This window comes from Dendropsophus ebraccatus, chromosome 3 (assembly GCF_027789765.1).
Source record: "Dendropsophus ebraccatus isolate aDenEbr1 chromosome 3, aDenEbr1.pat, whole genome shotgun sequence".
In the NCBI taxonomy this organism is placed as follows: domain Eukaryota; kingdom Metazoa; phylum Chordata; class Amphibia; order Anura; family Hylidae; genus Dendropsophus; species Dendropsophus ebraccatus.
Genome location: NC_091456.1, coordinates 48,881,513 through 48,953,601, shown reverse-complemented (window position 1 = coordinate 48,953,601; position 72,089 = coordinate 48,881,513). Strand labels below are relative to the sequence as shown.

The following is a 72,089-nucleotide window of genomic DNA, read 5'->3' as shown; positions in this document are numbered from 1 at the left end:
AAAACTGAATAAAGTTCTGTCATTGCAAATACCTCACAGCAAAACGGTCCTCAAATGTCAGCGAAATCCACTTGACATTTACACTAGTAATTTTAAATAAACTTTTTGTTTTCTGTATCAAACTTTTTGCTGCCAAAATGCCATCAAATGTATCGATTCGCTCAACACTAGTTAAAAGAACCATTATGTTTGTTGCAGTTCTAGAAACGCTCTCCAGCTTCATGTAATAGGTGTAATTATATGCAGCTGCTGATTCAGGACAGTCAGCCAGTGTATTTCCTCTATAACATAAAGGACGGAATAAGAGACCTCGATAGAACAGTGAAGTATGTCTAAGGTGAGAACTCTGGTAGGAACATATAAATGGATTTTGTAAGGTTTAGTGTAAAATTTTCACAAACATCTCAGCCAGACTTGCTTCTGCTTGGTTTGTGCCTTGCACTAGACGGCCCAGCACCTGGAATCTACTGACAGTAGCATAAAGCAACTAAACCTTACTCAATATGCGACACGTCAAGCACAGGTGGCCCAGCCAAGGAAATCTACAGTATACAGCTCTATGCAAAGTGTGTAGAGCCGTGTACTGTGCCTGTGTCAAGCATGTCGCACTTACTCATTAAAAAAAAAAAAAAATGTTGCACCAATATTTATGAAGGCTACATTTGTAGCTGTTAGATTAAGAAGACCCAAAGTTCCTTTTACATATCTGTATGTGCTTTTAGAACACAGAAAATTGCTTTTCTTCTCCTATGTAACATGTCAAAAAGGCTTTTATAAGCCACTAAAATGGGATCCCTCCCCATTACCCCTCCCATTCCTACCTTTGCTTGATTGACAGGTTGCTGGAATCTGAGCCTCAAGTAGAGTCAAGGATAAAAGGGGAGTGTGAAGACCTTCCAGCTTGCATCATTTGGAAAAAGCTCTTTGATACTTTGCACGAGATAATAAAAGCATATGTGAAAGGTAGCGTGTGTCTTCTCGAACTAAGAGCTATCTAACAGTGTCAGCTGCTTGAAACACGAATTGCACGAACACAAATAGATTAACTTTTACTGGAAACTGTAATAGTTTAAAGAGAAACTCAGACAAATCTAACCTGCTGATATGTCCCTTTTGTGCATGGAGCACTGAGGATGAAAGTAAGTTTCTTACCTTCATCCTTGGGCCTGATTCTGTGTAGTTAGTTGTTATATACTTAAGATAATAAGGCAGTTTGGAGCACTGGGGGTGGGACTACTAGCAACGGAGCACTGATTTAGCTGGTCCCCACATGCAGGGCCGCTTTAACCTAGGTGCATATGGTGCACGTGCACCGGGCCCCCTAGTTCAGATCACATGACAGGGCCCCCCCGGCTGAGGAGAGCAGTGAAGGGGAAGGAGCTGAATACACAAGTGTCGGCGCTCTGTGACACCTGTAGCAGTGCGGGGCTGGTGGTGGTCGGGAAGGAGGAGGACTGTAGCTGCTTCCTGTGACACAGAGTGACCGGGTCTTACAGGAAGCAGCTACAGGCTGCACTCCATGCTCTGCTGGCCCTGTCTGCGGGGGAGCCCAGGAGGCAGTGACGACCTCACAAGCATCCAGCCTCTCCCCAGGCAGAGTGTGTGGAGGCTGGGAGCAGCACCTGCACCATGGATGTGAGTAGTAGCGAGGTGGGGGGTGTGTGGAGGGGGGGATTGAAGCTGGGGGCCCACTGACAGAGGATTTGCCCACTGGACCTGTCTGGAGTATGTCCCGATAAGCCCCGCCCCCTGGTCTCAAGCCCCGCCCCTGGCACAGACCACAGGTGGTATTTTAACACTTACTGCCATTCAGAAGTCACCCAGCTTTCCTGCATCTTATATTGTTGTATGACTGAGGCCACCCAGCTTTCCCAGGATCTTAGTCTCAGTATGATGGGGGGTCACAAGATCTTACAGACTAGAAGGTCTGAGTCAGTCCTCCTAGTGTGTAAGCTCCTGTGTCCCCCCAGTCCTCCTAGTCTGTAAGCTCCTGTGTCCCCCCAGTCCTCCTAGTCTGTAAGCTCCTGTGCCCCCAGTCCTCCTCCTAGTCTGTAAACTCCTGTGCCCCCAGTCCTCCTCCTAGTCTGTAAGCTCCTGTGTCCCCCACTCCTCCCAGTCTGTAAGCTCCTGTGTCCCCCCAGTCCTCCTCCTAGTCTGTAAGCTCCTGTGTCCCCCAGTCCTCCTAGTCTGTAAGCTCCTGTGTCCCCCCAGTCCTCCTAGTCTGTAAGCTCCTATGTCCCCCAGTCCTCCTAGTCTGTAAGCTCCTGTGTCCCCCCAGTCCTCTTAGTCTGTAAGCTCCTATGTCCCCCAGTCCTCCTAGTCTGTAAGCTCCTATGTCCCCCAGTCCTCCTCCTAGTCTGTAAGCTCCTGTGTCCCACCAGTCCTCCTAGTCTGTAAGCACCTATGTCCCCCCCAGTCCTCCTAGTCTGTAAGCTCCTGTGTCCCCCCAGTCCTCCTAGTCTGTAAGTTCCTGTGTCCCCCCAGTCCTCCTAGTCTGTAAACTCCTGTGTCCCCCAGTCCTCCTAGTCTGTAAGCTCCTGTGCCCCCAGTCCTCCTAGTCTGTAAGCTCCTGTGTCCCCCCAGTCCTTCTCCTAGTCTGTAAGCTCCTGTGTCCCCCAGTCCTCCTAGTCTGTAAGCTCCTGTGTCCCCCAGTCCTCCTAGTCTGTAAGCTCCTGTGTCCCCCAGTCCTCCTAGTCTGTAAGCTCCTGTGCCCCCTCAGTCCTCCTAGTCTGTAAGCTCCTGTGTCCCCCCCAGTCCTCCTAGTCTGTAAGCTCCTGTGTCCCCCCAGTCCTCCTAGTCTGTAAGCTCCTGTGCCCCCAGTCCTCCTAGTCTGTAAGCTCCTGTGCCCCCAGTCCTCCTAGTCTGTAAGCTCCTGTGCCCCCCCCCCCCTGTTATAGCCAGAAACTGTTCCAGTGGTGATATTAGGTCTGTACGTGCCCCCACTAGCTTCACTCTCCATTATTCATAAAGATTTAGGGGTATTGTACCTGACATAGCAATGCTCCCCGACCATACTCCCTTTTTATAACTTGTCATAAAACCTGATGCACTGAGTATAATGCACCAGTGATAATACCTGATAAATATAATTCAGTTAAGCTTTATAAGGAGAGGGGGCCCACTCTTGAGGTCTGTGCACTGGGCCCACCAGTGTATTAAAACGGCCCTGCCCACATGTACCCCATATGTGACCATATACTGCTGTTTTGGCACACAGCATGGCTCAGATTAAAATAAGCACCATTTTTAGAACAGATTTGGCTGGACTAGTTTTAAACTGACAACTTTTGCATTCTGACTTCTCTACACAGGTGTAAAGGGTAAATTTTACAGTTTTCACACCTCATTTTATATCAAACGTCACGGGGCTTGTTCCAGTAAAACATGATCTTTTATCATCTGCAGACTGTGCTACCTGGGAGGGGCTTCATCATCCTGCCCCACCCTCTCAGGGGCCATTGGTGTGGGCCGACCTAGTGGGGGTGGGGCTTACACCTTTAGGCCTTCCCTTTCAATGGCCGCTAAGGAGACGGGGCCTATGCACTCATGACATCATAGAGCACAATCCACAGATAATAAAAGATGACTTTTTACTTGAACAAGCACCAAAACGTATGATATAAAATAAGGTATGAAAACGGCAAAATTTACCCTTTACACCTGTGTAGAGAAATCATAATGCAAAAAGGGGGTGACAGTATCACTTTAAAACTAGGCCAGAAAAATCTGTTCTAAAAATGGTGCTTATTTTAATCTGAGCCATTCTGTGTGCCCAGACAGCAGTATATAGTCACATATGGGGTACTGCTGTGCTGCTGGAGTTTCTAAAATGGGGTAACTTCTGGTGGGTTTCCACTGTGCTGTTATCACAGGGGCACTTAAAATGATATGGTGCCCAAAAATGGTTTCAGAAAAACCTGTACTAAATATGCATAATGGCTCTTCTTCCCTTCTGAACCCTGCAGTATGCCCAAACCGCAGCTTCAACTTTTAAGCAAACTTAAGAGGGCCCCAAAATCCACTCTATTTCAATTTCTGAGGCCTGTGTGCATGCCAAACTATGAATTCAGGCTCATATTCTGTATATTCTGTTCCATTTTAACCCCTTCCCCCAATATGACGTCCAGGGACGTCATGAAAAGCAGTGCCAGAATGCATCATGACGTCCCTGGACGTCATGCTCATCCTGCCTCTTTCCACTGTCCCTGGCTGAGATCGGGTAGCAGGAGGAGGCTGTGTCACACAGCCTCCTCCTGCTGCCACTGCCCGGAGGGGAGCCGCGCTCCCCCCCGAGCAGTTAACCCCATAGACGCCGCGGTCGGTGTGACCGCAGCGTATATGGAGAGATCTCCTTCTTCTCGACGATCGGGTGCTGGGAGGAGGCAGCTGCACATGCTGTAACACTGCTGTGCTCCTCCCAGGCACCCGCTCTCTGCAGGAGCCGACCCTGCGCCCCCTCCTCCCCGTTCTTCCCCTCCTCCCCGTGCTCCCCTTCCCAGCCCGCTCTCTCCCTCTGCAGGCGCTCCCCCTCCCTCTCTGTGCTTCCTTTCCTGCCCCCCCCCCCCACCGTGCTTCCTTTACTGGAGCCCCCCCACCCGCCGCCCCCCCGGAGCCGCGCGCCCCCCCGCCCCCCCCCCCCCCGGAGCCGAGCGCCCCCCCCGCCCCCCCCCCCGGAGCCGAGCGCCCCCCCGGAGCCGCGCGAGTAATCGCTCGACTCCGGGAGGGTAACCATAGCAACCCAGACGCTTCACAGTGCGTCTGGGCTGCTATGATTTATAATGATCAGGCCCCTGCACTGAGGCTGGGACCTGATCATTTGAATGATCTGTCAGTGTGACACTGACAGATCATTCAATATATAATGCATTACAGCACTGATCATGTGCTGTAATGCATTATATATGTGAAAAAGTGAAAGTTAAAAAAAAAAAAACACTAAACACACTTACATACATAAATAAAGAAATAATTAATTACAATAAATAAATTAAATAAACACATAATAAGTACATAATAAATAAAATAAAAAAATAAAAAAATAATTGAAATAAATAAATAAATATAAATAAATATATATACACATTCCCCATCCCCCCTTTATAAATGATCCCCTATAAATAAAGTACACATATTTGGTATCGCCGCGTCCGTAATGACCCCATCTATTAACCCATTACATTAATTATTCCACCCGATTAACGCCATTAAAATAAATAAAAATCTAATAAGATCGAGTGTGACACAGCCTCCTCCTGCTGCCACTGCCCGGAGGGGAGCCGTGCTCCCCCCGGGCAGTTAACCCCATAAACGCCGCGGTCAATGCGACTGCAGCGTCTATGGGGAGATTCAATGTCCTCCCGCCGATCGGGCGGCGGGGGGAGGCTGCAGAATGTTGCCTCCCCCCACCGCCACTACATGTATGTCCCCCTCCCCTCGTTCTCCGATACTGGTGGATCGCCGCTATTACCGTTATATCGGCGATCCGCCGGTACCGGGCATTACCATCGCCGTTGCCTTTCATCTCCCCCCACCGTGAATCTCCCACGGTGGGGGGAGATGAAAAAGTATCAATCAGACCCCAGATCAGCCCCCCTAGTGGACGATCACTAACCCGCTCCCCTCCCCGGGCGGCCATCACATCCAAGATGGCCGCCCCATCCCTGTGAACAGACTATCTCTGTTCACAGGGATGGAAATAAAATAATAATCAAAGCCCCATGCTCTCCGCCACCAGAGGTAGCGGAGAGCATGGGGCAGTGATCGGGGACCCCCCTGTGTGGTCCCGGAGCAGGTGATCGGCGGTATATACTATATACCGCTGATCGCCTGTTCCCAGTGCAAAGAAGCACTTTTTATCCCGTCACCATAAATGATTGGTGACAGGGGATAAAAAGTGATACAGTGTCGCCCCCCCAGTCACCCCCGTCCCCCAGTCACCTCCCTTCCCTATATACATTACCTGATCCAGGGAGGTCCTTCCTCCTTGGCGTCCAGGCTGATTCTGAAGTGCGCATGCGCTCCAGAATCAGTTATCTCGGAAAATTTAAAGTTGCCCGTAACCACCCCAGATTGTCTGTAACCACCCCAGGTTGCCCGTGACCACCCCACATTACCTGTAATCTAAATTTTTATTGTATTTTAGTAACTGCGCTATTCTAATAACTATTACTAGCTGCGGTTTTCCTCCAGCAAATTGGCACTCCTTCCCTTCTGAGCCCGCTGTGAGCCCATACAGTGGTTTATGCCCACATATGGGGTACCGTTTTACTCAGAAGAAGCTGTGTTACAGATTTTGGGGTACGTTTTTTCTCCCATTCCTCGTGAAATTGAGAAATTTTAAACTAAACAAACATATTATTGGAAAAATTTGAGTTTTTCATTTTTACTGTCTTATTTTGAATACTTTCCTCTAATACCTGTGGGGTCAAACCGCTCACTGCACCCCAAGATGAGTTCTTTGAGGGGTGCACCTTCCTAAATGGGGTGACTTTTGGGGGTGTTCTATTCTGCTGACACTACAAGGGCGCTGCAAACGCACCTGGCGCTCAGAAACTTCTTCGGAAAAATCTGCACTGAAAATGCTAATTGGCTAAAATGCTTCCTTTCTGAGCCCGGCTGGGTGCCCATACAGTGGTTTATGCCCACATATGGGGTACCGTTCTACTCAGGAGAACCTGCGTTACAGATTTTGGCATGCAGCTTCTCCCCTGTTCCTAGTGAAATTGAGAAATTTCCAACTAAACGAACATATTATTGGAAAAATTCTAGTTTTTCAATTTTACTGTCTTATTTTGAATACTTTCCTCTAATACCTGCGGGGTCAAAATGGTCACCACACCCCAAGATGAATTCTTTGAGGGGTGTACTTTCCAAAATGGGCTGACTTTTGGGGGGTTCTCTTCTGCGGACACTACAGGGGCGCTGCAAACGCACCTGGCGCTCAGAAACTTCTTCAGCAAAATCTGCATTAAAAAAGCGAATTGGCTATCCTTCCCTTCTGAGCCCGGCTGTGTGCTCATACAGTGGTTTATGCCCACATATGGGGTGCCGTTGTATTTAGGAGAACCTGCTTTACAAATTTTGGGGTACTTTTTTTCTCTTGTTCCTCGTGAAATTGAGAAATTTCAAACTAAACGAACATATTATTGAAAAAATTTGTGTTTTTCATTTTTACTGTCTAATTTTGAATACTTTCCTCTAATGCATGTGGGGTCAAAATGCTCATCCTACCCAAAGATGAATTCTTTGAGGGGTGTACTTTCGAAAATGGGGTGACTTTTGGGGGGATTCTATTCTGCGGACATAACAGGGGCACTGCAAACGCACCTGGCGCTCAGAAACTTCTTCAGCAAATCTGCATTAAAAAAGCTAATTGGCGCTCCTTACCTTCTGAGCCCGGCTGTGTGCCCATACAGTGGTTTACGCCCACATATGGGGTACCGTTGTATTCAGGAGAACCTGCATTACAGATTTTGGCATGCTTTTTTTCTCATGTTCCTTTTGAAAATGAGAAACTTTAATCTAAACGTATATATTATTTTAAAATTTAAAGCTTCGATTTTTTTACGGCCTAATTGTGAATACTTTCCTCCAGCTCCTCTAGGGTTAAAATGCTCATTATACCCCTAGATTAATTCTTTAAGGTGTCTAGTTTTAAAAATGGGGTGACTTATGGGGGTTTCCAGTATACAAGCCTTCTAAATCCATTTAAAAAAAGAACTGGTCCCTAAAAAAAAATCAGTTTTGGAAACTTTCACAAAATGTGATAATTTGCTAATAAATTTCTAAACCCCATAACACCGTAAAAAAGTAAAATATGTTTCCCAAATTATACAAGAATAAAGAGGACATATTGGTAATGTGATTTAGTAACTAATTTATGTGCTATGACTTCCTTTTTTAGAAGAAGAGAATTTCAGAAGTTCATTAAATGATAAATTTTCTAATTTTTCATGATATTTTGATGTTTTTCACAAAAAACACACAAAGTAGTGACCAAATTTTGCCACTAATATAAAGTGCCATATGTGACGAAAAAACAATCTCAGAATCGCTAGCATACGTTAAAGCATCACTGAGCTATAAGCGCATAAAGTGAGACAGGTCAGATTTTGAAAAATGAGCTTGGTCATTAAGGCCAAAACAGGCTGCGGAGGCAAGGGGTTAATACCCGATGTGTTACAGAAAAAACTTGGTTAAAAGTTAAATCAAAAAGGTTAAACATTTTTAATTTTACCTTCTCTTTGCTTTAATTCCTGTGAACAAAAGGGTTAACAAAGTTTCTATAGCCTATTGTGAATTTTAAGGGGTGCAGTTTTTAAAGTGCGGTGCTATATGGGGGGTTCCAACCTACATGCCTTTCAAATCCAGTTCAGAAGTCAACTGGTTCCTTACTAAAATGATTTTTGAAATTGTCATAAAAATTTGCTAAATGACCTAAACCAGTAAAATGACATTTAGTAAATGATACAAACATAAAGTTAGCATAGTGTAAGTGTGAATTATTAGCCCATTTTTCTAGAATGACTATCTTTCTATAAAACACAGACTGTCGAACTTCAAAAAATGCTAATTTCTTGAGTTTAAAAAATAATCGCTAAAAATATTGGTAGAAACCAATACTTATCAAGTTATTACAAAGTTATTGCAAAGTTATCACAAAGTCGGATTTGAAAAATGGGCCTTCAACCTTATATATATATATATATATATATAAAAACATATATATGTATACATACACATATATAGCTGGCCTGTGGGTAAAGATAATAAACATGTTATGCTTAGCTCTCTGTGCTCCCCCAGTGTCCTGTTTGGCCTCTCCAGTGTCCCCCACGCACTCCAGCTCTGCTACTTCCATGACTAACTGCAATTACTGGTCGCAGGGCTGTCCTGTAACTCCAGAGACAAGTTCATCTCAGACGTAGCCAAGCTGCAGTCAGTGGCAGATAACGGTGACACCGCACTGAGACACTGGGGGAGCGTGGAGAAGTAGGCATAACACCGCTATTAGCGGGCATGGTCCGATCGCCATGCCCGCTAATACAGTAATCAGATGCAGCTGTCAAACATGACAGCTGCATCCGATTACCGGATACAGCATTTCCCTGGTGTCTAGTGGAGGAGATCGCTCCTCCGGGACGTTATCCCGGAGGAGCGATCTCCGTACCTGCTGCTGGCCGGGTACTCGTCCAAGATGTCGCTGTTCCCGGCTCGGCACTCGTTTGTATTCGGCTGCTGCAGCCGAATACAAACGAGTGCCGATCTCATTGATCTTTGCTGTATAACTATACAGCAAAGATCTCAATGAGAGATCAAAGTGTATATACTAGAAGTCCCCCAGGGGGGCTTCTAGTATATGTGTAAGAAAAAAAAAAAAAAGGATTGTTATAAGTAAAAAGCCCCCTCCCCTAATAAAAGTCTGAATCACCCCCCTTTTCCCAGGTTATAAATAAAAGTAAATCAATAAACATGTTTGGTATCGCCGCGTGCGTAATCGCCCGAACTATTAATTTATCACATTTCTGATCACGCACGGTAAATGACATAAGCGCCAAAAAATCCCAAAGTGCAAAATTGCGCATTTTTGGTCGCATCAAATCCAGAAAAAATGTAATAAAAAGCGATCAAAAAGTCGTATATGCGCAATCAAGGTACCGATAGAAAGTAAACATCATGGCGCAAAAAATGACACCTCACACAGCCCCATAGACCAAAGGATAAAAGCGCTATAAGCCTGGGAATGGAGCCATTTTAAGGAACGTATATTTGTTAACAATGGTTTGAATTTTTTACCGGCCATCAGATACAATAAAAGTTATACATGTTATATATCGTTTTAATGGTAACGACTTGAGGAACATGCATAACAAGTCAGTTTTACCCCAGGGAGAATGGCGTAAAAACACATTCCCCCAAATAAAAGAAATGCGTTTTATTTTTCAATTTCACCACACTTTGAATTTTTTTCTGGTTTCGTAGTATACTTTATGCAAAAATTCTGCCTGTCATTGCAAAGAACAATTAGTGACGCAAAAAATAAGAGCTCATGTGGGTCTGTAGGTGTAAAAATGCAAGTGCTATGGCCTTTTAAGCACAAGGAGGAAAAAACAAAAACGCAAAAACAAAAATTAGCCTGGTCCCGAAGGGGTTAAAAAATAGATTTTGCTTGGAGTTCTCCTTTAAGGGTTTTTAAATTATGTCCATAAGGAGCAATAAAAATAAATCTATTGATTCAAGGGTCTACTTTAGTCTGAAATATCTTGCACAAACGACAGATTCACTGGTGTGCAGATTAGTAGAAAATAGTATTAGAAGAAAGAAGAACGCAATGGCAGCTTGTCAGTTTTCTTCATGTCTTTAATGCGTTTCCCTATGTGGTCCATCGGGAGACTGTAACCATTAAAATGGAAAGCACGACAATGGCAACCTTGTGCTGCAATCTCTGACCTTTTATTCTTAAAGACGCACCCATATCTCACCCACTAATCAGCCATTTGTGGTATATTCATAGCACACATGTCCATGACACTCTATGGCGTGGTCCCTCACTGCCCTGCATCATCTCAGGAATACCCTGTGTGGGGTTCCTCACTGCACCGTCATTGTCATTTGGCCTCTGAGATGGGAGTGTCCCTCGTTGACCATAGAAGCACAGTCATACTGCACAATATGTAAATGAACATTCACTCTTTTTAAACTCCAACACATCAGGGGTTACCCGAGTATTAGCCATTAGTATTTCTCCAGAGTATCAAGGGTTACCTGATCATGAATCCTTAGTATACGGATCATTTATAAGGTGCAGAACCACAAAGTTTTTCTCCTGGCAGTGGTTCCCAATATTTTTATTTTTGATAGATACATGACCAATTAGCCTTCAGTAGAGACCTTATAATATAGGTAACAGAAATACATTTTACACCAAGGCAACATCCAGTGCAGAGGTGGACTGAGCTGTAGATTGATAATGTAAAGTAACAAGAACCAATAGATGTGAGAGTAGAGAAAGGGTATGACAATGGGGTGGTGGGGGGGTGTCAGTCGCCATTTTCATAGATGTTACACAGACTTAGGATCATTGTAAAAAGTACGTGAAGCCAAGTCGTTCATTTACACCAGGGATGGGGAATCTTCGGCCTTCTAGCTGCTGACAAAACTGCAATTCCCATCATGCCTGGACAGCCAAAGTCTGTCCAGGCATGATAGAAGTTGTAGTTTTGCATCAGCTGGAGGGCCAAAGGATCTCAGTTGCCTTCTTGCTTGTTCTTGGGGGCCAGTTGTTTCCTCCAAGACTTAATGAATTTTTGATTCCCCCCATGTTGTGAGTGAATACACCTCGCGCTTGGGGCCTCTATGCCATTCTTGATGTTGTTATAGTTATCCTTGATCCCCCTCCAAATCCCCATCTTGTTTTTAACACATAGGGGGAGATTTATCACATTGGTGTAAAGTAGAATTGTCTTAGCTGCCCCTAGCAACCAATCAGATTCCACCTTTCATTATTCAAAGAATCTGTGAGGAATGAAAAGTGGAATCTGATTGGTTGCTAGGGGCAACTAAGATAAGTCTACTTTACATTAGTTTATTAAATCCCCCCCCCCCTAGTCTTTGGGTCAATCACACTTAGCTAAAAAAAAAAATCCCCCCACCATCTTACAGTTTATGGAGTCTCACTGCAAACAATTCTCCTGTTGTGCTGGTAACATTTTTAGACGATTGCTGCACTTTTACCATAAAGTGTACCTCCAGTGATTGCTGAAAAAGTCTCCTTAGCTCCTGTATCCACTTTGAGACCCAGCGCCATGTTATTGTATGGAGCTTACACTCATGCTGGAGGCAGGAGGTATGGAGACAGATACGGAGCATTTTTCAATGGTCAGCTTTGTCTCCTAATGCATGGGTGCTCCAAAACATATTCCGGCGCTGGATTAAGAATTGATGTAAACTAGGAAAATTACTATTGTGCATAATTATTTTTATCAGTCACTAAAGGTACACTTTAATGTAAAACAAGTTATTACATGGCTTCTTCAGTGGTTATATGAAACGGACACTAGATGGCAGACGGAAATCATATCTGATATGTTAGCTGTCTGCATTTAAATTTGGACGATCAATTCTATGCATTGTTGGATCAAACACACTTTATATTGTATGATTTACGAAACTGAACTGCAATGCCACCTTATGTTAACAGCATACTATCAGCTAGAAAAGACATCCTATACGGCTTATATGGCTACATAGCTATGTAAGCAGTGAGACTATCTGTTCCTTTATTGTATTTATCCAAGGAGATTATACATATACATATTTATACACACACACCATACATATTTTTTGCCATTCTTAAAGGGGAACTTTTAGCAGGTTAGACAAATCTAACTTATGACAGGCGGCTACTGCATGCCGTTAGCAGTATAATCCTCGGTCTGGAGCATCGTAAGAGTCTATTTACACAGAAAGATTATCTGACAGATTATCTGCCAAAGATCTGAAGCCAAAGCCAGGAATGAGGAGAAGTTAACATTTTGTCATGTTAATGTGTTTTCCCTGAGTCCTATTAGCATCACAACAGATGGGGTGTCTCCGCCCCTGAGCTCTCAGGACGAAGGAATTTTAATGGTTAAAACCTGTGACTCCACCTCCGCCGGCTATAACCTGGCGCTAACCCCCCACCCCCCCTTTACCTCAGTTATTTGCAAAGTAGTCGACAGGGCGGGACTCTTGTGATGCTAATAGGACTCAGGGAAAACACATTAACATGACAAAATGTTAACTTCCCTATCGTCCTATTAGCCTCACAACAGATGGGGATCTAGCAAGAATTACCCCCACTGGGAGGGCACTCTGTAGACACAACACTCAATACAGTTCTAGCGAACTCAGTTCGCCTAGACAAGATGGAGTCTAAATGGTAATGTCTGACAAAAGTCAGAGGAGTAGACCAGGTTGCTGAAAGACATATGTTCTCAATAGGAACCGAGCATCTCTCTGCCCAAGACGTAGATACTGCTCTCGTCGAGTGGGCTTTGAGGAATTCTGGTGGCTGAAGTCCTTCTAATTCATAGCATGTTCGTATACATTCTGAGATCCATCTGGAAATAGAAGGCTTTGAGGCCTTTTTCCCTTTGAATCTCCCTTGGAAAAGAACAAAAAGGTTTTCTTCTTTCCTGAAGTGAACCACCCTAGAAAGGTAAGTTTGCAGAGCACGAACTACATCGAGCGAGGAGAAATTCATTTCTTCTTCAGAAGAAGGAGAAAAAACTGGCAAAAGAATTGATTGATTCAAATTTGTGTGCGAGGGCACTTTTGGTCTGAAAGTTGGTAAGTATCTTAAGATAACTATCTGAGAAGAAGGTCACATAAGGTTCAGAAGAGCCTAGGGCTTGAATTTCTCCTACTCTCTTTGCGGACGTGATCGCCAAGAAAAAAACAACTTTCAGAGTAAGGAACTTGAGATTGGCTTGTTGTAGCGGTTCGAAGGGTTCACCACATAGACGTTTGAGAACCAGGCTCAAATCCCAGGCAGATACTGGTCTAACTAATGGAGGCCTTAATCTGTCAATCGCCTTAGTGAAGTCTTTAATTTCCTGGATTAACAATAGTTTTCTGCCTAGAAACGCTGACACAGCCGCAATTTGAACTGTCGAATCCATCCTGTAAGAAGTCTAGGATATCAGGTACTGTTGGAGAATCTGGATTTATACCCTTAGGAGTAGCCCAGCGATGGAAAATATTCTTTATCCTTTCATAGGATTTGTTGGTCGCCTCACTCCTAGAGTGAAAAAGCGTTTCCAACACCCTCTGAGATAACCCTGCAGGTCTCAATAGGGGCCTATTAACCTCCAGGCTGTCAGATTGAATGACTTCAGATTGCTGCAGAACCGTCCGTTCTAGGAGAGAAGATCTTGATGTAGGGGAAGTCTCCAGAAGTTCCCCTTGCTCATGTTCCACAGGACTGGAAACCAAACTCTCTTCGGCCAGAAGGGTATAATTGCAATGACTGAAGCCTGGTCTCGTCTGATTTTTGCTAGTACTCGCGGTATCATCGATACAGGTGGAAATACATATGCTAGCTGGTACTCCCAGGGTATGGACATTGCGTCTATGACTACTGGGTTGTTCGTTGTGTATAGGGAACAGAACATCTGGAGCTTGGAATTGGCTCTTGTTGCCATCAGATCTATTTGGGGAAGCCCCCACCTGTCCACTATTTGATTGAAGATTTCTATTTTCAAACTCCATTCTCCCGGAACCGTGAGGCCTCAAATGAGGCGATCCGCCAGCACGTTCTGTTCCCCTTTGATATGGGTTGCGGATAACCTCGCTATTCTCCCCTCTGCCCAGTTGAAGATCCCTTCCACCTCCTTGAGTAGAGCTTGGGATCTGGTACCTCCCTGCTTGTTTATATAGCATACACACGCGATGTTGTCCTTCTGTACCCGCACTGCCTTGTTGTTGATTAATGGCGCAAAGTGACGTAGAGCTAGTTTGATCGCTCTCAGTTCTCTGACAAAGGATGACATGAGGGATTCTTCCGTTGTCCACAGACCTGAAACCTGGCGATCCTGCAGGTGGGCTCCCCATCCTGTACCTGATGCGTCGGTTGTCAGGATTGTCCACTGGGGTTCCTCTATTTGAAGACCATCCTTTATGTCGTACCACCAAAGAAGAGATCTCCTGCTGTGCACTGAGAGAGTAATTCTGTTATCCAATGTTTCCTGGGATCTGTCCCATGTGTGAAGGAGTTGCCACTAAAGCGTCCGCATGTGCCAGAGAGCCCAGGGTACGGCATCTGCTGTTGAAGAAAGGAGGCCCAAGAATTTCATAACTGTTCTTCTGGGAACATGTCTTTTCTTGGACAGAAATTGACATCCTTTCACAATTCTCGCCTTCCTTTCTCTGGTTAAGAAAATCCTCATTTGTACAGTGTCCACAATGAACCCCAGGAAGGTCTTGGACGTTGAAGGAATTAGATCTGATTTTTGTTGATTGACAATCCATCCTAAATGTTGGACGAACTGGAGTACTGTATAGACATGCGTGTTTAGGAGGTCGGCTGTGGCTGCTATGATCAGCTAGTCGTCCAGGTAGGGAATTATCCTGATTCCCTGGAGCCTGAGTTCCGCTACCACCGAGGACACCACTTTGGTGAACACAAACGGAGCTGTGCTTATGCCAAAGGGTAACACTTTGAACTGAAGGTGTCTCAGATGACCTCCGACATACACTGCGATCCGCAAATATTTCCTGTGTAGTTCCCAGATTGGTATGTTGAAATACACATCTTGAAGGTCGAGGGATGCTAGATATTCGTCCTTCTGGAGAAGAAACTGGACTGACCTTATGGTATCCATGCAGAACTTTGGGTTTGGGAACTATGCATACTGGTTCTGAGGAAGGGATGGCTTTTTCCCGAAACATGTTAACCTCATGCTTTGTTTTGTAAATAAATCCTCTATGATCTTAACTATCGGAATCCTGTGATGGTCCTACGGTAGCAGCGCTGGAGTCACTGTACCTGTGTTTTTTATCACTTTCTCTGTATAACACTCAGGGGGAGATTTATCAAACATGGTGTAAAGTGATACTGGCTCAGTCGCCCCTAACAACCAATCAGATTCCACCTTTCATTCCTCACCGACTCTGGAAAATGCTAGGAGCAACTGAGGGGCAAATGCTAGGGGCAACTGAGCCAGTTTCACTTTACACCATGTTTAATAAATCTCCCCCTCAGTCTCTGTAAAAGCTAAATGGTAATACTAAATGTAGTTTTCTGGCAGAAACAAGCTAGGAAAACAGAGTAACAATGACTAGTATATTAATATATGATGGGGGCAGTCACAATATAACAGTTGGTGTGGCATTATTGTGTTGGCAGTGCCTTCTGATACTCACGGTCCTGATCTTACAAAATTGCCTATGTATTTTCTGATGCACTTATCCTCAATGTTTCTTCCCCAACAAACTACTTTTAAATATTCACGGGATAGGCAATGCATGTCTTGCTGTTCTTGGAGCTCCTATAGATCGAGAAATCCACAGCCATATCTGTGTCCCACCAATCATAAGATGGGTGCCCACTAAGTATTCTCTTATCTGGTGGCTGGGGATGTGTGTGGCTCTCAAGTCTAAAGGGAGTTATGAAGACAGCCAAGCTAGACACTACAAATGCACAAGCCTGGAGAACACAAATTGCTGCACATCACACAAATGGTTGATACTAAAGCTTATTCAGCTACATTAAAAACCAACATCAGAAGTTAGTATATAATTTGATCAAACCATATTGCCTCATGTATCGCGTGCAGGTCAGGTCTTCTGATACACGAGTCCCTACTCTAGCCATGGTTCAGCGTTCGCCGGCAACCACCTCCGCCACAAAACCAGTGCCCACGATGGAAGTGGTCCAGCGACCCTAGTGTCGCAGAACCCATATATGACCAATTAGCGGGAAGTCATGTGCATGGTAAGTACCTCCTCTTTCCCAGTCTAGCTGGGAGCACATGAAGTGGGCTTTAAGATCTGTTCACACTAGGTGTTGGCTGCTGGCCATCGCCTCTGCAGGCCGTTCCTGCGGAGTGGTGCGGCTCTGGCCCTGGGGGCTTGGCTCTGTGACACTGGGGTCGCTGAACCGCTGGGCTCCCCCCTGTGGGCACTGACTTTGCAGCAGGAGGTGGTGGTCGCTGGGGAACACTGCACCATGGCTAGAGTAGGGACTGTATCAGAAGACCTGCATGTGGTACATGAGGCAATATGGTTTGATCAAATTATATACTAACTTATGTTGGTTTTTAATGTAGCTGAATAAGCTTTAGTATCAACCATGGGTGCGACGTGCAGCCATTTCTGTGTTCTCCAGGCTTAAACACTAAAAGTGGCAGGTTTGTCCAGTTGTGTCTACAGTTGCGATTCACCCACATTTGCTTGACTGGTGTCTGGGGAGAGAGAAAAAAAAAAAAAAAAGTCAGAAGAGGAACCTTCCCTGTAATCCTAGACAACCTTTAAACCATCGGTGGAAAAAACATTTATCCCCCAAAAAATTGCTAATCCAATAAAACACGTATACACTTCAATCAAAGCTATAAGAGAGCAGAACAGGAGTATAATATGCCTTGTTTATTATGTACCATGATCAGTTTTAACATAAAAATCAAATGCATATTATAAAATGTATGTTATCTTTGTTGAAGGAAAAAAAACATCACAAAATATATACCTCATGTAAGAGAAAAAAAAAAAAAAAACATTTTCAATCATAGATATTCCTTTATATAAAAGCAATATATTTTCAGTCAAGAATCTTGTTACAGTTATAAATACAAGATATACACAGCCTCTCGGTAGGGAAAAAATGTTTCTTACAAATATCTACATATAAAACATTAAAAGCGGCGCTCCGTTAATGATGCTTTATTTACTCTTGATGGTCTGTATCAGTTTCAGAAAAATACATGTACATCTGTATATTTTCTTCAAACCACTCAATCTTCGCAAGTGACAAACAAAAAATAAAATTGAGAAACAAAAAAAAAAAACTGATGTGACAGCATCCCAAGATTGAGCTATAAAAAGAAAAAGTTTATCTGCATATCTCTTTCATCAAAGCGGTGTCGGAAGAGTTTCATATACATATATATGACGGCTATGATATGTGTCCAATGCACTCTACATAGCAGTTAAGGCTGGGGTGTAAATAAATGAGGTGACTATAATATCTGGACTGAGAATAAGAGACTAGAAATGCTGGTAGTTTTCGGCATCCACCTGCATTATGTAGGAAGCCTCCCTAAATTAGGAATGTTGTTGTGATAAAAACCTAAAGAAAGACCCTACCGTTATAGGTAAAGTGCAAGTAATGTGATCAAGCACCTATATGATCAATGTCAGGTGCATTTATCATGTAGTCAAAAAGGATGGTGCTTTTTTGGATCTACCAGAAAGAAAGTGATTGTAAAGTTTTGCTTGTCTGATGTAAAACAACGTAACATATGAGAAAGCTGCCATATAAATATTCTGATAACTACTTAGAACTGCACTATACAGCCACTTTTCTTTCCATTCATTTTATATTTACAGTTTTATATAACAATTCTCTGTGCAAATACTTGCCCTACGCGACAATGAGGCAGCTCGTTCCGATCCGTTACTTCGGAAGCCATAGTAAAAAAAAAAAAAGATTGTATTCTTAGTAAGCGAAACTGCTCTATTGTTTGCTACCAATTTCATGATTTTATATGGTATGACCTAGCAGCATTTGCCTAAAAAATAGTCTGGTTGGATTTGAGAGTGGTGGTTTGGGAATTCCTGCAGCATTCTGTTCATCATAGTACATCTCCGTAGTTCCAGAAGACAAGGTTACTCAGAAAATGCAGCAAGAAAGGCAAAACCAAGTCTTCTCCCCACCATCACCTACACAAACAAAATAATAACACAACAGAGAAATGTAACAGCAGGCACTGTAGGGTGTGTAACAACACGTCTTTCTTTGCATATGGTACCATTCGAAGTCAGATGCTCTGTCACTGCATTAGCTAGAGATTCCTTTTTTTCAACAGTCAATATAAAATGCAATGACAAGGTTTGAGGTAGCATAAACAAACAAAAAAAAACACAATCTCAAACCTTTGGCTGCTGGAGACTTCCGCTACTCATGCAACCTCCCATGCAGTGAATAGGTAATAACTGATATTTTAGACAAAAGGAAAAAAAAAAAAAAAAAAACAAGAGAAAATAACGGTAGTCATAACATCTGCATGGAGATCGAATGCCAAATTTTGTTGTCGCTGATGTGTAATGACCTTTTTATTCATCAGAATTTGGTACATTCGCCTTAATTCTGACTGCAGGTGACAGCAAGGGATAGTTTAGGAGGAAGTCATACACTAGTGTCTTGTAACAAGGGTTCTATGTCTTCACCGCTTCCACGCTCCGGATTATTCGTCTGACTATTGCTGCCCATGCTGTGCTTTCCAGCGTTTTTGGAGTGACTGCTGTGTTCGGGGATGAACAAGGCAACCAGAAAAGCAAGGAGGACGGCGATTGCTCCAAATAAAAATGGTGGTCCTGGAATAACAGCTCCCTAATGAGAGGAGAGGAAAGAAGTCAGAATTTTGAAGCATATTCTAGGTAAAACTAATGAAAGGGCCCCAAAACCTACCTAACTTCCTTTCCCAAAAATTGTCGGTTGCCAGATCACCATTTTAATTAGCAGACCATGCTAGCAATAGTGAACCGTGTCTATGACCAAATTATTCCTACAGCTCTTCTTGTCTGATATACTTGGTCATGCTCTACCCCCAGTGTCCCTAGCACTGCTCACCAAATTCTTTTATCTCCCTCCCTCCCTAAAGAACCTCATTCATGCTCCCTTGTTGCATTAGCAAACTGTGATGTGGCATGAGTGAAGTGCCTGTTTCAGGACCTGCAGGTCCTGTATCCTGCTTCCCCCAGGCAGCGCTTTATTCACCCACCAGAGATAATAAAGCTTCTTCCTTCTCAAACCTTGTAGTCCAAGAGGGAGCACAGAGACAGTCTGTGAGTGAAGGGATCCAGTTAATGTTTACATCACAGCTTGTGCAAGGTTAGAAACAGGCAGACAAGCAAGCTGACCCTCCCACAGTCTGAGAAAAGCAGCTGCAGCTTCCAGCATAAGCAAGACTTTAAAAAGCCTCAGAAAGGTGCTGAAAAGGTAAATAAATCCAGTAATTTATACATTATTGGTGAGGACATGTCTGAGCATATTGAGGAACTTAAAACTGTTTTAATCACTGTGTCCGGAAATCTTGTTTAAAAAGATTCTAACTAAGTAATTACTAACTAATGTTCAACTATTTATAAAGCCGGGATTCCACTACTCACTTCTTCACCAGGCTCTTTGCTTGTTGTTTTGTCATCCGAACTTGGTACTGGCACTAATCCTCCAAGCTCCACGTGGAAAAGAAAGAAAACAAACCCATACAGTGCTGGGCCTAGACCATTGCATAAACCTCGGATACCAGTCACCATGCCTTGTGCAACACCTGTTCCGGTAAAAAAAAAATCAAAAGCTTTATGTTAGATCAAGCACAAACTTATTGTTCACACTTGAAGTATAAAAAAACTACTTTATTAAAATAAAAACATATATAAAAGGCTCACCATTACGCGTTTCTAGACCAGACTGGTCTCTTCATCAGTTGCTAGCATCTGGTGCACCTGATGAAGAGACCAGTCCAGTCTAGAAACGCGTAATGGTGAGCCTTTTATATACGTTTTTATTATTTTAATAAAGTAGTTTTTTAGATTTCATCTGTTGGGAGTAGCTGCACCTGTTAATTCTGCTGGTATTGGGAGAGTAGGACTGCATCTTGTTATGGCCCTGGCGTGGGTTTGCAGAAAGGCTGCACACTGGTTCCTCTCTTGAGGATACGCATGGAGAGTTTTGCCTCGATCTTGCACAACTCAGCCAGATGAGAGGGGACCTGGTTTCACTCAGTTACTGGAATTCTATCCATCCTATTGCATCTGGTCCTGCACATGGAGCGCTGTCTTTGTTCTTTTTTACTCTAGCGTCCTGTGTATCCTGAAACTAATACCGCCTGGAAAACATGGACACAGCCATGGCTGTATGGATGGATTAATCCTCCAGGCATTACAAAGTTGAGACACAGCTGTCTACAGATGGGTAATGCCTTCTTTTGGAGAGTTCTCTGGCTTGCCATACATCAGATACCTTGAGAACTTGAGTGAGTGTTGCTTTGCCTATCCCTTCTATACAGCAAGGAAAAAGACGGTTGTAGTGCTAGACCACCCGGTAAAAACCTTACTGATCCCTCTATTAAGAAAGTTAGAATGACTCAAAATTCCTTAGCCTAGCCCAGATATTCTGTAAATTGAAGGAACGCCTTAGCTTGTATGCCATGTTTATTTCATGCGGATGGAACAATTGAAAGCTGTCTGATGATAAAACGTACCTTGTTGATCTGATTCAGCATTACGAGAAATCAGAGCACTCACAGCAGGGAATGTGATACTAGACATTGCAGCTACAGCACCAGCTGCCCACATCATCCTGGAAAGTTATTAAAGAGAACGACATGAAACAAATGCAAATGAGAAAGCCACCCATACTAGATACATAACCATAATGAGAATATTCCACAGATTACACAGATGACAATTCACACTGCTTCATATTTTAGTTCTCCAGCATGCAGTCAGTGCAATAAATTTTGTTTCTCCCAATAGAGCTGCTAAGGCGTTCTCTTACCATATGTTTCAATGAAAAAGTGAGGATCCGGCACTCCAAATAATAGAATAAAAATCCAAAATTTTATTAGGTCATGTTAAAAACCAGCTGAGCAACTCATGCTGTATGGCCTGGTGGACTGACGCGTTTCGCGCATGCGCGCTTAAAGGACAACTCAGGCGAAAATTTTTTTTGGCTTATTTAACACACATTACAAAGTTATATAACTTTGTAATGTGGTTAAATACCCGGTCTGGCCCCCTTCCCCCACTTTCCGACCCCCGACCCTCCACCCCGCAAGTTAAAGAATATATACATTACCTATTACGGTCGTCACGGTCCTCTTCTCTGGTGTCGGGTGATGTCAGAGCTGGGGGCGGTCCGGGTCTTCTTCCTCCTCGGCGTCTTTATTGAGAGTGAATGGGAGAGAAAAGGCTGCTGGTGCACATGGGCACCAGCAGCCTTTTCATTGGCTGGAGCGCATCACATGGCTTCCCAGCTTGCTCAGCCCTGATTGGCTGAGCTTGCTGGAAGCCATGTGATGCGCTCCAGCCAATGAAAAGGCTGCCGGTGCGCAAGCGCACTGGCAGCCTTTTCTCTCTCATGGACCCGGAAGCAAGAGACATCGCTGGACGGCGGAGGCAGGTGACGGTGAGGCGGACGGCGGGCGAATGGAGTGGCGATCGTCACCGGAGGGATGGTGAGTATGGTGTCTGTGTGTGTCTGTGTTTTTTTTTTTTGGTGGGGTCCCGCCGGAGTTGTCCTTTAATCATAGTCTATGATTAAGCACGCATGCGCGAAACGCGTCAGTCCACCAGGCCATGAGTTGCTCAGCTGGTTTTTAACATGACCTAATAAAATTTTGGATTTTTATTCTATTATTTGGAGTGCCGGATCCTCACTTTTTCATTGAAACACTTGCTCGCTGACGGACAGCCACCGCCAGGAACCGTGCACCCCCCCCCCCCCCCCCCGTATACGCTGAGACCCTAACGGACACACAAGGAGGTGAGCTGATCTCCACCATTCATTTATTGTTCGTTCTCTTACCATACTTGGTGTATCATCCTCCTAGGGGGTATATAGGAGAAAACGTTTTACTGCAGCGCACTGCACGGAGTGAGGACGGAACTACTCATGGCTCCCTGCCTGTCAACTGCGCTCTGCAGTGATAATTGACAGGCAAAGTAGCCTGTTAGTAGCCTCTTTGCCTGTCAATCATCACTGCAGAGCGTGCTGATGGTCAAAGAACCGTGACTAGTTCCAGGCTCTCTCCATGCAGCACACGCCAGAATAAAACATTTTCTCCTTTTCTCCTTATATACCCCCTAGGAGGATGGCACACAAAGTATGGTAGAGAGAACGCTTTAGCTGCTCTATAAGGAGCTGATAACAATGTTATAGGTATTATCCTACCGATTTGTTCCCTTTAAGTATTTTTAAAACAAATGGCATCCAGTTAGAAAGGTGACAACAAATGATAGGCGAGAACAAATACTGTGTATACTTACCATGGCTGCGAACCAAAACCATACCAGGCCAGCTGGAACATTTGAAAACCAAGCCCAAGAAGAACTGTGTTTTTGTTTCCAATTGAGCGCATCAATATACTCAGAAACACAGTCTAAAAAAATATATAAAAGAATAGCACAAGAATTAGGATGTGAGAAGAGAGTTATGGACCTTACCTAATGCTTCTGGCTTTAAAACAAAGATATATTATTTAGTAAGGAGCAAATGAAGGCCAATATCAAAAACTTTGGAAATTGCATGAACTGTACTATAGTATTTCAACAAGCAATTATCAACTTATAAGGGTCCTCCATCTTTGGCTAATCTGGCCATCTTTGGATATATACAATCAATTGCTCCCATAGCTGGAAGTAATCTGTGGGTGGAGAATATATCTTTCATGATATAAAGTTACCTATATAACATGCATGTCTGCTGGTGTTCCTTCCAATGCCTGATCTCCCTTGGTATGGTGATGGCTGCGTCTAGCTGATCTCATTGGCTAAATAATCTGAGCCTCGGATGGTTGGATTTCATAAGCACTTATAGTGATGTACGTATTTATACATGTTGGAACTTTTTGCAACGATACATAATATAAAAGCCCTGTGGTAACACCATGGGGTTACACCACTATACAGTAACTATTATGGTCCGGGTTATAATACAACACACAACCTGAGGACAGATGTTGCAATATTTTTTGGAAGAAAACAACTAACCTTTTAAATCCTAAATTACCCATGAAAAAGGAATTTGTCAGCTGAAATTCAGGTTCCAAACTGCTGACACAGTTGGATATCTGTTAGGGACACATGGTACCTTTCATATAGCCATCTATGCTTCCTAAATGTAGAAAAAGTTTATTATTCTCCAGTGCAAAATGTCAAAGAGGCTTTTCTAAGCTCCTGTAGTGCTGCAGGCTGTAATGCCACCTCACTTTCCCTCCAAACCCTGCCCCTGCTAAACTGACAGTAGACTCCAGCTGTCAAGCAATCAGGGATAAGGTTGGGAGAGAGAGCAAGGAGGTGTGGCACTTTAGGACCTTGGGAAAGTCTCTTTAAAACTTTGAACTGTAGAATAAAAGCATGTTTATGTGTTATGGAAGCACAGAGAGATACATAGAAGGTACCATGTGCCTCCTTGTACTGCTAATTAATGTAAACTGTATTTGACAGATTCACTTTAAATATAAACAGGTTATACTTAAACATCGAGCCTTGCACAAGATACAGTAAAGTACATACCTGAGCGACAATGGACAAAATCCCCACCACTGCTATGAAAGCAGCAATGCTACCCTGATTGAAGCCTATGATCTGCAACAAGAATTACAAAAAGAAATTAATCCATATAAAATGTATGCTTTTACAAAGTTACTAAATTTTGTATGAATTGAACGGCTGCAGTGTTTGTTTGTTTTTTTAACCACTGCCCCGTTCCTGCACATGGCGCCGGTCCACTACCGAGCACCGGCCTGGGCTAAAAACACTGGAGGCAGGGCCGCCTGCCCCTCTGTGATGCAGCCCCATTGATTCTAATGGAGCCACGTCACAGAAGGGAGGGGTTTCCCTACGCCGGCACATTGATATGTAACACTTAAAGCGAATGTACCTAATGGATAAGAAACCTCAATTTAATGGACAAAAACACCAACTGAACTATAAGCTGTTCTGTCCTTACGATAGAAGTATAACACTATCTAGGGTTTTCATGGGTAAATAGAATAGCTGTCTTTGGCACAATCTGTAAGTCACCTACCTGTTTGAGATAAAGGAAAAAACTGGAATATTGGCCTGCTTCTGGCAAATAGGAAAAGAAAACTGTGATACAAATGAGAAGTACTGTGGTGTCTTTCCCAATCTTTTTCAGTGACTGCAAGGAAAAGAGAATAAGCTTCAGAATAATACTAAAAGATTAGGTTTTTTTTTTTGTTTTTTTTTTACGCATAAGCTGAAATTAAAGTTGGTGTTCAAGCAAAGCTTAGAGCGTCAGAAGAAGTTATTCAACTTTCTGATGTTCTTTGTTTTTCAATTCTTAACCATTAAAGTCGATGAATGAAAAAGAAAAAAAAAAAAATCTTATGTATTACATTCAGAATTTGGAACCCTGTCTTGATGTAAAGCCAATAGTGAGCCCTGTACTTCAGTAAGGTGCACAAGTTCAGTCACCCATGCTGGTTTTTGTCAGGCCTGACAAATGTCTGAATTACAACAGGGGAGCCAAGAAAAGCGAGTCTTTTTTTGTTTAAAGGTGAACCTACTGCTATGTCCCGATGAGGATGAAGGCAAGTTTCTTACCTTGATCCTCAGCACCATTATCAATAAAGTTTGTACTTTAATCCATATGCTAAAGAGGCGGTTTAATGCACTGGGTGTAGGACTACCACCTACAGTGCACTGAGCCACCCCGGATGACACTCTCCTAATGAATATTGCTCTGCAGTGGCCAGTGCTAGAGTAAGTTTTTTTTTATACTGCAGTGTGGCAGGTTTATCTGTGAGAAGTACCAAAAAAAAAAGAAAAAAAAAAGAAAAATAATCTTACAGAAAATGGGTCCGCTTGTTCCCAGGAAATCTGTGCTCCCCAGAAATTAGGTCTCATTTTGTCCCGAAGTGATTCAGGCACAACCAATAATATAAAGCAGATATCCAATAGTGCCACCACGGTAGCCAGAAGAACCACCAAGTTATCACCGTAAAATGTGGAGATGTAAGCACCAATTGCTGGACTTGTAACCAAACTTGCTGCAAATGTAGCAGACACCTGTGAAAGCAGAAATACATACAATTTTTAGATATTCAAGAGTAGATAACAACTTTCTTCATTATCTCCTGCACAAGTCATTAATTCTCAATTCACTGTTAAAATGTAGACAAGAGAAGGGAGGGGGAGTGAGCGACAGACACATAATGAGGTGCCATTGGCTTTTTACTGTTTCATGTCCTCCATGCTGCTGCTGTTTCTGAGGATATGCTATATAGATGAAGAAACAAGATCTCTTCTGTGTGAGCAGTAGAGAAAAGCACAGGAAACTGGAAATTGCCTGCAGAAGGGAAACTAGGGCTGACCAATATTTCTTGAAATTAAACTAATTTTACAAAATTAGTCCAATTCATGATCTCAATCTTTAATTTCCTTGTTTTAGGTTAATAAAGCTAAAGGACGCGTTCACGCGTTCCCTTACATATAAAAGGATAGGACTATCCCATCACCGAGTCTTAACAAAGCTCTTTCGCAATGTACTATCACTCCTCTAGTCTCATCACAGCGCCCCAATGTACTACCCCCTCCCAAGTCTCATCATTGTCTTCCATGTACTATCCCAGAGTCTCATCACAGCTTCCCAATGTACTATCTCCTCCTGAGTCTCATCACAGCCCCCCAATATACTATCGCTCCCCTAGTCTCATCACAGCCTCCCAATGTACTATCACTCCCCGTCTCATCACAGCCTCCCAATATACTATCGCTCCCCTAGTCTCATCACAGCCCCCCAATGTACTATCGCTCCCCTAGTCTCATCACAGCCTCCCAATGTACTATTGCTCCCCTAGTCTCATCCCAGCCCCCCCAATGTACTATCGCTCCACTAGTCTCATCACAGCCTCCCAATGTACTATTGCTCCCCTAGTCTCATCACAGCCTCCCAATGTACTATCGCTCCCCTAGTCTCATCACAGCCTCCTAATGTACTATCGCTCCCCTAGTCTCATCACAGCCTCCCAATGTACTATCGCTCCCCTAGTCTCATCACAGCCTCCCAATGTACTATTGCTTCCCTAGTCTCATCACAGCCTCCCATGTACTATCCCACCAAATAATGAGAGAATAGTCCCTTGACTGTTCTACACCTAGATAATCCACCTTATTTCTGAGCAATCTGCTTATTACGATGTAGGAAACAAGCAAGTTCTCAGATTACTAAACCAAAACCACATCACGTTGAGGAGCATGGGCTAGGAAAAAAAAGCTAAGCCTTAGATTCTGTGTTATGGTAATGTCCAATTAGTGATTAGAGATTCAGGCTGGACTAAAGGGCCTACAATGTTTTCTTTTGTATATTCTTGGAGGACAGAAAAGGCTGGATGGAACGCCATGTTGTAGTATTAGGACAGGCTTTGTACTACTTTTATGTGGCATTTCAAAAACAGTTAAAACCGTAATGATGAAAAAAACATTATGCTGCTATTCCACCTGCAGAAGCATCTGAACTAACCCCAAGACACTGTAACAATGTATACAGCAAACAACTCACCAATCCATAAGCTGTACTTCTTTCATGTTCCTGTGTTATGTCCGCAACATAGGCAAAAATCACAGAGAACGTCACTGAAAATGCTCCGGACACTGAAATCATAGCAAAATACCACCTGTAGGGCAGAAGAGGGGCAGATATCACTGCTAAAAAACTGTCCATGTATAAACAGGCAATGCTACATTATACACTTTATGGACTAAAGTATTTGGTCAGCTACACATTACACCCAATATGCGCTTTTAGGACACCTCATTCTAAAGCCACAGGCATCAAAGGGAAATAAAAATTGATGGTCTATCTTAAGCATAGGTCATCAATGTCTGATCAATAAAGGTGCCAGCACCCAGCACCCCTACCCATCTGCTGTTCATGCAAGCTACAGCACATACACAAAGAACAGGAACAGAAGCCATGCAATGTTCATTATGTAGTGGTTGCATTGGGTTACAGCAGCTCAGGGAAAATAATAGGCGTTGAGCTGTACTAACCAGGTGCCACAGACTAGTTTGTTTATGTGCCACAACAGCACCTAGCAAAAACACCTAACAGGGGTGCCCCATGTCAACACCCATAGATCAGACATTGAGGGCTTATCCTGAGAAAAGGTGGTCAATGTATAATCCCTGGAAAAGAAGAGTTTTAATAAGGAGTCTGAACCTTCCAAGGAAAAAAAAATGCTCCATTGTATCAAAGCACTCCACTGCAGGGCTAGCCAGTATGGGCCATAAATGATGGAAGAATAACATGGCCCTCTTTCTCACCTGACCTTAAAGTGTCACTTTTTTTTTTTTTTTTTTGCAGAAATCAATAGTCTAGGCTATTTTAAGAAACTTCGGAATTGGGTTTGTTAGCCGAAAAATGTATTTTTATCATAAAAAAAACAGTTTAAAGCTCTCGCCCTGTCTTCATTGTTTTCTATGGAGAGGGGAGGGGTGGAGAGAGATGAGGCACCAAAACAGAACAAAGTTAATTTACAGATACATCATCGGACTATCTCCTCTGAAGTCAGCACTGACCTCTGAATATGGCTTTCACACAGTTCCCTCTAGTATCCTCCCCCCTCTCCATAGAACAGACAGGGCCCGACTGATGGAAAAGAGTCGAGATTTCCTGATAATTAGCAGTGAATGAGAGAGGGGGGAGGGGGGGGGGACCTAAGGAAAGGCTTTGTGAATGCAGATAATTACATATTTGCCTTAAGGCCCTATTCCACCAACAGATCTGACGACAGATTATCTTCCAAAGATTTGAAGCCAAACCCTGGAACAGACTATAATTAGAGAACAGGTCATAAAGGAAAGACTGGATTTTTCCTCTTTTCAAATCCACTCCTGGGTTTGGCTTCAAATCTTTGGCAGATAATCTGTTGTCAGATCTGTTGGTGGAATAGGGCCTTAATAAACCCAATTACAAAGTTTCTTAAAATCGCCTAGACTATTGATTTGTGCAAAAAAAAAAAACACGACAGTGACACTTTAATCCTATTAAGAACTTGTGGGCCCTTCTGTGAAGGAAGATGTACGGTAAAGGAAAACTACATTTCTCTGAAGTGTCTGGAAGGCTGTGGTTGCGGCTGCACATAAAGCTGGATTACTAACAGATTAGGAAACAGACAGATTCCATGGATGGAAGGCATATGGCTGTTATTGAAAAGAATTATACCAATCACTGTTGATTGTAAAAAGATTAAAGGGACTCTCAGGTCTATGGTCTCAGGTTGATGCTGTCCTATCTCAGAGTAGCATAAACCAGACAGACGCTGAACAGAATGATGTATCACTTACATTGTTCTGTGCAGCTGATCCAGATATACGGTATCCTCCTGAATAACATGGGCAATAAGTAATCCCCTCCATTATGTGCATGAGTCAGGTAGTCGTGGATATTCATGAGAAGCAGAAAACTCCGCCCACCAGCGGATTGGCAGTTAGTTAGCTATCTATGCTGTGTATAGACAGTCAACAGTCAATCAGCAGGGGGTGGGTGAGGGGAGTGGTGAGACAAGAATCCTATTCTCCTGCATATTAGGAGAACAGCTGATCAGAATGATGTAAGTAATAAACCGATCTGTCCAGTATTTCTGTCACTAGTTTATGCTGCCCTCATTAAGGCTACAAACCCACTTGGCGGGTCTGCAGCGAGTCCCCTTGCTGCGTATTTGCAGCGAGACTTGCTGCAGATCCCGGCCCTATACTTTTAATGGCAGACAAACACGCAGCAGGGATGTACATCCCTGCTGCGAGTTTGTCTGCAGCCCACCCCATTAACCCCCCGGCCGCCGGAGCTGATACTTCACGGCGGTTCCCGATGTCTTTAGCAAGCCGGAGCGGGGACCAGGTGAAGTATATGCTCCAGCCAGCCGCCCGCAGCCCCGGCCGCCCGATCGCGCCCCCCCCCCCCCCCCGCAGCACCGATCGCTTGCTCGCGATGCGAGGGCGTGCGAGCGATCGGTGCTGCGGGGGAGGGGGGGGTTGGGGGTGAGCGATCGGTGCTGCGGGGGGGGGGGGGGGGGCGATCGGCCGGCCGGGGCTGCGGGAGGTGTTAAAGAGGCTGCGGGCGGCTGGCTGGAGCATATACTTCACCTGGTCCCCGCTCCGGCTTGCTGAAGACATCGGGAACCGCCGGAGCCGGGATCAGGTGAAGTATCAGCTCCGGTGGCCAGGGGGTTAATGGGGTGGGCTGCAGACAAACTCGCAGCAGGGATGTACATCCCTGCTGCGTGTTTGTCTGCCATTAAAAGTATAGGGCCGGGATCTGCAGCGAGTCTCGATGCAAATACGCAGCGAGGGGGCTCGCTGCAGACCCGCCAAGTGGGTTTGTAGCCTTAAGATGGAATTAACCTAATGGCAGATTCCCTTTAAAAGGGACAAAATTTTGCAAACTGCCATGCTGCAGCAGTGGCAACATCCTACTGAAATCAGTTGTTTCATTCAGCCCCAGAGGCATATAGTCAATGATTAGGTATCCTATATGGTATTACGTACAGTACATAAGATTTCTTCACTTACCATGGGCTTATTCTCATTAATGGGATAGGGGCACAGGTAAAGAACACAGTAATAAGCAGGAAGGACTTTCTCCCATAAACATCTGATAAAGCACCAATGAGCGGAGCACACATAAATGACAGGAAGCCCTGAAAAGTAAAACAAGACAGCGTTAAACTACATAAAATAATTTTCATGCAGTTTCAGACCCAGGAAAATATATCATGCCTACATGGACCACTCAGTGCTGAGGCTTGCTGACTGACACTGACTCAAGTAAATTTTAGACAAAATTCTGATGTGTTTTTTTATTTAGCCTAGCGGCACTAGTATCAGCCATAGGTGTGAGGTGCAGCACTCTGTTTCTTCCCTGAACCGCATTTTGTTTCTCTCTTTTCCCAGTGTTTTGCACTCCTCCTGGTGAGACCCACATGACCGCAATTAGCAGGAGACACCTGAGTGCACATGGTTTTAATCCCTCCTGTTTTTTCCCATTCTGTTTGCTGCAGCTATGGTGAGTGTAATACCTTATCCAGACTTGTGCTGCTTGGGGGCGACCTTCTCCGCCGGCGGTGCTGGCCGGGTTCTGGTGTGGTGTTTTTGGGTCTGGTCCTGTGGCATGGGGGTCGCAGGGCCGTCCCATGGCCCCCGTTCCCTGGCTGTGCACGCCTGCGGGGTTGGTGGCCACTGACTGGCACGGTGTGGACTTAGTGTAGGGACCCATGTGTATCAGATACCTGCACGATGGTACATGGGGCAGTATGGCTTGATCAATTCATACACAAAATTCTGATGTGTTTTTTATTTAGCCTAGCGGCACTAGTATCAGCCATAGGTGTGAGGTGCAGCACTCTATTTCTTCCCTGAACAGTAATTTATTAGGACAACTTATTAGAACATATGGATTTCTGAAAAAAGGAGACACCCACCCCCACTGCAGAACCCAAAAAGGGAACTCATCGCAAGTCTCTCAGGCTGGCGGCCTGGTCTGTCTATGCATTGTGCATAGCAGATAATCACCTTAATCTTCTTATTAACAATAGGCAGAAATGTATTTTACACCAACATACACCGTGACGGAACAGAAATAGTCCAGGGATTTCTATCGGAAATCTCTCTAAAGCAGGTTGCATCCTTGCTACCAGGAAATGATAGTAATAAATAGTGAACTTGCAGGACAAATGCTGTAGATTACAAGTGACAGGGTCAGAGAAATCCCAGCATAGCCACAATTTGGCTTCTGGCTCCTCATTTTTTAGACTGATTTCTGCGGATGTCCATCAAAGCCCCTGCTCCCAAGTCAATGAAAGGGTCATATCGGATCCCAAAGCAGTGTATCTGGCTCCTGAGGTGGATAGTAGTACTGTGTAAAGTTCCCTTTATATAGGTCTCCTCCTTTTTGTGGTTGATGCTGCTTATAGGGATTCAAACGCACTCCTTACATTTTAGATGCATTAACGGTAAACTAACAGCGTGATAGAAGAGTCCAATCTGCTTTTATGTCCGTATAGGCAGGGGATGCCGACAGCAAATCTACCTTTGTTATTTTGTTCTGCTGTGCAGTTTGTGTAAAGGGGGTATTACCATTTCAGCTAATAGGGTATGTTCACACATGGAGTTTCACTGTGTCAACAATAAAGGAGGGCTGAAAGGCAACTTATGCTGGGTTTACAAGGAACGATTATCGTTCGAATTTGCACGATAACGATCGAATTCGAACGATAATCGTACGTGTAAACACAGCGAACGATCGAACGACAAGCGAGAAATCGTTCATTTTGATCTTTTATCTTGTTCTTAAATCGTTGTTCGCCAAAAATTCGCTGATCTTTCCATGTAAACAGTCGTCGCGCGAAAGTCCAGCCGCCCGCAGCGCGCCCCCCGCTCCGGCTCGATCGCCACCCCCGCTCCGATTACCGACACCCCCAGCCCCCCCCCCCCCCCCCCCCCCCCTGCCGCTCCGGCCATGAGCATACGTTACCTGCTCCGCGTAGCAGGTCTTCGAAATCCCCGGCTCCCCTCTTCAGTGCATTGATTGGCTGAAGATGTGAGCCGGGAATTTCAAACGGCTCCTCTTCAGACAATCAGTGCTCCTCTTCAGCACCGATTGGCTGAAGAGGAGCCGTTTGAAATTCCCGACTCCCCTCTTCAGCCAATCAATGCACGGCAGCACTGATTGGCTGAAGAGGAGTCATTTGAAATTCCCGGCTTCCCTCTTCAGCCAATCAGTGCTGCCGTGCATTGATTGGCTGAAGAGGGGAGCCGGGAATTACAAACGGCTCCTCTTCAGCCAATCAGTGCTGAAGAGGAGCAGTTTGAAATTCTCGGGGGATTGTTTATCGGAGCGGCGGCGATCGGAGCAGCGGCGGCGGGGGTGGCGATCGGAGCGGCGCAGGGGGCTGCAGTTGACCGTGGGGCCGGGCTGCGGATGAGTGGGGGGCCAGGCCAGGCTGCAAGCGCGCAAACGATTTTTCTGCACGATATATCGTACCGTCTAAACACTGATCGTTATGAAAAAAAAAAAATAGTTACTCCGACATCGTTAATCGTACGATCGGGCCAATTATCGTTTCGTGTAAACCCAGCATAAGGAATTCATTACTGGAATGAAGTGATGCAGTAAAGCAAAGTAGTGATGCAGCACTGCAATGAAGCAATCAATTACTGCAATTAAATTATGAATTCACATGGCATTTCATTGTTTTACTGCATGTGTAAACACCGCTATATAGTTAATAATGTAGGGTGCATAAAGGTTAATAGTTTTGCAAACACATTCATTTACCGACTGCTCCTGATATGCAGCTTTTTCTTACCATTTGCTGACAGCTTGTCGCCTCGGTTACCGACCACCACTCTGCTCTATAAGCAGTCTGGCAGTATGATACATAGATATACACACACATACTGCCAGACCACTTTTCTAAGTTAGACAGATATATATCTCTCTCCCTCTATTATATAATTTATATACTATAGCTATATATACCAGCCACACCACTGCTTTTAGAGCAGAGTAGTGGTCGATAACCTAGACAACAAGCTGTCAGCAAATGGTGGGGAAAAAGTGGTATATCAATAGAAGGAGGCAAGTTTGCTAAATGACGTTATTTGCAAAAATATTTACCTTGATGCACCCTACATGATTAACTATATAGCGGTGTTCACACATGCAATAAATTGCAGTTGTTCATTGTTTCATTGCTTTAGCTTTGGCTGCCCAGGCATGATGGGAGTTGTAGTTTTTGGAACAGCTGGAGAGCCTCCCTACCCCTGTTCTAGACCTAAGAGTTGCCAAAAATGGTAGGGAAAGAACAGCCTATCAGAAGAAGGCGACCTGTTTGCTAAAATGAATGCATTTGCTGAAATATTTAACTAAATGAGCCCTACAAATAACAATCCCTACTATTAAACTATGGAAAACAGATAATAAAAACCAAGATTTGAAGGGGTTTTTGTATAGGGTGTTCAGCACACTGGGGCGGTACGTAACCCCCCTATGCACTAATCATGTCTATCTTCATGAATATTCATCATCAAGTATACAGCAGTGAGGAGTGCCCGATAAAAATTCATGAAGAGGTAGTGGGCAGGTGAAGCAGAGCACAGAGGGGGAAATTACCGCCAACCAGTGTGCCAACCAGATTAGACAGGGTTCACACTATGTTTTTGCAATCTTTTTTTTTTTCATCAGTTAAAAAAAAAAAAAAAAACATGCCTCTGTGTGCCATATATTATATATACAGTGGTGCCTTGGATTACAAGCATAATTCGTTCCAGGACCATGCTTGTAATCCAAATCCGCTCTTAAACCAAAGCAAACTTTCCCATAAGAAATCATAGAAATGCAAACAATTGGTTCCACACCCCAAAAATAATGATTTATTATTCTGAATAACAGGTAAATCTAATGAAACAAACATTCAGAAACAGCAGAATATGTGATATTATAAGTTACTGTACAGTAATGAGGAGGATGGGAAACACAAGGGCTGACAGACTGCAGGGAGCATGAAGAAATGAGCAGGACAGATGCGAGCACAGTATAACAGCGCTCTCTGTCCGGGGAGAGAGGGGTTACCACTATGAAGAGATTACCCCCACAGTCCTGTCCCCTGATGTAAGCCCCAGCCTGGAGTGGATCTGTTATGGTTTGGAAGGTGAGGGAGACTTCCTGGGTCAGAGTACAGTGCTGTAGACCCAGCTATGCAGACCATGCCCCTCCCCCATTCACGCTCCCACCCAGTCCAGGGAGCTCTTAAACCAAAGCAATGCTCTTAAACCAAGTCACAATTTTTAAAAACTGTGAGCTCTTAAACCAAAACGCTCTTAAACCAAGTTACTCTTAAACCAAGGTAACACTGTATATATAATATATATATATATATATATATATATATATATATATATATATATATATATAAATAAATCAAAACGTATTTGGGTCTTTTTTTACGTACACAAAAAAAAGGTATTAGACCTCATTTTTGTGTCCATAAAAAAAAAAAAAAAAAAAAAAGATCAATTTTGATCCTTTTTTTATATAATGGAAGTCAATAGAAAAAACGGATCAAAACTGATGCACACAAAGGCATCCGTTTTTTTGCAAAAAACAGATGGAAAAAACAGATTGCAAAAAAGAAGTGTGAACCCAGCCTTAATGGCATGTAGAGAAGCAGCAAGAGAAAAGAAAAACAGCGTAGCGGTAACAGATAATAAAGGCAGATTAGTAATCCACATCCTCTTCCCTATAATTCCTCTTTGAGAACAGAGCTAGAGCAAATAATAGAAGTTATTAGTGTTCCATCAGACAGAAGAGTGCTGACTGTGGTTTCCCTTTACACAGAATATATGCAAGACTTGGTTTCGATTCCCCAATATGAGATGTCTCACAGGAAACAGTCAGATGTGATCTTCAGGGGAAGTCTGCATAGCTAAAGAGGTGTTCAAAAGTCATAAAAAATTCTATGTAAATTGGTTGTTTTTTTTTTTTTTTTGGAACATATTGTACAGTACTTTGAAACCTCTTTGAAGCTACCACCCAAAATTGCAGTGAAGTGGTCTGGATAATTGGGTGGTCTTTTGGAGCCTTTGTATAAAGCTAGAGTACTCACTCTCCTCCTAAAAGCTGTGCCGTGTTGTCTTTTCTACCATGTGCCGACCATATTGCTCTACAGTCTCTGCTTCACACCTACCTGGACTGAAATATCAGACAAACTTTAACCACACACATCTCAGCAATGGAAACCATAAAAAAGGTGGTAAAAGGCAACTCCAGCAATTTTTACTTTCTTTCAAATCAACTAGTGTCAGAAAGTGGCAGAGTTTTGTAATTTACTTCTATTGAAAAGTCTCAAGTATTCCAGTACTTATCAGCTGCCGTATGTCCTGCAGGAAGTAATAGTCTTTCCCGTGTGGAAAGTAGGAGAGGCTTTCTATGGGAATTTGCTACTGCTCTAGACAGTTCCTGATACAGACAGAGGTGGAAGCAGAGAGCACTGTGTCAGACTGGAAAGAATACACCACTTCCTGCAGGACACACATCAGCAGATAAGTACAGTCATGGCCAAAAGTTTTAAGAATGACACCAATATTATATTTTCACATGATCTGCTTCCCTCTGGTTTTTATGTGTGTTTGTCAGATGTTTTTTTTCTTTATCACATACAAAAATATAACTGCAATCATATTATGAGTAACAAAAGCTTATATTGACAGTTAGAATGAGAATGCAGCAAGTCAATATTTGCAGTGTTGACCCTTCTTCAGGACCTCTGCAATTCTCCGTGGCATGCTCTCAATCAACTTCTGGACCAAATCCTGACTGATAGCAGTCCATTCTTGCACAATCAATGCTTGCATTTTGTCAGAATTTGTTGGTTTTTGTTTGTCCACCCGTCTCTTGATGATTGACCACAAGTTCTCAATGGGATTAAGATCTGGGGAGTTTCCAAGCCATGGACCCAAAATGTGTTTTGTTCCCTGAGCAATTTAGTCATCACCTTTGCTTTATGGCAAGGTGCTCCATCATACGGGAAAAGGCATTGTTGATCGCCAAACTGCTCTTGGACGGTTGGGAGAAGTTGCTCTTGGAGAACATTCTGGTACCATTCTTCATTCATGGCTGTGTTTTTAGGCAAGACTGTGAGAGAGCAGATTCCCTTGGCTGAGAAGCAACCCCACACATGAATGGTTTCAGGATGCTTTACAGTTGGCATGAGACAAGACTGGTGGTAGCGCTCACCTTGTCTTCTCCGAATAAGCTGTTTTCTAGATGTCCCAAACAATCGGAAAGGGGATTCATCAGAGAAAATGACTTTACCTCAGTAGTCCACTCCCTGTACCTTTTGCCGAATATCAGTCTGTCCTTGATGTTATTTCTGGAGAGAAGTGGCTTCTTTGCTGCCCTCCCTGAGACCAGGCCTTGCTCCAAGAGTCTCCGCCTCACAGTGCGTGCAGATGCACTCACACCTGCCTGCTGCCATTCCCGAGCAAGCTCTGCACTGCTTGTAGCCCGATCCAGCGGCTGAAAAACTTTTAAGAGACGGTCCTGGCGCTTGCTGGTCTTTTTTGACGCCCTGGAGCCTTTTTGGCAACAATGGAACCTCTCTCCTTGAGGTTCTTGATGATGCGAGGTGCAATCTTGACTGAGGTGCAATCTTTCTAGATGCGATACTCTTCTCTGTTAGGCCATTTTTGTGCAGTGCAATGATGACTGCACGTGTTTCTTTAGAGATAACCATGGTTAACAGAAGAGAAACAATGATGCCAAGCACCAGCCTCCTTTTAAAGTGTCCAGTGGTGTCATTCTTACTTAATCATGACAGATTGATCTCCAGCCCTGTCCTCATTACTGTACTGGAAGACTTAAAGATATTTTTTTTTTTATAATAGACGTAAATTACAAATCTCTGGCAAAAGTTGATTTGGGGGGAGGAAGAGTTGCCCTTTAATCCTTTCTTAGGGATTATTCCTACGTCCCGTATTACAGAGGCTACAGACGAGGAAGCCTTATAATGGAGCGTTTCCCCACCCGGCATGTGGATGTAGGTGTCCTAAAGTGAAAGCAATTTTCACCAACATCATCCTACCACAATGTGGAGAAATCCCCCAAATCATGAGCTGGGTTCACAGACCGCGGTTATAACTGTTTTACCATGCAGCACGTTACAGCAGACGCTACATATATATGGAAAGGGAGTAGGAAATAAAGACTCTCATTCATGTGTTAAGTAAAGCAGAGGAGGAAGCAGCTCAGTAACCGCAGTATGTTCTAGTAGCAGAAGCTTGTTATACCCAGGTTAAAAATAAAGTGCATCCTTTGGGCGAAAATGCGATACCAAAACGTGTTTATCAGAAACGTGTCATGCCAACTAGAACACAGTCCCGGCAATGAGGCTGGAATTTCAGAAGTCCTCTCCAATACATAAATTAAAGGGCACACAGATAGCTTATTAGGTCTGTAGGAGCCAACTGGCACCCACAATGGCACCCACTGTCAAGCTGTCACAATATTACAAGAAAAATACCCAAACAGCCCAGGAAAACTACTCCCAGTGTGCTCCGCTCCTCTCACAAGCGTCTCTCATGTAATATCTATTTATCCCCTCTGTATTATATACTGCATTGGTATGCATATCACCCTATTACAGGGAAAGATTATCAGGAATGAGCATTTTTCCGATAATTGTCTCATGTAAAAGGCCTTAAGTCGTTCTAGGTTATCAATAAGCCAGACCTGTATTAGTGCAACTATCTTAAGTAACATGAACCTGCCATGTTAAAGGGGTTATCCAGCGCTACAAAAACATGGCCACTTTCCCCCTACTCTTGCCTCCAGTTTGGGTGGGGTTTTGAAACTGTTCCATTGAAGTAAATGGAGCTTAATTGTAAACCCCACCCGAACTGCAGACAACAGTAGGGGGGAAAGTGGCCATGTTTTTGTAGCGCTGGATAACCCCTTTAAACATGCCGGCCCAAGGAAAGAATCTAAGCAGAAATATTTGAGCAGACTGATTAGGCCATGTTCATACAAATGTATGAGACCAGCCGTTCCATGACCCGGCCGGGTCACAGAACGGACAGTTTCTGAAAAGATCTTCCCAGCTGCACCAACTGTAGTACCAGCCGGATGATCTTTTTGCCCGCAGTGTTCTGATGCGGGCGCATCCGTGCGTGCCCACATCAGAACTCTCCACTGCACGCTATGGAGCGAGCAGCCGGAGCCACTCACTCCACAGTGTGCACTAACAGGGTTGTCTACGGCTGCTATTCACTGAATAGCGGCTGCAGAAAACTGACATGTCAGCTCCTTGCGGCGCCGCTAGGCATCCCGATCGGAGCTTATACACATAGCCGGGATCCCATAGACTGAGAGGTAACGTATATTTTCGGAACAATTGATGTACAACGGCCGTGATTTTACGAAAATATTTGTTGTGTGAACATAGCCTTATACTGTATTTTTCACACCGCCTTCCCCCAGGATGATGATGATGATAATAATAATAATGATAATGATAATAATAATGATAATAATAATGATAATAATAATAACAACAATAACAATAAATTAATATTATTAATAATAATAATTTTATACTAAAAAGAAAAATAAATGTATGCAAACACATCACTGAAGGGACTGCAGGTTCTTAACTCCCATTCCCACTCCCATTAACTCCCGACACACACACACAGGGTTAATAGAGTCAGAGAGATCTCTGAGAAAAATGTAAAACATCTGCTGCAGATAGGACTTTCCCATGTACACCGTTCCAAGGAAAGACGGTTCAGAGGGCTCATGCCAGCAACTTCAGCATTCAGTGCCTCTACCAGACTTCACCACAATGGTAACTCTATGAACTCACTGCTACAGACACATGACACCAGTAAAGGCTCCAGGAGGCTGGAGTACATTCATGAACTAGACAGACATGTGAAGATCAGCCAAATCTTCTGGTAAGTCTGTTTTACCAAATTCACTTCTATTTCTGAAAAATGGCAACACATCTTTTCTTAAAGTGACACTGTCACCCCCTATTTGCATTTTGGCTGCTCTCCACAGATGTAAAAGGGTAAATGTTACAGCTTTACTTATTTTACACCTGTGTTCTAGTAAAAAGTTGTTTTTATCACCTGTGGATTGGCTGTGTGGCCCCACCCACATATACCAATCCACAGGTGATCAAAACGACTTTTTACCAGAACAAGCACCATGAGGCGTGATATAAAATAAGAAATGAAAGCTGTAACATTTACTCTTTACACCTATGGAGAGCAGTCATAATGCAAATAGGGGATGACAGTGTCACTTTAACAATCTGGGAGAGATAAATATAGAGAGGTCCGTCATATTATTCGATTTTCAAAACAACTAAGACAAAATTAATTCAGATTTGCAGCATACATTCAATAAGGTGGGTGTAGTGTAGCTAGGCGTGGCTTCATCAAATGGACGTGGCCTATATGCACTAACAACTCTTTGATGCAAGCTACTGGCTAAAAAAAAAAAAAAAAAAGTTACCCAATTTAAAAATGTTCTAAAACGTACACTAGACAGTTTCAAAGATGCATAATATTCTCAAATTGCCGAACATACTTAAATATCTGGCACACCGCCAAGGGTAGGGACAGAACAGCCTCTCCTGAGCGGTATAGGGGAAAGGAGACACTGTTGTTTCATCTCATCTCTTTCTAATCTACTTAAATGGACAGATATTCCAAAGATATATAAGCAGCACTACATCAGAGCTCAGCTGGTGCCAACAGATATGTCCCAACAATGGACCTCAGTATAAAGGACAAATATAATCTACAGAACTCCCAGGATTAAGGTGAAAATCAAACTGTAGCTTATTCTATCAAACAGTGCAGACAAAATAAAATAATCAGAAGTGTCACAAGTGTGGCATACAAAAAAGTCAAAACTTTGCGCTTTGTATGCTACACTTGTTACTTTTCTGATATATTTGTCTGCACCGTTTGAGTAAACTACACTTTGATTTTCACATGAATTCTGAGACTATGGGGGAGATTTATCAAAGATGGTGTACAGTGAAACTGGCTCAGTTGCCCCTAGCAACCAATCAAGTTCCACTTTTCATTTTCCTAAGGGTCTGTGAGAAATAAAAGGTGGAATCTGATTGGTTACTAGGGGCAACTGAGCCAGTTTTACTTTACACCATGTCTGATAAATCTCCCCCTAGATTTCTGATAGATATTGTGCTTACTGTGCAAACAGAAGATCGAGCCAGTGGTGGGAAATACTACAAGATAGGGGCAGTTGTTGCAATGCTTGCTGGGAGATTTATTTTCCTGCCCAGCTGCCATGATGTAAAACTAGGATCATTTGTAAAAGTTTTATTCCAGGGCTAGGAGCAGCATAGACAAGAGGGAAAGGTGTCAAACTATCAGTGGGGGATTAGTGAGAGAACATATATGCTTTTCGTGCTTTTTATTGGGCCACTGGATAACCAATTATTTATCCCCTTCCCATTTTTTGCGTATCCACAAAAAAAAAAAAAAAAACAGATTAGGAATGCAGACATAATATACGTTCCTTCTTAATTCCCAAACCTCCTGTTTAATAAGTACTATTTCTAGAGCACAATTTCCATCCTTTCAATTGGATCTGTGATTTTGCAAAAGGACTGCTGGCACTTAGATACAAATTCTCTAAATAAAGATATTTTACGAGTGCCAAATACCAAAATACATAATACATTTGTTAAAGGGGTTATCCAGCGTTAAATAAAGCTCCATTCACTTCAATGGAACAGAGTTGCAAAACCGCACCCACACTGGAGACAAGAGTGGTGCTGTCTCTGGAAGAAGGTGGCTGTGTTTTTTCCAACGCTGGAAAACCCTTTCAAAGGAACTGGTCACATGGTGGAGATTTATCAAACATGGTGTAAAGTGAAACTGGCTCAGTTGCCCCTAGCAACCAATCAGATTCCACCTTTCATTTCATGTGACGAATGAAAGGTGGAATCTTTGGGGCAACTGAGTCAGTTTCATTTTACACCACGTTTGATAAATCTACCCCCACGTGTCTGCTGCCTGAACCACAAGTCATTGGGACGTCCCGTGGTAGGTTTTTTTCTGCACCAGCCAATCCAACAGGGTGTGGAGGCAGGAAATAGCTGCAAGGGACCTCCCCAAAGACTTGTGGCTCAGAGCGTATGAAAAATATCCCTTTAAAGCTTTTAAAGAGAGTCTTTAGATTTAACATTCATTGTTTAATGCAATAAAGTCCAACAAATTTTAAGTCTTAACCCCTTAAGGACAGAGCCAATTTCGATTTTTGTGTTTTCGGTTTTTCCTCCTTGTGCTTAAAAGGCCATAGCGCTTGCATTTTTCCACCTAGAGACCCACATGAGCCCTTAATTTTTGCGTCACTAATTGTACTTTGCAATGACAGGCTGAATTTTTGCATAAAGTACACTGCGAAACCAGAAAAAAATTCAAAGTGTGGTGAAATTGAAAAAAAAAACGCATTTTGTTTATTTGGGGGAAATGTGTTTTTACGCCATTCGCCCTGAGGTAAAACTGACTTGTTATATATGTTCCTCAAGTCGTTACGATTAAAACGATATATAACATGTATAACTTATATTGTATCTGATGGCCTGTAAAAAATTTAAACCATTGTCAACACTTAAAATCGCTCCATTCCCAGGCTTATAGCGCTTTTATCCTTTGGTCTATGGGGCTGTTTCAGGTGTCATTTTTTGCGCCATGATGTGTTCTTTCTATCGGTACCTTGATTGCGCATATACGACTTTTTGATCGCTTTTTATTACAATTTTTCTGGATTTGATGCGACCAAAAATGCGCAATTTTGCACTTTGGGATTTTTTTGCGCTGACGCCGTTTACCGTGCGAGATCAGGAATGTGATTAATTAATAGTTTGGGCGATTACGCACGTGGCGATAGCAAACATGTTTATTTATTTATTTACTTTTATTTATAACCTGGGAAAAGGGGGGTGATTCAGACTTTTATTAGGGGAGGGGGCTTTTTACTAATAATGACACTTTTTTTTTTACTTTTACACTTATACTAGAAGCCCCCCTAGGGGACTTCTAGTATAAGTGCTTTGATCTCTCATTGAGATCTCTGCAGCATAGATATGCTGCAGAGATCCATGAGATCGGCACTCGTTTGTTTTCGGCTGCTGCAGCCAGAAGCAAACGAGTGCCGAGCCGGGGACGGCGCCATCTTGGAGCGGTCCCCGGCCGGCTTCAGTTATGGAGATCGCTCCTCCGGGATAACATCCCGGAGGAGCGATCTCCTCCACTAGACACCAGGGAAGTGCTGCGTCCGGTAATCGGATGCAGCTGTCATGTTTGACAGCTGCATCTGATTACTGTATTAGCGGGCACGGCGATCGGACCGTGCCCGCTAATACCAGCGGTCCCGGGCTACAAGTGGCACCCGGGACCGCCGCGGTTCAGAGCGGTGTCGCCGCGCGGCCCCGCTCTAAACTCCCTTACCGGCATCAGGGTGTAAATTTACGCCCAATGTCGTTAAGGGGTTAAAGGCGTATTCCACTCAAACATAACTTTTCATATGTTGCAGCCCATAGCTAGACTAACAATTCATTCCACACTTCTAGCATTACAAAGAAGCTACAAAGTTACAAGAAGGGTTAAACTGAGGGCGAGTTGCTTGCTAGTGGACTCACTGTGAATATCCCTTCCGGCACTACAAAGAAGCAACGAAGTTGCAGATAAGGACATGTTTACATTAACTGTCTCAAAAGGGAGGAGAGGGAGACTGAGAAAAGCCCACACAAAGTTTTGTGTGTCTTCAGCAGAAAGCAGCAGATCAGAACTAAGGGAAGGAGACTGAAGATTCCATACTTGTTAGATAACAACAAGTATGGAATGAATTGTTAGTCTTACCATGGGCAACAACACATTAAAACTTATGTTTGAGCGGAAGGAACACCCCTTTGTAGCGTGTAATATGATTAAATGAGAAGATCCACAGATGGAGGAGGAAACCTGTGTTATACAAGTATGTAGATAGAAGGAAGAATTCAGCAGAATGTGAAATCACTTGTACATTTTCCTGATCAGTAATGCTTAGGACTCAACAATCAAGAATGTAATGGAACAGATCCCAGTAACATCTGTTGGTCTATTCTAGTTTTACAAAAGGGTGGAGGGAAACACGTGGCTATACAGCTGCTGCTGACCTGCAACTCCAACAAATGTACCACAGCAGCAAAAGCAGGAGGCTGGTTCTCATGTGTTCAAGTTGTTCCAGTCACAAGAATGTAAGACAAAATAATCCTTTAAATTATTACACCAGCAGCATGTACTAATTCCTTGGATGAAGCTTAACTGTAGCGCCATAATCAGTGCGCCAATCGTCCTCATGCCTTGACCCATTTAACTAGTTACAGCTCTGAAGCAATTAATTCTGCAACATACTGTATGTATTAAGCGTAGAAGACAATTGTGAATATTGGAGGCAAGATTCACAAAACATCTATCTATAATCATTGTTGTGGCTGGAAGTAGAGGAGAGATAAAATATAGGAAAATAATGAAAAATGGCAAGAGGTTGGGAACAGGAGTCAATTAGAGAAGGAGCAGAGAATGGAGACCCTTAGTAAGAAAAGCTCTAACATGACAGCCCATCGGGGTGATTATACTGCTGCTCTTCATCCTGACCCAGGAATGAGTATGAGCTAATATGAAATAGCTGCCAACAACAGGAACTTGGATTGAGGAGAGAAAGTCTACATATGCTATATAATTAAATGTAATAGTGGGAGGAGGAGATTACACAGCGTTATTACTGACGTGCTAGCGGAGATCAACTAAGATAACTTAAAGAGGACCTGTCACCCCCTGTGCCGGGGTGACAGGCTCCCGACCACCGTTACTGCCCCCTATACTCACCTGATCCCGCTTCCTGATCCGGTCGGGTCACGGAGATATGATCGCCCGAAGCCCGTCATGCGCGCTCACAGGAGAGTCAGATGCCCATAGAGAATGACGGAGCATCGGACTCCCCATCCATTCTCCTCTCCTGTGAGCGCGCGCGCCGGGCTTCGGGTGCTCATATCTCCGTGACCCGACCAGATCAGGAAGCGGGACCATGCGGAATCAGGTGAGTATAGGGGGCTGTAACGGGGGGTCGGGAGCCTGTCACCCCGTCACGGGGGGTGACAGATCTCCTTTAAGACATGGTAACGTCTAATTAAGGCAATGCTTTGGACTTTTTAAGGCTATGTTCACACTCTGTGCAAACAACGGCCAGTTCGCCCTGAACGGCCATTGTTTGACACTACCTACGCCTCGATTGATCATTATGACCAATAATTTTGTCCATATGTAGTGTTAAATAATGGCAGTTAACGGCGGAACGGCCGTTGTTTGCACAGCGTGTGAACATAGCCTAATAGTGGGACTACAATTTAAGTTCTTTTTGGAAGGGGTATATTATGAGTTGTCAATCATGATGGGATGATTGCTATATTTAGTTAAAGGAGAAGTCCAGCCTCAAGCTTTTTTTTTTTTTTTTTTTTTTTTTTTTTAAATGGCAAGGAAAGGGGGAAAACAACAAACGGCCATCTGACCAGCTACGGGACCCCTGCCAGGCTCCAGGATTTCCTGTGCTGCCAATGTCACAACCCAGCTGATGGGCAGCCTGCTCAGCCAATCAGTGACTGGAGAGGCATTCCGCCCAAGTCACTGACTGGCTAAGCAGAAAGTCCATCAGCAGAGTCTGGTATAGTCATGAGCTGCAGGCTCTCCCCTATAATTGACAGCCATCTCCCTATGGCCCCTTGTACACTGAGTAAAAGAGGCCGAATTTACAAGCGGAGTCGCTCATTCTTGGGGAGGAGAGGAGAGGCGCAAAAGAAATCCCATTAAAGAAATAGGACAGGCAGAATTATGGAGGGCCCTATTGGAGTAAATACACACTTGGCTGCAAAAATTGCACTTTTTTCCCCCCACATAAAGATATCAGATTTCACAACTATCAGGCTTTTTATTTTTACCATATATGCCGGTTCCACAGCTCTGGTGGGTTTGATGGGGATACCTGAAAACCCTTTAACACCACCTGATCACACACTTCAAGCCTGAATCTATGAAAGGTCAGTATTACAATAGCTCCAATGAATAGGTTATTGGTATTTAGAAGCTTTATGACAAAGTTATTTAGGCCCTCTACGACACACTATATCACAAAAAGCTAAGGCTTGCCTTGCCGCAGACTAAATCAGTGCCTACCTTAATGGACACACAAAGTGGTTGCACAGGGTTAGATGAGCATACCTCCAGCATGCTCGAGTCCATCCGAACCCGAACTTTCGGCATTTGATTAGCGGTGGCTGCTGAAGTTGGATAAAGCCCTAAGGCTATGTGGAAAACATGGATATAGTCATTGGCTGTATCAATGTTTTCCAGACAACCTTAGAGCTTTATCCAAGTTCAGCAGCCGCCACTAATCAAATGCCGATCGTTCGGGTTCAGAACGACTCGAACCCGAACCCGGTTCGCTCATCTCTAGTTAAGTCATATTGCCTTTTTACCCCAAAAAAAATACAGTGCCACACCTGTCCACAGGATATGTAACATTGCAACTAAATGATTATACCAGACACATTATATGAAAATGTGTGGCACTGTTTTTGGAGGGAAACACCTAAAATCTTTTATTTCTGTAAACCCCTTTAAAAAGGAAACTAATAGCAAGTCAGAAGAATTTAACCAGCTGTCATGTTTCCATAGAGAACAAGAGACTGAGGGGAAAAAAAGTAGTTTTTTTCCATTGCTGTCTCAGGGTGGGTTCAGACTACGGAATTCACGCGGGATAAATTCCGCCGAATTGCGTCGCCTGTAAGCGCTTTCGGCCTGGAGTTACCCTTTAAGTGTGCGTTCACACGTACAGGATTTGCAGCAGATTTGATGGCGCAGATTGAAAGCAAATCAAATCAAATCTGGGCCATCGGATCTGCTGCGGATTCAAATCTGCACCATCAAATTTTATGCAGATCTGCTGCGTATCCTGAACATGTGAACACACCCTTAAAAAGTATTTGTCTTACAATAAACTTCCATTGTCCATAAGTGGATGTGTTTAACACAGGTGTACTATGTGAGTATACTAGAATTTGCATTATGTATTATTGGGACAGCAGTCTGTTGGCTCCCCTTTCCCTGTGTGCAGTACCTCTGTAAATAATCACAACCCTCTTAGCTACTAGAAAGCTTGTCTTCATGAACATATTCAGAAGACACAGAGAATTTTTTCTGTAAGTCTGTAAAGAGGAGCAGCCCTTTTTTTTTTTTTTTTGAAAGATATCAAAGAAAACATTTATGCGCCTTTGGCAAGGATTCAGAGAAAACAAAAAGGTCAGAAAAACGTCAAGCCTTTGCATGTGACTACCAGACTGTTAGAACTGAAACATGCCAACTATTTACCCAAATGCTCTGTCAACTTTAACTACTTTATGACAAAGACTGATGATTCCCTAGAGAAACATTCCACTCTGCTAAAGCCATGACGTCTTAACTTCCCTTACGTACAGTATGCTAACCTGATACATAAAGAAATATTAAGGTTAGAGGTCCTCTTACCTTTACTCCTTGAATGAGACCGTTCATAAGAAAGGTATGCTGGGGAAAGGTTTCATGTAGTACCTGCAGGAGACAGCAAACACGGATATGAAGCCTACAGCTTCTAGATATTGTATCTATCATACCTATATGTCTTACGAGAAGCCAATAAAATCAAACACAGGATCAGAGCAATGATACAGATGCACTGGGCTTAGGGGGTCAGTGAAAGAAGCAGAGCAGGGCCAGGTGTACCTGGTCAGTTAAACGCACCTTTGTATACTATCTGTGAGTGTATAACTCAGCTTTCCTAGTTTCCTGAAAATCTAAAGCTTTACCGAAGAGTTTTCTACATCGTATGCATGCTGGTAATGTGATAATGTTTCCCTATGTGTATTTCTTATAAACACACAGCATGCAGAAGGTTATGTGGTACTATCGTGTTTCTCTCGGTCGACTTTAGATTTTTAGCAGGAGCCCCTCCCAGGACGTCACTTGGATACTCTGACGTTACCAAGAGTCTGATCTCATTTAACATAACATATAACAGTGTTATATTATACCAGCGCTGGAACTTACCCTGTAGCCTTTATGGCACTGTGGCTACTAATGGTAACGTGAGAAAGGACGTGAGAAAGGACGTGCCCCATAGGCTTACCTTATGCAGACGTCTTGTCATCGCACCAATCAAAACTTTTGACTCATCAAAAGTTTTTTTGTGACAGAGGGTTTTTTAATGGGAATCTGTCACTAGGATTATGTTGCCTTAAATGAAGGCAGGATAAACTAGTGACAGAAATGCGAAAAGATCGGTGTATTACTAACAATTTTGTTCAGCCGTTCTCCTAATATGCAGAAGAATGAGATTCTTGCCACACCCCTCCCACCCTCCAGCTGCTGATTGATAATTGACCGCCTATACACAGCATGGATTGATAACTGCCAATAAGCATCTTGTGGCTGGAGTTTTCTGCTTCTAATGAATATCCAGGACTACTGAGCTCACGCACATAATGGAGAGGACTACTTATTGTCCATGTTATACAGGAGGATCTCTCTGAATCTCTGCACAGAACAATGTTAGTGATACATCATTCTGTTCAGCTTCTCTGTCACTAGTTTATGTTCCTCTGAGATAGGACAGCATAAACCTAATGACAGAGTCTCTTTAAGAGTCGAGTACATATCCCCCCCATATTGTTTCTAAAAATTTGCTTCTAAAACCCACAAAATACAACATTGAATTTACATACGGATTTCCCTGCTCAAACAAAACCTTACGAAAAGCTCAGTGTGAAGATGCACAAGGGCACGTTGTGAGCGACAGAACAAATAATAGGTAATACTCACTACTAGCATTGGGGTTGTTAAGAGGCCCCAGGCAAAGAATTCTAGGAAGATGACCACAACAGCATGATACACACTCGGCCTTCCTATTCCTTGTGGCTGTTGAGAGAAGAAAACAGTTATTTAAAAATGGTACATTACAAATAAACAAAACATACATACAATGAATGGATCTGAAAAAGAGTAACAATATATTTAATTTCTGTATATTTTCAAAGGAGACCTGTCACCCCCCGTGCCGGGGTGAAGGCCGCCCGACCCCCTGCTAAAGACCCTTATACTTACCCCTTCTCTCCAAGTCCCGTGCCTGGAGCCGGTCCCAGGACTGAGATATCCCTGTCAGAAGCCCGGCGTGCGCGCTCCTAAGATGAGTCCGACGCCCATAAAGAATGAATGGCTCCATTCATTCTCTATAGGCGTCAGAATCATCTCAGGAGCGCGCGTGCCAAGCTTCCGACAAGGATTTCTCAGTCCTGGGACCGGCTCCAGGGACAGGACTTTGAGAGAAGGGCTAAGTATAACGGTCTCTAGCGGGGGGTCGGGCAGCCTTCACCCCGAAACGGGGGGGGGGGGGGGGCGGTGACAGGTTCCCTTTAAAGAGTAGATGTGCAGTGTAAAAAGTACAGTGCGGGATTCATAAAACTATATTTAAATAGTTCAGAAATCCACATACCAAACTTTTTTTTTTACTTTTTTTATTTTAAAAAAATGGGAAGAGAATGGCAATGTTAATTTCGTCTAACCCAATCCACTATACTTGTAACTATGTGCGGAATTTCTGACAATGACATTCAAATAGCTTAACGGCCGCCATGGGTGTGACCGCTGACAGCAGACACTAGCAGTGGGTGTCAGCTGTAGATAAGAGCAGGCCCCTACAGTGTATGGACAGGGCTCAGTTCCATTCTCTCCCTTCAAACATACAGATAAGCGATAAGGTGTTTGGGAAGCAGCCGTGCATTGAGCAGCACAGTGCCAGTAGGGTTACTGTAGGCTGTAAGCCATACTGAAGAGCTGAGTTTTTAAGTTGCTTTTGAAGGCCTTGATAGTAGGTGAGAGCCGGATTTGTCAGGGTAGGGAGTTCCAGCAGAAATATAAGACTGCTGTTTGAGGTGCGGACAGGGGGAGCTCACAGATGGAGGCCTTGTAAAGATCAGACTAGTTACATGAATCATAAAGTACTGTGACTCCTCTAGTTAGTGTAGAATTTTTTTTAATTTTTTTTTTTTTTTTTTGAGGGGGTTGTTTTTCTTTTGGATATATGTTTACATAAAAAAAAGTTTTTAATGTTATTTTCTGATGATGCATTCCCTTTAAAATTAACACTAGAGGATATGATATATGAATAGATCCAGCGTGTCACACAGTCTGGCATTGTCAGTGAACGTCACATGGCACTGCATTTACAAAATTCCTAGTCATATTACACTAAAGGACAGGGAAAAGATGAGGACTGATGCCAGGCATTAGCACCTGTGACGTTGTTTGTTGCTAAGCAGCAATTGTGACCTACAAAGCTGCCAGTCTGTGTTAGCTGTGCAAGTACTGTCAACACCAGCGATACGGAGACAATCTACGCACATCACCCAGGTCCTCGCACTGGTATGTGTTATATGGCTCTGACCTTTTTACATCACATACTGATGTAGCCAAGCAAGTGATCAGCCTGGCTGGTATTACTGATAGATGGAGTGCAAAATCCTCACAAACTGATCTGAAGAATTGCAAGAAATGAAGAAAATCAAAATTAAAAAAAAAGTGACCCTTTGTAGTGAGACGGGTATTATGTACACAGTGTAGATAGTGTGACGTGGAATATTGACCCTGAGCTTTCTGGAGGGAACAGAGTATGGCCTCACTGGTTACATACAGAAAAGAGATTTTTTATTTTTATTTCAATAGGTAGTTAAAAAGAGAAAGGAAAACCCAGGAAAGCCTGTAATGTGAGAGCAGATTATACTGCGGCCGGTGCAGCACAGCACGCAGCAGATCTGCAGCCTGTGCGCCCCGGCTTCTGCTCCCATTACACAGCATGCAGCAGATCTGCAGCCTGTGCGCCCAGGCTTCTGCCCCCATTACACAGCACGCAGTAGATCTGCACCCTGTGTGCCCAGGCTTCTGCCCCCATTACACAGCATGCAGCAGATCTGCAGCCTGTGCGCCCAGGCTTCTGCCCCCATTACACAGCCCAGCTAAGTAGATTAGAGCAGTAAATCAGGTTTCCCTGAGCAGCCGGCTTCTCTGGGGACATTTCTCGCCTTCCTCCCATATAGTTCTCTGCACTGGATGCTTTCACCACAGAAACATTTAAATCATGTAAGAAAGCAATAAATGATGATGAATGTAACAATACAACTGTAGTCAAATACTAGTAATAATTCTAGATGGAAAGTGGGAATCTAACCCTTTCACTGCCAGGACTCTCCCACACTGTAAAAGCCACAGCGGTATAAGCCATGCCCCCTTTACAATGAGACCCAACTACTTGGCGAGGGCAGCCTGGGAGCATTGGGAAGGGGGTTTATGAAAACCAAGATGCCTATTTCCAGAAACAGCGCCACTCTTGTCCTCTTGTTTTTGTGCAGTATTGCAGCTGAGATCCATTGAAGTAGCCAAGGTATAATGCTTCACAACTGGAGGACAGGTGTAGGGCAGTTTTTATGCAAGAAAGCAGCTTTTTTAATCCTGGATAAAAGGAAACTAACTGCAGGTTAATAGCTCAGAAACAGTGCGAAGGATGAAGGTAAGAAACCTACTTTCATCCACAGCACTCTATGGGCTATAGGCATATTCTTCTAATGCTCGGGTTCGGATGAACTTCAGCATGCTCGAGGTCCGCTCAACTCTATTATTTCCAAAGCAGAAGACAATAAAACCAATTTAAAAGAAGCGGGAAACAGTATAAAATCATTGGATGGGCACAGGGCAATAACAAAAAAAAAAATAAAAAATAGATAGATAGATAGATAGATAGATCTACGTACACATGGTCTGCTGGGGATTTCTCTCAGACCTAAACATCCCATATAAATCATACAATGTATAATGATGCTGCTAACAATGTACAAACAAGTGCTAACATTATGCAGCAATAAGGGCTACAAGACTACAGAGAACGTCCCTGCCTGACCTCTAAAGCCACAGTCTGAGCTCCATGAAGATCTGCTGCCCTATGAATCCACTAACCCAACACTGCGGTATAAAGTGCCAAAGTGTCAAAGTTTGTATAGGACTTAACTTTGTCTAGAGGGCTTCCTTTGTACACTTTTTACAGCGTTTTAAAAACCATGTTAAAAATAAATATTAGATACATAAACAGCCAGTCATTAACCCCTTAACGACATCGGGCGTAAACTTACGCCCTCGCGCCCTGGTACTTAGCGCATCAGGGCGTAAATTTACGCCCGATGTTTCCCCGATCGCTGCGTGTTCACACACAGCGGTCGGGGAAGATGGCCTGCTATAAATCATAGCAGGCCATCATAGCTTCACGGCACGGGGGGTGGTTAACACCCCCCGTGCTTACGATCGCCGCTATTGGCTAATCAATTCAGATCAGCCAATAGTGGCGATCGGAACCTTTCCGGGTCATCGGTGACCCGATGACCCGGAAAAAAAATGGCGGTCGGTGCTGTCCGAGGACGGCGCCGACCGCCATTACTGTAAAAAGTAATGTTGATCGCCGTGCCACCGGCCCGATCGCCGTGAACGGCCGGCCGGCCGTTCACGGCGATCGGGCCGGTGGCACGGCGATCAGAGTCCCACAAAATAATAAATACCTGCCCTGGACCCCTCCGCTAGGTAGCGGAGGGGTCCTGAGCAGGTATTTGTACATTACTCACCTGTCCCGGGCTCCTGATCGGCGTCTTCCGGGTTCGCGGCGTCCTCCGTCATTACGTTCGGTCTTCGGGTCTTTCCGGCGGTCCCCGTCGTCTTCTCTCGGCTATTTTCGGCTCCAGCCTCGTCAATTTCCGGATTTTGCGCTCTGCTGCCCCCTAGCGGCTGATATGTGTAATACACTTATCAGCAGCTACAGGGATATTCAGAATATAGAAATTTTTTTTTTTTTTTTCCAAATTATTTTTTTTCTATTTTCCGCACCCTATCGCCGCTGAGTGTTGATCAGCATCGCACGAAAGTGCGCTGCTAATCAGCAACTCCTCCTTTTTGGCGTAGGGTGTTTTTTTTCTGTAATCTACTGCCACGGTCTGCTTATAAGTGTCGCGCATAAGTGCGGCATTTATCAGCAACGCCTTTGTTGGCGTAGGTTTTTTTTTATACTTACTGTAAAAAAAACACGTAAAAAACACTACATTACATTGAATAAAGTTTGACACTACACCACTACATACCCCATATACTAGTCCCCATATAAAGATGGCCCCCAGGGTGTTTTCGGTATCGGACGCATACGTTATTGCCTCCGACACCGAAACAGCCAGTAAGGATGAATGGGGGGATCCTTCTTTCCTCCATTCATCCTCATCATCCAGTGACGTGTCTGGGGGTAGCGTAGCGTACGCTGCCCCCCAGACACGTCTTTTCCGCCAGTACCGTCCCAATAAGAGATGGCGGTATGGAGTGAAATTCTACTAACTCTGTGAGAGTACCTCAGGGTACACTTACAGATTTGGGGTACGTGCACACTGCGGAATGGCGAAGGATAACCCTTTGTGCATTCCGCAGCTGGCACCCGCCGGCGGACTGATGCGGGCGCGCGTCTCCACCCGTGTCAAAGACTCCATGTTATGCATGGGCGGATTCCGTCGTCCGTCCAAAGAATGAACACGTTGGACGGAGAGCGGAATCCGCCCGTGCATAGAATGGAGTCTATGACACAGACGGAGACGCGCGCCTGCATCACTCCGCCGGCAGGTGCCAACTGTGGAATGCACGAAGGGTTATCTGTCGCGATTCCGCAGTGTGCACATACCCTTAGAGTGTATGAAGGGACACCCGAATCCAGCCCCAGATGCCCCCCTCCCCCCCCCCCCCCCCCCATCCTCGGAGTTAGTGGGAAGGTCGTCCGGGAACTGATCTTCCCACTGCTGGATAAAGGTCACCACCTGTACGGGGATAACTTTTATACCAGCACCCCCTCTTCCGGTCCCTCGCTGCCCTGTAGCTTGCGGCACGATCCGAACATATCAGAAGTAGTAATAGAGCCCTAATATTTAGCAGCCATGGAGCGGACCCTGCGCTTCTGGATATGAGGGACCCCGTATCGCACCAGGACAACATTTTCCAGGTGACGTCCCCCACACTGGAGAACAGGAGACCCCAGAAGAAGTGCAGAGTGTGGGGTAACAGGGGGATCAGGAAGGACAACATTTACCAGTGTGCCACCTGTCCTGATCCCCCGGCCTCTGCATACCGGATCGCTCCAAGGCGCACCACACGTCACTGGAGTTCTACATTATCTAAATTCTGTCCCTTATTCCTATTTCAGGGGTCACGTTGGTCCAGGGATTATTCTGATCGCCATTATGGAGTCGGGAAGGAATTTTTCCCCTGTGATGAGGCTACTGTCGTCTGCCTTACGAGGGTTTTTGCCTTCCTCTAGATCAACACAGATAGAATTTGATGGACACCTGTCATTTCCAACCTTATAAACTAATAATTGGCCTAATACCCCCAAATAAATTAGAATTGTCCCTTTTCCCCAGCTAAATAGGTATGGCCGCCATTCCCATTAGAGGATGCCATGATGCAATTACAAAGCCTCTGTGCTGCCAGGACAGTAGAAACCCCCCACAAGTGACCCCATTCTGGAAACTACACCCCATAAGGAATCTAACAAGGGGGGCAGCGGGGATATGGCCCCCTGGTGACGGCCACATTTGGGACGTGAAAATGAAAAAAATTGTATTTTTTATTTTCTCGGCACATGTTTTACGTAAGTGCCTGTCACCAGTGGGGTCCATATGCTCACTGCACCCCTTGTTAGATTCCTTATGGGGTGTAGTTTCCAGAATGGGGTCACTTGTCGGGGGTTTCTACTGACCTGGCAGCACAGGAGCTTTGTAATTGCGACATGGCCTCCATCCTCCATTCCAGCCTCTAAATGGCGCTCTGTCCCTTTGGTGGCTTGCCCTGTGCCCATATGGCACATTATGTCCACATGTGGGGTATTTTCGTACTCAGGGGACACTACCCTACACGTTTTGTGTTCATTTTCTTTTTTAACCCCTTGTGGAAATGGAAAAAATCAAGGCTAGACCAACATTTAGTGTAATTTTTGTAAAATTTTTACTCTAAATCATTAATCTTGTCATGATTTTTTCATTTTCACAAGGGGCTAAAAGATAAAAAAAAACACTAAATGTGTAGAGCAATTTCCCCTGAGTACGGAAATACCCCACATGTGGACATAAAGCGCCATGCGGTTGCAGGGTAAGCCTCCGAAGGGAAGGAGCGCCATTTGGTTTTTGAAGGCTGGATTTGGATGGAATGGATTTTAAGGGGCCATGTTGCATTCAAAAGGCCTCTGTGTTGCCAAGACAGTTGAACCCCCCCCACAAGTGACCCCATTATGGAAACTACACCCCTCAAGGAATGTAACAAGGGGTGTAGTGAGCATATGGACCCCACTGGTGACGGGCACAAATGTGGAACAATGTGGCGTGAAAATGAAATATTACATTTTTTACACTATAATGTTGGTTTAGCCTTGAATTTATCATTTTCACAAGGGGTTAAAAGAGAAAAAAACACACAATATGTGTAGAGCAATTTCCCCCGAGTCCGTAAATACCCCACATGTGGACATAAAGCGCCATGTGGGCGCAGGGCAAGCCTCCGAAGGGAAGGAGCGCCATTTCGTTTTTGAAGGCTGGATTTGGATGGAATGGATTTTGAGGGGCCATGTTGCATTCAAAAGGCCTCTGTGTTGCCAAGACAGTTGAAACCCCCCACAAGTGACCCCATTATGGAAACTGCACCCCTCAAGGAATGTAACAAGGGGTGTAGTGAGCATATGGACCCCACTGGTGACGGACACAAATGTGGAACAATGTGGCGTGAAAATGAAATATTACATTTTTTACACTATAATGTTGGTTTAGCCTTGAATTTATCATTTTCACAAGGGGTTAAAAGAGAAAAAAACACACAATATGTGTAGAGCAATTTCCCCCGAGTCCGTAAATACCCCACATGTGGACATAAAGCGCCATGTGGGCGCAGGGCAAGCCTCCGAAGGGAAGGAGCGCCATTTGGATTTTGGAGGTTGGATTTGGCTAGAATGGATGATGAACGCCATGTCGCATTTACAGAGCCCTCGTGCTGCCAAAACACTGGAAACCCCCCACAAGTGACCCCATTCTGGAAACTACACCCCTCAGGGAATCTAACAAGGGGTGCAGTGAGGATATGAACCCCTTGATGACGGGCACATTTGTGCCATGAAAGTGAAAAAATGAAATTTTTCCCTTTCACGTCACATTGTTCCACATTTGTGCCCGTCACCAGTGGGGTCCATATGCTCACTGAACCCCTTGTTAGATTCCTTGAGGGGTGTAGTTTCCAGAATGGAATCACTTGTGGGGGGTTTCCAGTGTCTTGGCAGCACGAGGGCTCTGTAAATGCGACATGGCCCTTGAAATCCTTTCCAGTGAAATTCAGCTTCCAAAAGCCAATTGGTGCTCCTTCCCTTTGGAGGCTCGTCCTGCGCCCCCTTGGCACTTTATCGCCACATGTGGGGTATTTCCGTACTCGGGAGAAACTGCGCTACACATTTTGTGTCTTTTTTTTCCTCTTATCCCTTTAAGAAAATGAAAAATTGAAGGCTAGAACAACGGTTTAGTGTAAAAAATAAATTTTTCTTTTTTCACGCCATATTGTTCGGAAAATCTGTGAAGCACCTGTGGGGTCCAAATGCTCACCGCACCCCTTGTTACATTCCTTGAGGGGTCTAGTTTTCTAAATGGTGTCCCTTTAGGGGTGTTTTTTAGGTTTTGGCACCCCAGAGCCTCTGCCAACCTGAAGTGGTACAGTCAGAAATGACCAAATATAACGGAGGCGTTGAAATTCACTAGGCGCTCCTTTGTATCTGAGGCTTGTGGTTGCGTCAAATAGCGCAATAGGGCCACATATGGGGTATTTCTGTAAACTGCAGAAACGGGGCAATAATTATTAGGGTGCATTTCTCTGGTAATAGGTTTATAATTATGAAAAATATTGGATTACAATAAAATCTCTGCACAGAAAATTAAAATTTTCAAATTTCTTACACACTTAGCTTTTATTTCTGTGACTCCCCTAAAGGGTTAAAACACTTTCTGGATATGCTTTTGCAGAGTGTGGGGGGTGCAGTTTCTGAAATGGGGTGCTTTGTGGGGCTTTCTAACATACAGGCCCCTCAAATACACTTTGAACCTGAACAGGTCCCTAAAAATATCTGATTTTGAAATTTTACTGAAAATTTGGAAATTTGCTGCTAATGTTTTAAGCTTCCTATTGTCTAAAAAAAATTAAAGATCGTTTAATAAATGCCGCCAACATAAAGTAGACATGTTGCTAATGCTATTTAATATATAATTTATGTGGTATAACCACTTTCTGTATACGCAAAAAAGTTTCAAAGTTGGAAAAATGCAGTTTTTCACATTTTTTCACATTATTTGGGTTTTTTTCATAAAGATTTGTTATGATTATCGACTCCAATTTACCAGAAATGTAAAGTACAATATGTCACGAGAAAACAATCTCAGAATCAGCCGGATAGGTAAAAGCATCCCGAAGTTATTAATGAATAAAGTGACACTGGTCATATTCATAAAATTTGTCTCTGTCATTAAGGCCATTTCAGGCTCTGTCCTTAAGGGGTTAAAGGAGAAGTCCGGTGAATTTTTTTTTTAATTAAAGTATTGTATTGCCCCCTAAAAGTTATACAAATTACCAATATACACTTATTACGGGAAATTCTTATAAAGTGTTTTTTTCCCTACATCAAGGCTTCACTTCCTGGATAACATGGTGATGTCACTTCCTGGATAACATGGCGATGTCACTTCCTGGATAACATGGTGATGTCACTTCCTGGATAACATGATGATGTCACTTCCTGGATAACATGGTGATGTCACGAACCGACTCCCAGAGCTGTGCGAGTTGTGGCTGCTGGAGAAGATGATGGCAGAGGGATGCCCAGTGTCCCTCAAGTGCCCTGTGTCCCTTAGTGTCCCCCTGCTATCATCCTCTCCAGCAGCCACAGCCTGCACAGCTCCGGGTCGTGACATCACCATGTTATCCAGGAAGTGAAGCCTTGGTACAGTAGTAAGTGCAGGGAGAAAAGCACTTTATACAACTTACCAATATACATTTATTACGGGAAATTCTTATAACTTTTGGGGGGCAATACAAAACTTTAATAAATAATTTTGCTGGACTTTTCCGTTAAAGAACGGCCTGTGTTACTACGTAGTGGGAACATAGCCTAAACGTGGCTCTGTGCTTAGCATTATAGCTGGGGTTCTGGCTTGATATCTGCCCACGGACAGCATTGGTATAGACTTAATATACGCTTCTTTCCATTCTCCAAGAACATACCGATAGGCTACTTGGCTTCACATGAAGCTGGTCTGTGTGTCCCGTGTGTAAGGGTCGGTTCACACGTACAGACTTGCTGCGTATTTATCGCTGAGAGTTTCTCGCACATAACTCCACAGCGATACTGATTGCTATCAAGTCAATGTATGTGTATTCTCGCTGCGTATTTGGTGCGATTTTTACATGCGAGTTTTGATTTTCACAGGCAAGTTCAACACCACAAAAAACGCAGCTACTTTCATGCGAGTTTGATGCGAGTTCTGTGCCAGTTTTACGCAGCAAGTCTGTACGTGTGAACAGACCCTAAAAGGGAGTTTACACTTTGAGCAAAAGGTGGGACAAGGAGCGGTGTGAGTGATCACCATCTCCGAACAGAACTGCATTGCATGTAGGCGTAATAATATGCAACAGGAAATGATTCAAGACTGCAGCAAGACTTCCCAATAAAGTCTAAAAAAAGTTTCTACTGAAATAGTTTCACAAAGTTTGTATAGCGCCAACAGATTCTGCAGTGCTATAGATCTCATGTGTTGTATATTATTAATACAGATACTAAAATAGGTGAATTCCCGTGAGAGCACACTCAGACTGTTTTACTGTACAATGACAATACTAGAGAATATATTTCCTTCACCCTCCACCCTTCCTCGGCACTCCTATATCCCTCCACCTCTGACCTGCAGAAGATTCTGTGTCTATGGACCCGCCTACACACACAGGAGACTCCTCAGGATCCCGTGGATTATTTAGGTTTTGTGCTATTACAGTACAGTCTGTAATATCTGGAACATGTAAGAACACTTTGGCGCGGCCTGCGAACCTGTTCTGCATAACAAAACAAAAAGAATTACTGTGTAAATTATTTCAATTTGTTAATAAAAACATAAGGAAAAGAAAAAAAAAAAAAAGACACTGTAATAAGTCCTGTAATTTCATATATGGAAATTCAACGGTCCCCAACCTTTCTGAAATGCTGCCCCCACATTTTCATTCACTATGAAAACTGCTCAAGTCAGTTATGAGACAGATCAGCTGACTGCAACCCACAGATACCTACGGAGATGGGAGGAGGAATGGGACAGGCACACAGGGTGGAAGAAAGATCTCGTAGATGTTATATCTCATTCCAGTGTTGGATTCATAGCTTACACTACTCAGTACTTCTCTCTAATTTCCTTCATACTTCCACAATAGCAAGCACTTGAGTTACCTTGTCCAGTGAGTGACTAGAGCGCAGCATTAAGCACACTACTAACCTATCCCTGTGAATTATTTGAACTATAAAAATGTGGTGGGAAAATTTAAAAAAGGTACACCACTACAAAAACAAAATTCAAAATCAACTGGTGTCAGAAAGTTCCATTTCCTATAAAAAAAAATCTCAATTCTTTTAGTACTTATCAGCTGCTGTATGCCCTGCAGGAGGTGGTGGATTCTTCCCAAACTGACAGTGCTCTCTGCTGCCACCTCTGTTCAAGACAGGAACTGTCCGGAGCAAGAGCAAATCCCCATAGAAACCTCTCCTGCTCTCCAGACTGGAAAGAATACGCCACTTGCTGCAGGACATACAGCAGCTAATAAGTGCTGGAAGACATGAGATTTTTTTAAATAGATATAAATTAGAGATCTCTGGCACCAGTTGATTTGAAAGAATTGTAAAAAGAGTGCCTACTGGATTTACTATTTTTTACTTCAGTGACCTGGTACAAATCATAGTAGGAATGTACACCAGCTCAGAGCGGGCATTGATTTTGCTGTGCGGCGCATGACCAGCAGTGGACAGGCAGATTTATTAAGGAGCCATCACCTCTTATTACATCTACTGATGGAAACTGCAGAGGTAATCTATTTAAGACAGCTGGGTAATATGCTAGTCTTTGTAAATTCTCCCCACTGTAATAAAGGTTTATCGCTCCATGAAAATTGAAATCTAGAGTATTATATAGATGTACTGTATTCCATGTAGAAAATATATATTTATTACATGATATATCAAGGAGCATGTAATATCCAGTCTCCTTATATGCCTGTGGGATAATCCTAATTCGGCCTGAATGGAGTCACATGCATGGCCATTTGTGGGAAGAATCTGAAAAATGTCACATGACTGCAAAACCATTAGTCGTGCACAAAGTTGCATTAGGGAAGCCCATTGTCAGTCTTACATATTAAAAATGCTGATGTTTAAGAGAGCGAGACCCTGGACTCTCCAATGATTCACAACATCAGCACACAAATAGAATATTGATATGAATCTTAAAACCCTATATGCTCATGCACACAGACAGTCCCTGGACTATGTATGGACCATACTCCATACATAGCATGGCATAACAGGCATCTACGAGTGTAGCCTCTGTATATTATTTCTGGCCTGCATAAGTACAGCAGGAGATCATAGATGGACACAATAGCAGAAACCAGCACAGCATGCACACAGCCAAGTATCTGAGCTCTAAGTAAAGATTTATAAGAAATTTATAAGTACATGTGGTCATAAAACGTTTTATTATTAAAAGGACAACTCCCGCGCCCCCCCCCCCCCCCACCCCCCCCCCCAAAAAAAAAAAAAAAAACAAAACACAGACACCATACACACCATCCCTCCGGTGACGATCGCCACTCGATTGCGCACCGGCAGCCTTTTTATTGGCTGGAGCGCATTACATGGCTTCCAGCAAGCTCAGCCAATACATGAAGACGCCGAGGAGGAAGACCCGGACCGCAACCGTAATAGGTAATGTATAATTTCTTTAACTTCCGGGAAGGGGGGGGGGGGAAGGGGGCCATTCCCCCCAAAATTATTTTTGCATTAATACATTACCCACCCGTAGCTTTCTAGCTTTCCAATATAAAGTTATTATGGATGCTGCACAGTTTTGCTGTTATCTAGATCCATTCACCCCCACGGAATGCAGAGAATCATCAGCTCTCAGTCCAACCCGACACGCTTCCTGCTCCTGGCCAGCATCCTCCAAGACGGCATCACGTGTCCTCCATCTCTTCAATGGGCTGGGTTAGGCTTCTAACCCGGCCAATCTGAAGTGAGGGAGGACAGTGACAGCGGTAGCTGCTGTTAGAGAGGGAGACAGTGGTCAGTGCAGCTGTCACTGTCTCCCTTACAGCAGCCCTCCGTCACCAGCACCCCTGCGGGTCACTCGCGGCGCTTACCGGCGGCAAGACCCACCTCCCCCCCAGCTCATTTGCGGCACCGACATCCTCCCCAGTTATGGCTGTGCACATGTCACCCACCGGGCACTCACCTGCGGCACCACCGAAACACCACCTCCCACTCACCCGCGGTCCTGCGGCTGTTAGAGAGGGAGACAGTGATCAACGCAGCTGTCACTGTCTCCCTCTCTAACAGCAGCCACGCCAGTCACCTGCACTGTGTGCCCCCCCCCCCCAGCCCCAGAGCTCACCCCCTGACTGTGCCCCCTCACTGGCTACACCCCCCGGTCCCTCGGCTGGGCTCATTCTTGGCGCCCCTGTCATGTCACCCGCGGCACTCTCCCCTCCCCCACGGCTCAATCCCGGCACCGGCTCACGCTCTGCACCCCCCGCTGGGCTCAATCGCAGCCCGGGGGGGGTGGTGGAAGGGTACCGGCGGTAAGCACTGCCCGCGGCACTCCTCCCCCCCGCTGGGCTCAGTCCCGGCACCGACACAGTTCCCGGCTCAATCGCAGCGCTTACCGGCACAAGGTGCTTCCCGGCGCCACCCCCTTCCCCTTTATAGTTATGCACAGATCTCTCACCATCTCAGCTCTGCTACCCCATGTCGCCATCTCAGCTCTGCTACCCCATCTCGCCATCTCAGCTCTGCTACACCATTACCACCATTTTAGCTGCTACACCATCTCACCATCTCAGCTGACAGTCCCCTAATAGGCATGGTACCTTTTGGTAATTTGTCTGTGCAGTGGATTATGCACAATCCTACTGTAATGAAGAGTCAAAGAGGAGTTGTGGCTCAGTGTTTGTGCCTCACTCTAGCACACTTAACCACTCCTTCCTCTCTTCATGAATAATCTCTGCTGCTCAGCCTCCTAGACAGGTAAGTTACCTCTAGATCACAGCTCCTACACATTTGAGTTTAGAGATGCAACTCTGAATGTTTCTTTCATACATAAACTGCCTACAGAGGACTGATCTGCAATCAGATACTGACTGACAGCTGAGCGAGCAGGAGGCCGGCTAGCATTGATTATTCAAGAAGAGGAGGGAGGAGGAAGGAGCAGTGAGGCGTGCCAGAGTGTGGCACAAACTCCTCCTCTTTGACACTTCATTACAGTAGGAGACCTGAGATTATGCACAATTAACTTCACAGACAAATCACCAAAAGGCACCATGATTACTAGAGGACTGCCAGCTACAGACCACTGTCACCCCCTCAGGTAACACCCGGAAGCTGACAGATTCCCTTTAAATAGTAGCCAATGGAAAGCTGGTGGTCAGAGTAAAGCATCTCCCAGCATTTTACATGTTAACCCTACAAAGACCAAGTCACCACTCTCAGGCACTATGCTCACCACTACTATTCCCAGTGATTTAGTGACATTTATCTTTCCTGCATGTAGAAAACATTCTATTTTTCTTATAACCCTTACTTATGGAAAATAAACATAGAAATGTTACTGACAGCAACAAGGCCGTCTTCTCTCTGAGTTCACTCTGTACAAGGTCAAGGCTGAGTTTAATAGCCAGAGTGTTCTGCTGCTCAGTCTCAAGGCAAAGGGAAAGATTCAGTATTAGAGGCTGAACTGCAAAACTAGGCAGAGCACATGATAAAGAACACAACCCCCTATCACTTAAGCCTAATAAACGAGCGCGGCTTTACAAGAAGTGAAACTGCATTCTACAGATTAGGGGTGGACAGATTCCTGTAAGTGTTAAGAGCCAGTTAGACAGCACCAGGGGCAAGAATTTCCACACACAACCCAAAAAAACTAAAAGGGAAAGGCTTTATTCTTAAAGGGGTTGTCCAGTGAAAATCTTTTTCTATCAAATCAACTGATATCAGAAAAAGTTATATCGATTTGTAATTTACTTCTATTAAAAAATCTCAAGTCCTCCCATACTTATTAGCTGCTGTATGTCATGCAGGAAGTGTTTTATTTACAGTCTGAGCTCTCTGCTGACATCTCTGACCAAGACAAGAACTCTGTCTCGGTTTTATATGAATCCCCATAGAAAACCTCTCCTGCTCTGGACAGTTCCTGTCTCGGCCAGAGATGTCAGCAGAGAGCACTGTGTCAGACTGAAAAGAAAACAATATTCCTGCAGGACATACAGCAGCTGGTTATGATGGGAAGACTAGAGCATTTCTTATTAGAAGTAAATTACAAATCTATATAATTTTCTGACACCAGTTGATTTGAAAGAAAAAGATTTTTTGCTGGACAACCCCTTTAATCTGTCCTCTGTAAATTAGTTGGGCAGAAATTTCCTGGCAACATCTCTTAATGCAAGGGTAGGGAACCTCGGCTCCCAGCTGCTGCAAAACTACAACTCCCATCATTCCTGGACAAAGCTCCTTTGGCTGCCCAGGCATGATGGGAGTTGTAGTTTTGTAACAGCTGGAGAGCCAAGCTTCCCTACCCCTGTCTTAATACATTGTTCTGCAGGCAGGATCAAATTCTTAACCCTAAGGTGCACTACATGCGGCCTATGGAGGACATAGATCTCAGTAGTCATATAATCATTTCACCACACAGGACACAGGCATTAGCCAAGATTAACCAGGCTTAACCTGTGCTTATGAAATGACTTCTAGTTCTATTTCGGTCAGGATTAAGTAACAATTAGTATACCTTTCAGCCTATACGAAGACCCAGATCGTTTTACATTCTACAGCGACGCAATGGCAAATCCAACATGCATAGGCAGTCTAGGAAATAGCCAGGTGACAAATGTGACACTCGGTTGTCGGTGTGTGCACGGCACTAACAAGCCGCCTGCTGTTTATGAGGAATGAGAAGCAAATACGGGTGACCTGGATTCTAAAATAGCAGCAATGCACCACCACCCCCTGTGCCAAGAAACCTAGAAAACTACCCAAGGTTCATTGTATTGGTTTTACACTGATATATAGAACATCTGCCTCGGCCCTGTGAAAGCACAAGCACTGGGGATAGATGACAACTGGTGTGACTATGAGGACGCTCCATGTGACCGTGTCTCCTATGTCAAATTTAACCCCATGAAGACCCTCTGCACTGAGAGGGAGATTCAGATCAAAGGCTTCATGCTAGTGACTGGTGGTGGTCACAGGATTTAGAACCCTCTCAGGGCATCTTTAGAGGAGGTTTATAAGGTCAAACCATTTAGTGCACTGGTCAGCCTGTCTACAAGGGCCCTAACACTGAAGCTATTTCTGCCTCCAAGCGTACAGCAGCTATCAATAACATTAGGACTTTAACATGGGAACATTACAGGATGTAGCTTGCCTATTCACATACATTTATCGTTCAAAAGAACTGCAAACGGCACTGTGGTCTAAGGGTGCCTTTACACAGATTTATCTGACAGATTTCTGAAGCCAAAGCCAGGAACAGACTATAAACAGAGAACAGGTCATAAAAGAATAAGATTTCTCTTTTCAAATCCATTCCTGGCTTTGGCTTCAAAAATCTGTCAGATAAGTCTCTCTGTGTAAAGGCACCATTACTGGCAGAGCTATAAAGACACTTCTACATCCGAGTGGCTCTCGCTCTCCTACGTGTAGACATGTAAATTTACTATAGTCATGTGAACCGTGTAAATACAGAGACATTCTAGTCTGACAGCCGTCTCTTCTCCCTCTTCTCCCTGTAGCGTCTCGCCCTGCACAGACAAGGCAATTACTTCTCACCAGCACAACATCCCAAGGTTCTGCCCAAATTCCCCATGAACAAGAGGACTTCCCGGAGGTGACTAATGATTGTTCTGTGTACTCCGACATAGTAACCCAACATCTCTCCTATACAACACAAACCTACAAGACTGCAACTATCTTAAACAAGTAAAGGTTTAACAGTTTTGACCAGAGAGTTGCCCCGCAGCAGTGAAGTCCTTGGGTTAAATACTGACCAATGGTAACATCTGCATGGAGGTTGTGCTTTCTCCAAAATTTTAAATGTTTCCCCCAACAAACTAGGGCCATAAGTAAATTTGGGATTTAGATGGTCACTGATCCTATTCTTCCTGTCTCAATCTCTGTACAGCTCTGACAGAGACTGAAAGGAATAAGTCACTTATCAAAACGTCTGGGAGGATAGTAAGGACACTTCACCTATATTGGGGCCACCTACCATTGTCGCAATGGCTCTAGCATTGTACAAATACATTGCTTTAAGGGGTAGTTCACCAAAATATTTTTTCTTTCAGATCAACTAGTGCCACAAAGTGCCAGGGATTTGCAATTTACTTCTATAAAAAAATCTCCAGTCTTCCAGTACTTATCAGCTACTGTATGTCCTGAGGGTGAAGTGATGCATTCTTTCCAGTCTGACACAGTGCTCTCTGCTGCCACCTTTGTCCATGTCAGGAACTGTCCAGAGCAGAATCCCCAAAGAAAACCTCTAATGCTCTCCAAACCGGAAAGAATGCAACTTCCTGCATGACATACAGCAGCTGATAAGTACTCAAAGACTTAACTTTTTTTTTTAAAAGAAATAAATTACAAATCTCTGGCACCAGTTGATTTGATTTTTTTTTTTTTTTTGTGAACAAGCCCTTTAAGTAATAAAGCACTGCACCCATAAATTTGTCACAATAATGGGACATGTTGTTAAAGGATTTAGCATATTATATCAGTATTTTATCAGATGAGTATGTAATTATGAGTGTATTAAATCTATATGTAGCCAAGAACATACACTAGAAGGAGATATTCCATCACTCCCATGTCAAGTCTCTTACACTGCCCATTGAGTTGTTCTTGTTTGCTGTGGTTAGTACTAAGCTATCAACCCCACAGTGTTTTGTGTATTTTAACCCCTTATCATACGAACAGCACCATAAAACCAAGGCTGCCCTGGAAATAAACACCACCCCCCACCCGAACGTGTGTTCCCATGTTTTACGGTTATGTGTAATGTGTGTTGGCTTCCACAAAAATAGGAGAGAAAACAGCGCAGCATGCAACACTATATTGCTTGGTCATTTTTACAATTTTGAAAAAAAAAAAATCATGGCAAAATAATATTTGTATTATTAATTCTGTAATTTTGCAGCAGCTTGAGGGCTGCAGGTTCCCCGTCCCCGCTATAGACACATTGAGAGCAGTATATAGATGGGGTGGGGTCTGAGAGCTGCCAGGAGGTAATGATGCCATCCTGTAGTTCACAGGAAGTCAGCTGACCCAGAACAGACCACTTCTTCTGACACCTTAAACAATGATTTAATGTGGGTCAGGCTGGTAATCACATGACCAACTGGGTCATGTGATTAGCAGGAAATGTGTATGGATGAAACGCATGGATGCAGCTATGACTGATGGTGTGTGTGCATGGGGAAAAAAAAAAAAAACAGGAGTGCTTATTTAATAAGTTAAGTTGATCAGTAAGAAAGGGTCCATTTACACAGAAAGATTATCTGACAGATTATCTGCCAAAGATTTGAAGCCAAAGCCAGGAATGTATTTGAAAAGAGGAGAAATCTCAGGCTTTTCTTTATTACCTTATCTCTGTTTATAGTCTGTTTCTGGCTTTGGCTTCAAATCTTTGGCAAATAATCTTTCTGTGTAAATGGACACTAAGATGGAGCCCAGGCTGATGTCCTCTGTCCCCATGTACCAGTCTGCCATTTATCTTACCCGTGTAACGTGTTTCAATCTTGTAACGTTCCTGTTTGTCACCCCCATAGCGCTCTAAAATCAAGGGCGCTTTAAAAATAAATATAAATGTCGAGTAAGGCTTGGGCAACAGAAAAATAATGCAGCGTCCCACCTTATGTTCATGAACAGTGTCACATTAAAGGGGTTTTCCAGCGCTACAAAAACATGGCCACTTTTCCCCCTCTCGTCTCCAGTTCAGATGTGGTTTGCAATTAAGCTCCATTTACTTCAATGGAACTGAGTTTGAAACCCCACCCAATCTGGAGACAAGAGAGGGGGAAAGTGGCCATGTTTTTGTAGCGCTGAATAACCCCTTTAAGACTGGGACAGTACAATGTGAGAGCTGCAACAAAAAAACATCCTGGAATTACTTCTGTCCATAAGTCACACACGACTTTGCATCCATAGACCTCAATTGTTAACAGACAAGTCACAACTGCAAACAGAAGACACAGATGTGGGGAAGGGGCCTTAACCCCTTAAGGACGGAGACAGTTTTCATTTTTGCGCTTCCGTTATTTCCTCCTCATGTTTAAAAGGCCACTGCACTTGCATATTTCCCCCTACAGACCCACATGAGTCATAATTTTTTGGGACACCAATTATACTTTGCAAATACAGACTTAATTTTTCTATAAAATATGCTGCAAAAGCAGAAAAAAAATGATATGTGCAGTGAAATTTGAAAAAAAAGGTGCAATTCCTTTTATTTTGAGGGGTTTCGTATCTACTCCGTTCGCCCTATGGTAAAACTGTCTTGTTATCTATGTTCCTCAAGTCAGTATGATTACAACGATATATAACTTGTATAACTTTCATATTATTTGATGGCTTTTAAAAAAAATTTAAACCTTTTAAAGAAAACTAAATGTGTTTAAAATCGCTCTATTTCCATCCTTATGACGCTTTTATTGTTTGGTCTATGGGGCTGTGTGAGGTGTCATTTTTTGCACCGTGATCTGTTCTTTCGGTACCTTGATTGCGCATATTCGACTTTTTAATTTTTTTTTATTAAATTCTTTTCTGGATTTAATGTAAACAAAAATGCGCAATTTTGCACTTTGGCGGGATTTTGCGCTTACGCCGTATACCGTGTGAGATCAGGAATGTAATCATTTTATAGTTTGAGCGATACCAATATTTATTTATTTATTTATTTATATTTATAAAATGGGAAAAAGGTGGGTGATACAAACTTTTATTAGAAGAGGGGGTTATTTATTTATTAATAAAAACACTTTATTTTATTTTCACAAAGAGTAATTAGAAGCCCCCTGGGGACTTTTATATACACAGCATTGATCTCAATGGGAGATCAGTGCTGTGTATATAGGAGCACCGATCCATCAGATATAAAATGGTCTGCTGCAGACCAGCTACATGGATTGCCGAGCGGGGATCAGCGTCATTCCGACGCTGATCCCCGGCCGGCTCAGTACAATGGATCTCCCACTAGACACCAGGGAGAGGGGCCACATACACTATTCAAATGCAGCCGTCAGCTTTGACAGCTGCATTTAAATAGTTAATTAGCCAGCCGCGGCGGCTAATGCCCACGGTCCCTGGCTGCACATAGCAACCGAGCACGCCAGGAGCCCTCTCTAATCCCCCTTAACGGGTATACCCATCATGCGTCGTTAAGGGGTTAAAGAAGAACTCCGACCACAACTTAAAGTCTGGTGCAGGCCGAGGGTGACAGGATGTGGTGCCCATCGTATCACCAATTTGCACGGCTTATAAGCTCTTCACCTTTGAATTCTAATAATAGGCAATGGGATATATGTGGTAAATAGTCTGTTTCCTTATGCCACGGCCACTAAAACCATAAAGACTACAGAGCCATTCGCACACTTATGACACACATACGTGAGGTGCTTTGTTCCTGTTTACAAGTTTCATACATAAAAGGTAATTGCTTTAATCTAGCTTCCTTTATTGAACTTGGGACAGAGACTATTACAATAATAATGTATGTTGTACAGTAAGGTCGGGTAATGCCATATAATAGTAGCTCCTCTGTGGGATTGGCCTTCACTCCCCCTACACATCAATGAGCCCTGGACTCCCATGAGCTAGATCGCCAGTGGCGTAGCTTCCATGAATGCAGACCACACAACTGCTATAGGGCCCGTGCAGTTAGGTGACCCAACAAATCGTGATCTGTCTTCACTGTAAGCCACTGACAGTGCCCATCCCCCGGACTGCCTGTATCTCACACCAACGATCGCAACATCCCACGCCTCCCCTCCCCCCATATCTCCCAGTAGCACAAGTGACGTCAGAGGAGCTGAGAGAATAAAGGAACGCCAGGGAGCTGCGCCAGGTAAGTATTGGGGATGGTCCCATTAAGTTTTTTGCTATGGGGCCCAATAGATCCTAGCTACACCCCTGCAGATCACCAGTGGTAGCTGGTTTGTTGCACTTTTGGTTGGTGCGAACCATTGCAACATGGGAGCACCCCACAAATCCCTATGTTTTAGTCTCTCTGGATTTTGCAGCCTACATTCCATGCAGACGACCTGAGGCTACAGATTTTGCTTGACACAAAGCCGTCCTATGACCACTTCGTGATGGCACTGCTAGTGAGAAAGAAACCACATCGCTGACCACATCCACAACATATCTTACAAGTTCGCAAACATATAAATCCCTGAGACAACACAGTGATGCGGACGGCCCGGGGCCAGATCAGATTGTCACAGCGGATGTATAGAAACATTAACAGTATACAATCCACAAAATGATAAAGTGTTCTGGGGACCCGGCATCTGTCTGGTGGTCAGCTGGTACTACCACCACCACCCACAGGTGGTGTACTACTATCACCACTCATAGGTGTACTACTACTACCACCACTCCTCCTCAGAGGTGTACTACTACTACCACCACTACTCCTAGGCAATAAAATGCCACCTACCCCAGATGCTATGATGGTCAACGAGAACCTACCCCCCACTTATTCCCATGTTAGCAGAGGGGCACAGATGCCGACAGCCCCCACCTTCTTGCAATTTAATCAGGGGGGGAACAACACCTGACAGCCCACCACTTTTTCTCATGTAACAGGGGGGGTGGCGCAGAACCTGGCAGTAAACCCCCACATATCCCCCATGTATCTGGGTGGCACAGCACCTGGCAGTAAACCCCCACATATCCCCCATGTATCTGGGGGGCACAGCACCTGGCAGCCCCCCACATATCCCCCATGTATCTGGGGGGCACAGCACCTGGCAGCCCCCCACATATCCCCCATGTATCTGGGGGGCACAGCACCTGGCAGCCCCCCACATATCCCCCATGTATCTGGGGGGCACAGCACCTGGCAGCCCCCCACATATCCCCCATGTATCTGGGGGGCACAGCACCTGGCAGCCCCCCACATATCCCCCATGTATCTGGGGGGCACAGCACCTGGCAGCCCCCCACATATCCCCCATGTATCTGGGGGGCACAGCACCTGGCAGCCCCCCACATATCCCCCATGTATCTGGGGGGCACAGCACCTGGCAGCCCCCCACATATCCCCCATGTATCTGGGGGGCACAGCACCTGGCAGCCCCCCACATATCCCCCATGTATCTGGGGGGCACAGCACCTGGCAGCCCCCCACATATCCCCCATGTATCTGGGGGCACAGCACCTGGCAGCCCCCCACATATCCCCCATGTATCTGGGGGGCACAGCACCTGGCAGCCCCCCACATATCCCCCATGTATCTGGGGGGCACAGCACCTGGCAGCCCCCCACATATCCCCCATGTATCTGGGGGGCACAGCACCTGGCAGCCCCCCACATATCCCCCATGTATCTGGGGGGCACAGCACCTGGCAGCCCCCCACATATCCCCCATGTATCTGGGGGGCACAGCACCTGGCAGCCCCCCACATATCCCCCATGTATCTGGGGGGCACAGCACCTGGCAGCCCCCCACATATCCCCCATGTATCTGGGGGGCACAGCACCTGGCAGCCCCCCACATATCCCCCATGTATCTGGGGGGCACAGCACCTGGCAGCCCCCCACATATCCCCCATGTATCTGGGGGGCACAGCACCTGGCAGCCCCCCACATATCCCCCATGTATCTGGGGGGCACAGCACCTGGCAGCCCCCCACATATCCCCCATGTATCTGGGGGGCACAGCACCTGGCAGCCCCCCACATATCCCCCATGTATCTGGGGGGCACAGCACCTGGCAGCCCCCCACATATCCCCCATGTATCTGGGGGGCACAGCACCTGGCAGCCCCCCACATATCCCCCATGTATCTGGGGGGCACAGCACCTGGCAGCCCCCACATATCCCCCATGTATCTGGGGGGCACAGCACCTGGCAGCCCCCACATATCCCCCATGTATCTGGGGGGCACAGCACCTGGCAGCCCCCCACATATCCCCCATGTATCTGGGGGGCACAGCACCTGGCAGCCCCCCACATATCCCCCATGTATCTGGGGGGCACAGCACCTGGCAGCCCCCCACATATCCCCCATGTATCTGGGGGGCACAGCACCTGGCAGCCCCCCACATATCCCCCATGTATCTGGGGGGCACAGCACCTGGCAGCCCCCCACATATCCCCCATGTATCTGGGGGGCACAGCACCTGGCAGCCCCCCACATATCCCCCATGTATCTGGGGGGCACAGCACCTGGCAGCCCCCACATATCCCCCATGTATCTGGGGGGCACAGCACCTGGCAGCCCCCACATATCCCCCATGTATCTGGGGGGCACAGCACCTGGCAGCCCCCACATATCCCCATGTATCTGGGGGGCACAGCACCTGGCAGCCCCCACATATCCCCCATGTATCTGGGGGGCACAGCACCTGGCAGCCCCCACATATCCCCCATGTACCTGGGGGGCACAGCACCTGGCAGCCCCCACATATCCCCCATGTACCTGGGGGGCACAGCACCTGGCAGCCCCCACATATCCCCATGTATCTGGGGGGCACAGCACCTGGCAGCCCCCACATATCCCCCATGTATCTGGGGGGCACAGCACCTGGCAGCCCCCACATATCCCCATGTATCTGGGGGGCACAGCACCTGGCAGCCCCCACATATCCCCCATGTATCTGGGGGGCACAGCACCTGGCAGCCCCCACATATCCCCCATGTATCTGGGGGGCACAGCACCTGGCAGCCCCCACATATCCCCCATGTATCTGGGGGGCACAGCACCTGGCAGCCCCCACATATCCCCCATGTATCTGGGGGGCACAGCACCTGGCAGCACAGACCACTCACCGAGCTGCCATCTTTCATGAGGATCCTCTTGACCAGCATTATCCTGCTGCTGCTGGCGGCCGCTTTCTTCTTCGTGGCCTGGCTCATCTTGCCCTCGTCATCGTGGCCAGCGGCTCCGGTCAGCACCGATGTCCGGGTGACTATGAGGGGCCCCTCGGCGGAGCACTCGGCGGGGTCCAGGGCTGGCTCACAGCACACCGGCCGCAGAGCTGGGCTGGACGAGAGATCTATGGTGGCCACCAGGACCGGGTGTACCGGGTGCAGGGCGAGCGGCGGCGGCTGCGGGGACACCGGGTGCAGGGGCACGGAGCACAGAGAGGCCGGGCTCAGCAGCACCGGGTAGACGGCAGGGGAGGCTGCACAGCGGACGGCTGCCTCCGTCTCTTTGCTGGCACACGGCTGCCGGGGATCAGGCTGGTGCGCGGGTCCGGAGGAAGGCTCGGGCCGGTCAGCTCCGGTGCCCTCTTCCGGCCTCCTCTCGTCCTTTGAGGGATCCAGACTCCAACCCCGGTCCGAATGGACCTGCCCGCCTACACACTCACAG

General features: G+C 44.7%; 1 protein-coding gene across 1 annotated transcript; it reads right to left on the bottom strand.

Annotated features, from left to right (window-relative positions):
• Nucleotides 1-17,138: 17,138 nt before the first annotated feature.
• Nucleotides 17,139-71,720, bottom strand: LOC138785604 (hippocampus abundant transcript 1 protein-like). Its single transcript, XM_069961708.1, has 12 exons — nt 71,546-71,720; nt 47,932-48,027; nt 46,603-46,665; nt 30,016-30,143; nt 27,005-27,119; nt 25,294-25,512; nt 24,509-24,622; nt 23,995-24,066; nt 22,747-22,859; nt 20,961-21,058; nt 19,867-20,027; nt 17,139-19,087 (listed from the first exon to the last, which is right to left on the bottom strand). The coding sequence occupies exons 1-12, from the start codon at nt 71,630-71,632 to the stop codon at nt 18,884-18,886; spliced, it is 1,470 nt and encodes a 489-aa protein (XP_069817809.1). The 5' UTR covers nt 71,633-71,720; the 3' UTR covers nt 17,139-18,883.
• Nucleotides 71,721-72,089: the final 369 nt, after the last annotated feature.

Coding starts and splice junctions, on each gene's coding strand:
- LOC138785604 (XM_069961708.1), bottom strand. CDS start 71,632: ATGAGCCAGGCCACGAAGAAGAAAGCGGCCGCCAGCAGCAGCAGGATA. Junction 46,666..47,931: donor TAACAACCCCAATGCTAGTA/GTGAGTATTACC, acceptor TGTCTCCTGCAG/GTACTACATGAAACCTTTCC. Junction 30,144..46,602: donor GTCTCATTCAAGGAGTAAAG/GTAAGAGGACCT, acceptor TTTACTTTTCAG/GGCTTCCTGTCATTTATGTG.